At 40.0% G+C, this 72,089-nt stretch overlaps 1 protein-coding gene across 2 annotated transcripts; it reads left to right on the top strand.

Annotated features, from left to right (window-relative positions):
* Window positions 1-25,258: 25,258 nt before the first annotated feature.
* Window positions 25,259-49,088, top strand: PI15 (peptidase inhibitor 15). 2 transcript variants are annotated; one of them, XM_076332184.1, is made up of 6 exons: window positions 25,259-25,384; window positions 26,323-26,665; window positions 45,087-45,205; window positions 45,488-45,620; window positions 45,768-45,883; window positions 48,939-49,088. In XM_076332184.1, the coding sequence occupies exons 1-6, from the start codon at window positions 25,353-25,355 to the stop codon at window positions 49,072-49,074; spliced, it is 879 nt and encodes a 292-aa protein (XP_076188299.1). In that variant the 5' UTR covers window positions 25,259-25,352; the 3' UTR covers window positions 49,075-49,088. The 2 variants fall into 2 exon arrangements, with proteins under 2 accessions (XP_076188299.1, XP_076188300.1); XM_076332185.1 differs by lacking the exon at window positions 25,259-25,384 and adding an exon at window positions 25,663-25,764.
* Window positions 49,089-72,089: the final 23,001 nt, after the last annotated feature.

The following is a 72,089-nucleotide window of genomic DNA, read 5'->3' as shown; positions in this document are numbered from 1 at the left end:
CCTAGGTTAGTTCTCTAGCTGCTGCCAAATCCCTCAGTGGGTCACATCATACAGTGACGGCTACCCTGGACTCTAAGGAAATAGTTTAATAATGTTTCTGGAGTGGCTAGTGCAGTGCATGACGAAAATGCCTGTGCCCCTGCCAGTATGGAGCCAAACCAAACATACATAAGCCTGGGATACCCTAGAGCTGATCTTATTACCAAACTTCCAAATCAAACTCAAAATATTACAACTTCCTTTTTCCTTACTTTTTAAAAAAATTGAATGAACTTTTTAGAAGAGAGAGGGGAAAATTATAAGTGGAGAGAAAATGTTGCATGATCCCTTAGCTAGACGTCTGGAAATCAGTCAGCCCTTGAGACAATCTTGGACTAGAGATCTGATTCTTTTATCTTCTTTATCCACAAGTCTAGTTCATATAAATACAGATCAAAACCCAAACTCTACCTTTGAAGACCCAGAAATATATTCCAAATATTTTCAGTTGCCTTTCTTGTTTGGCAGGAGATGACAATCTTGGATGAAATTATCTTTCCAGCCTGCGCTAGTCTGCAGTTTGCAACAGAACTGATTTTTTTTTTTGTTTTTCTTTTTAAAGCAGGGATTTTTCAGGAACGTTGGTGATTTAAATGGCAAAACATTTGGGCACATTTCGTTTCCTGCTTTCCCCTCCTTAGCCTATAATTCCATAAGATTGCCACCAGATGGCCAAAACATCCAAGTGCTCTCTTGGACACAGTTCTCCAAAGTGCTCTCAAGATGAGAGAGAAGGTAGAATTTGCCATTTGAGCTCTGTGTCATAGGCTTTCTCATAACCTAGGGTACTGTAAGGTTTTTCTTACTTATAGCACTCAGGACTTAAATAATGATCCCATTTATGAACAGTGAGGGCAAAAATGTTACTGAAGAACTGTATGTCTTTCACATGGACATAATCTTTCCACAGCATTATTCAGAGGACAGAAAATGCTACCAAATTCTTATACTCACTCACAATTCTTTCTCTGGCCTAACTTGGTAACCCAAGTGTTATATGTCATCTCAGGTCAATTAATTTTATGTTATTTAACGTTAGGTGCCAAAGAGATATTAAATAACAGCAATACTTTAATGTAACATGATATATCAAAATACTTATGCCTACATTCTCATACAAAAAGTGTAAGGTCCTTTAGGTATAGTTATGACATACAAAAGAAACAATTTTTGAAGCTAAATTTTATTTGTATATGCAAATACCTCATCTTTTAGTACTGGCTAAAAGAAGCCCTCCAGTGAGAGTGCAGTAAGAACTGTTCCTGAAAAAGGTTCTTTTGGATTAATCTATAATAACAAAAATGTAGAAGAGCGAAGTAGCAGACTAGGAAGAAATTTGCCAATACAAAGAGGTCTTAGCAGGATTCAGCTCTACTAATATTCTCAGATTGTCTTCACTGGGCATTGTGACCAGAAGGAGTGTGAGTATATGCCATGGTTCACGCTGGGGTCCGAGCTCCTGAGTCACACCCACTGGGGACTTGGGCATAGGGTGCTGCAAGTTGCTTCCAGGCCACTTGCCCAGTGGTCTTGCGGAAACAGAGAAGCAAAGGATAGGGTTAGGGAGGCCTGGTGGGCTTCTGAGTCTCACCCTCACCTGGGATCAGCAGAAGGAGAGAACATGACTGCTGGTGAAAGGCCCATTAGATGCAGCTTGACAAATCTATGTTTCTTTACTGAATATACTGGGAGACTCAGGAGACTGAGGAGATTGGGAATTTTACAAAGGTTCCCTCTCAAATCACTGGTGATAAACTAGATTCCTCTTCTGAAAAGCTACTGTCTCTCCATTGACTAGCAAGTGAAGCCAGGGCAAAGAGCCTCACCAGACTATGTTACCTTATGTGAATCTCCTTCTAAGCTCCTAGTATAGATATATAAAGTAAATGCTGAAATTGGGTGATATAACTATACCCCACGTTGATATGTTGATATGTTATACGATATTCTGTCTCATTCATCCTGCCCTCATGGTAAAATTATATTTAGAGCGCTATGTTTTTAAGGTCAAAGATATGTGTCTTGTTCTCCTGACAGAATTTAGTGAGGTGCGTAAAAGACAGTGATGATAATGTTAGTTCTCAGGAGGGTTTCACTCCCATGTTTTTGGACCAGTCCCAAGGAAAACATTGCATCCGATGCAGATGACAAATAGCAATAAAGTAATAAAGTTTAAATTAAAATACTATCTTTCTTTGAGTTTAAAAATGGTGCCTTAGTCATAGGTCTGATTCCTGTGTTTGCATCTTGAATAATTTCTACTTGGTTTATTGACAAAAATAACATTTTGTTACATTTTATTTTCTCCAGAGCCAGAAAAATATGAAAGATAGAGCTGCACATTCGGTTCTATCTTTTCCTTCCCAAATTTGAGATTGTGAGGATCCTATTTTGTGTCATAATACGCAGCAGTTTGGACACTTTTTAAACAAAATCTAAGATTTACTCCTTGCTTTCCTACAACAAAACTGAAGCTGTAAAAAGTTCCTCTGATCACTTAATTTCACATAAAAAATTTCATTATCAGTGATGATGCTGGAAGAAAACCAGCATAAATTGAAAAGTCCACCTAGAATCTAGGGAGTATCTAAAGCGCCAGTTAGAGACAGTATTTCTGCTTCGGAAAGTAGTATGCTTGCTTCAGAAATCATTGATATTTAATGAGCATGGAGTCTCATACTGTCTTTTACAGCAAAGTTATACCCTAAAAATTGGGGGTGGTATCATTTTTATGGCTGTATAAACTCAATGTTTCTGCTACATAGAGGTAATTCATTACAAATATGAATTACTTTTCTGTTCCTGTATGCTTTTTTCTTAAGTTTAAAGGACTTAAATTTTTAGGTCCCATGTAAATAGATTTTCCTCTGAAGAGAAATACTAAGAAATGAACATTAGCAGCATAAGTCCTGGGGATTTGTGAACCTTCTCTTAGTTGTTGTTCAAAAAGTTTCTCAAAGTCTGCATTTTCCTTACAATTTCAGAAAGAATAATGTCAGGACATCTTAACTGAAAATCACCGTAAATAGCAAATTTTTGAGGAAAGCATACCTAAAATGAAAACATGAATTGCAGAAAGAGTCCTTAGAAATAGGTCTCGGGTTCAGTCAGAAGATTCATGAACTGTTTGATAAATACAATCTCAGTCTGAGGATGCATTTCCTACAGATTAATGATCGTGCAATGGTGGCTTTTCACAGCTCTGGTTATTATTGTCTGCTACCTGTACACTCTAAGTTGTAGACTAAAGACAAAATTCACCTGAGATGCGAACTTTGACAGTGGCAGTGGCATTCCATAGTTTCTTTTGTACAGAGCTAACATTACTTTAGTAGGATGTGGCAATTTTGTGATGAGCTCATTACAGTAAATGAACAACTAAAAGATGGACCAGTTAAAAATATCCAGATGTCGATGGGAAATGTTTCTTCCATAATAATTTCCTGGGTTTTAGTAGGTAATTTTAAATAAGGAACTTTAGCAGTCATTTAAAATATCATTCAGCAGAAAATTAAATGTCATGGAACAGATCCTCCTGGAAGCTATGCTAAGGCACACGGAGGACAGGGAGGTGATTCGAGACAGCCAGCATGGCTTCACCAGGGGCAAGTCCTGCCTGACCAACCTAGTGGCCTTCTATGACGGAGTGACTACACGAGTGGACACGGGAAGGGCTACAGTTGTCCTCTATCTGGACCTCTGTAAGGCCTTTGACACGATCCCCCACAACATCCTTCTCTCTAAACTGGAGAGGTATGGATTTGATGGATGGACTGTCCAGTGGGTGAGGAATTGGTTGGATGGTCGCATCCAGAGGGTAGTGGTCAACGGCTCAGTGTCCAGATGGAGATTGGTGACGAGTGGCGTCCCACAGGGGTCCGTACTGGGACCGGTACTGTTTAATATCTTCATCAATGACATAGACAGTGGGATTGAGTGCACCCTCAGCAAGTTTGCAGATGACACCAAGCTGAGCGGTATGGTTGACACGGCAGAGAGATGGGATGCCATCCAGAGGGACCTGGACAAGCTGGAGAAGTGGGCCCATGTGAACCTCATGAGGTTTAACAAGGCCAAGTGCAAGGTCCTGCACCTGGGTCAGGGCAGCCCCCGGTATCACTACAGGCTAGGGGATGAAGGAATGGAGAGCAGCCCTGCCGAGAAGGGCTTGGGGATACTGGTGGATGAAAAGCTGGACATGAGCCAACAATGTGCGCTCACAGCCCAGAAGGCCGATTGTATCCTGGGCTGCATCAAAAGAAGCGTGGCCAGCAGGTTGAGGGAGGTGGTTCTGCCCCTCTGCTCTGCTCTGGTGAGACCCCACCTGGAGTACTGCGTCCAGCTCTGGAGCCCTCAGCACAAGAAAGACATGGACCTGTTGGAGCGGGTCCAGAAGAGGGCCGCAAAAATGATCAAGGGGATGGAACACCTCTCCTATGAAGACAGGCTGAGAGAGTTGGGGTTGTTCAGCCTAGAGAAGAGAAGGCTTTGGGGAGACCTTATTGCAGCCTATCAGTACTTCAAGGGGGCTTACAAAAAAGATGGGGGCAAACTTTTTAGCACGGCCTGTTGCAACAGGACAAGGGAGAATGGCTTTAAACTAAATTGATTGAGTGCACCCTCAGTAAGTTTGCAGACGACACCAAGTTGGGTGGGAGTGTTGATCTGCTCAAGGGCAGAGGAACCTGGACAGGCTGAATCTATGGGCCGAGGCCAACTGTATGAGATTCAACAAGGACAAGTGCCGGGTCCTGCACTTTGGCCACAACAACCCCATGCAGCGCTACAGGCTTGGGGAAGAGTGGCTGGAAAGCTGCCCGGAGCAGAAAAGGACCTGGAGGTGCTGGTCGACAGCCGGCTGAACATGAGGCGGCAGTGTGCCCAGGCGGCCAAGAAGGCCAATGGCATCCTGGCCTGTATCAGAAATAGTGTGGCCAGCAGGAGGAGGGAAGTGATTGTGCCCCTGTACTCGGCACTGGTGAGGCCGCACCTCGACTACTGTGTTCAGTTTTGGGCCCCTCACTACAAGGAGGACGTCGAGGTGCTGGAGCGTGTCCAGAGAAGGGCAACGAGGCTGGTGAGGTGTCTGGAGAACAAGTCTTGTGAGGAGCGGCTGAGGGACCTGGGGTTGTTTATCCTGGAGAAAAGGAGGCTGAGGGGAAACCTCATCGCTCTCTACAACTCCCTGAAAGGAGGTTGTAGCGAGGTGCGTGTTGGTCTCTTCTCCCAAGTAACCAGCGATAGGACGAGAGGAAATGGCCTCAAGTTGCGCCAGGGGAAGTTTAGATTGGATGTGAGGAAAAATTTCTTTACTGAAAGAGTGGTTAAATGTTGGACCAGGCTGCCCAGGGAAGTGGTTGAGTCCCCATCCCTGGAGGTATTTAAAAGATGTGTAGATGCAGCACTTAGGGACATGGTTTAGTGGGCATGGTGGTGTTGGGTCGATGGTTGGACTCGATGATCTTAGAGGTCTTTTCCAACCTTAGTGATTCTATGATTCTATTATTCTATAAAGGGGGGTAGATTTAGACTAGATAGAAGGAAGAAATTTTTTACGCTGAGGGTGGTGAAACACTGGCACAGGTTGCCCAGAGAGGTGGTGGATGCCCCATCCCTGGAAACATTCAAGGTCAGGTTGGACGGGGCTCTGAGCAACCTGATCTAGTTGAAGATGTCCCTGCCCACAGCAGGGGGATTGGACTAGATGACCTTTAAATGTCCCTTCCAACACAAACTATTTTATGATTCTCTGATTCATTTGTGTCACAGGGATACCCAGCTTTGGAAATCTTCACTTCAGACTACTTTTGCCACTCAGTTTCTCCTTGTGGATGGAGTTCGAACATATCAAACCTCCTTCCAGTTGTCACTTGGCAATGTTAGTGTAGTGCCATCATTTTCAAATGATTTTCTCTACATAATGCTGATGTAATTTACATCTGAATATGGCCCCGAGTGCTGGTATTAGTCTGGGATAATTGTTTTTTTCAGATTTTAGTAAATACATGTGCTAAGCTCATTACAAAGTGTGTTTGAACTGTCTTGTCAAGTATTTTTCAGCTTTTGAAGCAGCAAAGTTGCAATTAAGTGCCAAAACAAGAGCAAAAAGACCTGTTTCTTACTGATGCTAGCCCAGGTGTGAGAGCAACAGCACTGAATTTCAATAAGGTAAACCAATGAGCTTGGTGAAAGATTCAGGTTTCATCTGGTTCAAAGACAGATGAAAACATGAAAGAATAGAAGAAATAATTTTCAGCACAAAATTTGGTGTGACATAAATGATATTTATCTCTTTTTCAGCTTGTTAATACCCTTTTATTGTTTTAAATTACCTATTTAGAAACACTTCAGGATGAAATGACAAGGGGTATTTCCAGTTAATCTTAGTAAAAGGTTGGTGCTTCTCCTTAAGCCAGTTCATGCATCATGCTGCTTTCATTTGTCCAGCTGCTAACATAAATGATGATCTGTTGAAGTGTATCTCTCTTGGCAATATATAAAGCTGGCAAGGATTTCTGGACAGTTGCGTGCATTTACTTCAGGAACAAGTACACCATTCTGTGTACCAGCACTCACTGCATTGCATTAAACAGTCTTGCAAATATGGAGTGACTTTCTGAGAGATTTAACTAACAAATCTTTTGTTGCAGGGATCTAAGACTTGCAGTGATTGTGGCTTCTGTTTTGTCAAGGCTGATAAGTTTCTTTAAAGATTTTGAGAAGGAGGAATTAAGCTAATTTGAGAATGAACAAGGGAATGAATGGCCTCCATGTTCTTTGCCCTGTGCCATATCTAGACTTACCGGAAATATCTGGAATGAAACTATGGTCACATTTAACAACAGACATCCTTTGACTTCAATGTATCCCAGATGACATCATTAACATACGGTCTTCTCTGTTCTTAGAGTAAAATTCTGCTACCACTGGTTACACTGAGATAGTAACCAATTTAGGGAAAAGGTCTTGTGAGTATGGCTGTGGGACAGCAGTAGTATTTTTTGTGAAAGAATTTTTTGTGAAAGAACTGCTAATTTTTTGCGAAATACTGCTAATTTACCCTGGCTGATGATTTGCTCCACAGGGTGGAGGTGGATGCAAGATCAGATCCTGACTGAAAGAGATTGAGGTCTGTACCAGGAAGACACTATTTGTATGTGGTTTCACTCTCTCTTTTTAATCTTTGAGTTGATTGAAGACTATTCTGTGAAAATTGGACCTTTTTTCATGTCTTGGAAGCTAAGATGTTACAGCATATATTAGAGTAGTCTGTGGTTGCTTGTACAGATTATTTTCTTAATGGAGAACACCAAAACTGCAAAGAAAGAAAACACAAAAACTTATTTTTGCATTCCTGCTACATAAGTTTTTGCATTGTTGCCACCCCATCCTGTTCTGCACCTATGCTGCAGCATTTTTATTTTCATAGCCTTACAGAATCATGCTGAAAATCTAGAAATGCTTTTTTTGAATATGAACATAATTTAAAATGATGCTTTGGAATGGAAAAGGTCGTAAGAAAAACACCCATAAAATCTCATTTTCTCTGTCACTATATTTATGGCACCACAATTCACTGATGGCACAGTACAGTGATTATAAACACAGCAGTCAGAGCTTAATCATTCCCATCAGTAGTGATTTCACTCATCCTCAGATGTCCTTAAATGTACCATCTTTAAGCTGACACAGCACAATCTACCAGTGTTGTGCCTATTTGTTGAGAAATAAGGTCCTTGACTCTAAAATGGGCTGCTCAGCAACTTGTAACCCTAGAATTTAAAATAACTAAAGGAACCTGCATGGTCACCATATAACTCCTGGTATAATGCTTTTTCACTGCTAGAGAAAGTGCACAGGCATGAAAAAAGGTTCAAAGTAAGATTAGAACATGAAATGGTTATTTAGCTAGTTGCATTTGTTCTGGTAAGTGAGTAATGAATCACTGACCCAGCATCATTTTGGAGGATCAGATTTTCCTATAAAATTTGAAACTGAGTACTTGACTAAGTATAGTCATTGAAGATCACACTGAGCTCTGCAGAAGAGTGGAGGTATTTTCTTGGATGTTTTAGCTGTATTATAAATTGGATACTTGTATTCAGCCCTCTTATATTTCCCCTGGTGATTGACAGGAAATGCTCTAGTTTTTAATCTATTGGGTTTTTTGTTGTTTTTGGCTTTTTTTTCTGCTGTGTTCTGCTGAAAGTATTTTGTGCTGATGAGGGCACAGCTGGCTTTGGCACAAAGAGATGAAAAATCAGTTCAAGATAATGGTGTAAAGGTTTGTATTTGAGTTTAGCAGTCTAATGAAAATAAGATGCTCGTCTTCCTGTTTGTATCTGGAGTTTGCACCTGCAAGTAACTGTTGACCAATAGCTGACTTTCTGGTAGATCTAGTTGCTATGATTTATACTGGTATCTGACTTAGGAGTTTTAGTCTCACTAATTTTCAGTGTGACTCAGGTGATGTAGACACCTTTGATGGTCAGTTAACTGAAATTGCAAGCAAAATCACAGGTGGAATAATTTGTCTGAGGGGTTAAAATATTTAGAACACACCCATTGAGATGACTCTTTAAGACTGAACACGACGCATTATCCCTGTTCCTCTGAAAACTTTCTTTCATTCCTCTTGGCCAGAACTGTTTTGTACTATTAGGGTAAGGCAACATAGTTCAGTTTGTTACATGTCATGTATTACTGAAAGTCCCTCTCAGTTGATGTAGAGTATGAGATTTGCTTAAACAAAGCCTCTGTCTTCTCTCTAGTGTATTGACACTGACTGTGATCCACCACTTTTGTACGTTTTGAAGAACTGGTACAGTCAAGTTGTAAAACATTTTTAAGGTGAAATTTTCTGATCTGGGGCTCTCCTTTCCAAAGACTTCTGTTGAAATACAGACTGCGGTTCTTAACTTATGCTGGGATAGATCATATCATCCTAACTTCAGTGTTCCTTCCCAGTCTTAAACATCTCTTGAGAGTGAAAGTAGAAAAGAAGCCAATAACATTTGTTTATATAGGTACAAATTAAGTTACAATTTCAGCTAGCTTTGGAGCTGTGTTAGAACATTTTGACATCATGGATGGTGCCTATGGCTTTAGCTTTCTCCATGAGTAAAAGATGAGCAAGTGGTGTCTCTCAGCAGGTCACAGCATCACTGATTCTTTAACTTCTGCATCAGCAATTCTCAGTTATTTTTTCTAGCATTCAGGAAATACTTGCTCTGATTTTTCTTTCAGAAGAGAAAAGATGTTCTGTAAGACATAACAAGTATATAAGAGTAGCTCATTAAAGGGTTATGACTGTTGTAATCAAGGAAATTCAAGGTGTAGCCCCAGGTACAAATGGAAGCTGTTGTTATATATGTATTAAACTACTTCAGTTATTTAATACACCAACATCACTTTCAGCCTTGCTTAGGTAGCCTAGATGTGCCCTTCCATGTTTCTTTACATCACTGTGTTCTTTAACATATGCAGTGTTGGCTATTAAAAGTCCAGGGTTTCGCAGTCAGTAGAAGTGCCTGACTTCAGGGGCCAAAAACGCCAACAGGAAAAGGACTGAAATAAGAGTGGCAGCTTTTCAGTGCTGATATTCCTGCATATAGCTTGTAAAACACTTTATAATCTTCCTAGGTTAGGGTCATTATGCAGTATAAAATAGTTATTATCAAATTAATAAAAAGAACACACACAGTAACCATGCAAATGTAGACGCCAAACGAAACCCCAGTGTAATCAGTGGAACTTAATTGATTTCATATGAGCTGTTTCTACCTCCACTTTCATTGAACTTAGTCATTTATGCGAGTGCTTAAAATAATTCTGTGAAATCACTCTGATTAGCACTGTATCAAAATGTCTGATAAAACAATGGCTTTCTTTTACTAAATTGAATGATTTTAACATCAGAATTGATTATATTTTATGAACTTGAACTTTGATTAAGAAAGGAATGTAATTTTCTTACCAAAAGTTCAGCATTGTTGTATACAGCTGGAAAAAAACATTCAGAAGGGCATCAAAGAATAATATTGTGCTCTGTCTCTTGTTAATACAGAATGTGGAATTCCAATTTGCATTTGCATCACTTGGCAAACCCGCTGTAAAAACAAACTCAACACCACCATTCCCCTTTTTTAAAATATTTTGTCTAGTTGTATTACCAGAGATCTTTGTCAGAGATCTTTGCTTGAGGTCAAAGAGGCCATTGTATTGCCTGTATTCATAAAAGTGTAAATAATCTAACAGGACATAGAAGATTGACATGAGTTGAAGGTGTCTCCTTTAGTCTTTGCCATTTTTTTCCAAATTGAATGCAGATGTTTAGGGGAAAACTACCGATGACAGGAGTGATCTCAAAATGAAGTAGTAAAAGAGTTACCCTTCCAGTGACAATATTTTTAATTCAAGTGATATAAATAATTGAAATGCATCTCTCTTCAAATGTTTTAGCCCTAAGCAATACATGCTACAAAATTAGTTGAAACAAATCAACAATAAAAATACACCTTTGCCCAAGTCCAAGATTTTAATTTAGGATCAAGCTTGATAAAACCACTGCCATCATTTCTGTTCAGCCATAGGAAATGCCTTTTACCCATCCTGTCTCATAAGGTACCGTGCCTCATAAGGTGCCTCATAAGGTGCCTCATAAGGTACAGTTTTCCCAGAATCCTTCCAGTCAGTGGTTCGCTGACAACTAAAAAGTGCCATTTATCCTTCTTCCCTAATGAATGTTCACATCAAGATGCTGCAAACTTTCTAAGAGCCAGTGAGTCCCACATGTCTTGCCTAAAATGGAGCTAGTTCATTGCAGTTTTCTAAGCAGATTACAGGACTGAGCTTCATTTCTTCTATCAATTTTAATAAGAAACATAGAAACAGATGTGAAAGTTCTTTAATATGAAAGGACACAGTTCAAATGCAGCACTACATGTTGTTTGCTTTCTACATGGTGTACTTTCCACCTCTTTGTTGAAAGTAAGGGCTTTTACATATTGTTATAGAAAACATTTTGTGAACCACATTTGGTCCATGGGCTGTTTCAGTTTATATAGAAAATACGAAACAAATGAAAAAAGTTGATTTACCCAGGATCCGAAGTGATTGGGGTATCTGCACCAAAAATGTCAACACTCAGGAACAAATTCATGTAAGCAAAAATTCCGGAGGTAACCAATATCAAACATATGTCTGACGGTAATGGCTTTCTCTTTCTCTCCATGTCGTTAGGGTTGGACTTGCTTGAAATGCTTATAACAGCATTTCTTAACAGAAGACAACATATAACCATAACCAGGAAAAGGAGAATATGAAACTCATGTTTCTTCTAATGTAAATCTGATACCTTGCTGAATATTGTTATATTTTTCACTTCACAATGACTGTTGAACCATAGGGAAGCAGATGAAATGAAAGGGGAAAAGTACATAGAGCATAAGCTGCAGACAGCTATCCTTCACACATCTACAAATGTAGATTCCTCATCCGAAAGGCCTGTGATTGTTTATCTTATCCTTATGCGAGAATGACTGAAGGAGGGACAATATCACCTTAGAAGTGGACAAAAAATTGAAATCTTTTTGATTGCTAATCCTTCCTTGGAAAGAGGAAGAGTGAAGAAAAATTACCCAATTTACATGAATCTGCTCTTTATCACAGGGTATAGAGCATTCTGTAAAAGATAAGTGTTCACATTTCTCACCATGTTTGTTGCATGCACACCAGGCTAAACTATAGTCACAGGAGTCAAACAAAACCTGCAGAGTTGCTTTTTCCCCTATAAAAAAAGTCCTTTAGATGGCAACTTCACAGAATATAATTGTAGATGGATAAGTAGTCTATATTTTCCCACTGACAACTAGTAAATGGGACTGGTGTTTTAAATTTAGAGTGGTTCAAATGAATGGTTTTTAATGTCTTTTGACTACTTTGCCTATGGACTAAACTATACCACATTGTGAACAAATAATTTTACTCAGTCTAAAGCATAATACTGAAAGCATAGCATAACAGGCTCTTCAAAAGTTTTGGGAACCAAAACATGAAATCATGTTAGAAATCAGAGTAACTTGACCTAAGTACAAAGAGAGTTAACAAGTTCTTCCTAAAATGGGAAGAAGCCTTCTGTAGATAGAGGGTTCTTTCCCCTGGGTTCTAGTGTCATATATCATAGGGTTGAGATGACGTTCAAAGTCAGACAAAGTCAATATCTTTGACCTTCTCTTAGCAAAACAAACACTAATGGTGAGTGTCAGTAACAGCTCAATAGCAATGAATGTTTTTCTTAAAGGATAGGGTAGAGTCAGGGACTCTGCTCTCCCTTCCTTTCTGAGGGTGAGCTTGTTCCACTGCTGGAAGACTGCATTTTAAGTCAGCTCAGAAACTGAAGGATATCAATGTATTAATGTGGTGAGAGGAGCTCCATGGACATGGAAGATGAAGAAGGAAGGATTTGGATCTCATCAGTCTTGTAGTTACTGAACACAAAAGCCAAGTTCTTGCCTTATGACTATACATCCTGAAGGACGAGAATCTTCCAAGAAGCTATAATTTCACACTGATTCTCAGTCTACCTTTTCTTTATCATGTGCTTGAACAAATATTTCTTCACTGTGAAGTTTTTTCTGAGTTTGTACAAAAGTTTAACATTGACATTTTTGTAGAATTTCTTCTACGGCATCTGTCCTTTTGGCTTTTCACTTGCTACCTTTAATAAGTTTTACTTGCCTTTAACAACACTTTTTGCTCTCTATCTTCTTGACATCTATTATAAACCTTTCAGGTAGATCTTCTGAAACAATTCTAAGCCTTGCCTTTCTAAGATTTTGATTTATCTTTACATTCAGTAAGTAGGAATCATCTTCCTCACAAATGACTAGATTTTAACTGTGTTCCAGGATTTTAGATTTTTTTCAACCTTTTTGTTTTAAATTTCATATATAGCAGTGATCTGTGCCTGTGCATCTCACTTATAATGTATAAAGGCTTCATCAAAGGGTTGTTCCAATCTCAGGAGGTAACTATCTCTGCAATAATCCTTGACAGTTGCAGAAGAAATGACACTGGTTGCTGCTGCATTCAATGCTGTCCAATATTGCAAATGCTGTCTTCATGTTTAGAGCATTTCTAATCTTATTTGTTTACAGATGCAGTCTAGACTTTTCCAGAATAAAACCTCTGTCCAAAAGCAGGACACAGTTTAGGGCTATGCTTGCTTCCATACTATATGTTTCCTGCTTCACTTGCTTTTGTCTTACAGTCTCTTTGAAGCTGTCACTTTTGACTTGATGCTGGATATTCCTATTGGGTTATGCTTTACAAGTCCAGTCTACATTAGCATTGTCTTGCTTTTCTTCCAAGAAATTGATCTGGCTTTGTTCTGCAATCATAGAATAACTCAGGTTGGAAGGACTCGCAAAGCAGGGTCAGCTCTGAGCTCAGACCATGTTGCTTAGGCATTTGCCCAGTTGGGTCTTAAAAACCTCCCAAGAACGGAGATTATCCAAACTCCTTGGGCAACCTGTGACCATCCACATGAGGGAAAAGCTTCTTAATATATTCTGACTGAATCTCTTGTTTCAATTTATATCCATTTTCTCTTGTTCTTCTGCTGTGCACCACTGTGAAGATACTGGCTCCATCTGCTCAGTTACCTCCTCATAGCTTCTGCCAGACTGCTATCAGGTCTTCCCCAAAGCCATCTCTCCTCCAGGCTGAACAAGGCCTACTCTTAGCCTCTTCTCAGGGCAAATGCTGCAGCCCCTGATCATCTTGGTGGCCATCTGCTGAAGTCACTCCTTCTTATTGGTGTCTTTCTTGTATTGGGTGAGGTGTGTCTGGGGAAACTGGATGCACTACAGTATTCTACATGCTGTCTAAAAACTGCCAAGTAAAAGTGAATAATTGCTTCTGTTAATATATCCCAGGAAGCTGTCAGCCTTTGATGTGAGGACGTACTCTGGCTCATATTCATTTTGTCTACCAAAGCCCCAGGTCCTTCTCCACAGAGCTGCTCCCTGCCAATATCCCAGTAGGTCCAGCTGAAGGATTTGACATTTGTCCTTGCTGAGTTCCTGTTGGCCCATTCCTCCAGCCTGTCTATCATTTTTCCAACCTTTTTCACCTTCCCCACTTCCAATCAAACAGAGTAGGGCTTCCCCTCCTTCTGCGCAGTTGGGGTTCAGCCTCTCATCTCTGCTGGGTCTCTGTCATCTTCCCAGATGCTGTGTAGTCTGTTCGTTGTCCCACATCTCCTTACTGCAGTGACCTGACTCCTCAACCAGCACATGGCTCCTGCAAGTGAGGACACAGTCTCCCACCATCAGCCTGTAGGCTAGAATGTGGATGGCCACATCCTCCCTCCAGAGCTCTGCCTGGGTCAAGACCTCTGCTGTGCCAGAGGTAGCTGCTCCAGATAGGGCTGGGGATGATGCCCTATGGTTACCAGTGCCACATTGTCTTCAGTTACCAGCCTCCCTCCACTCACCCAGCTGCACAAATTGCTGTTATAGGAGCTGCAGTCAGGGCCTGACAGTTATATGGGTCTCTTTACAGCACTAGTTCAATGGCTGCTTGACACTCCCAAATCAGGAGGCAGCTGAAGATAAAAGGTGTATGCACCTTTTGCCCATAAATAGCTGACAGTATTTAGAAACTGCTAGATTTGGTAAAAGAAAAAGTGTGGAGTAGCTACCCATTCCCAGCAACATCAGTCACTCCAACATTCCTAGAAGACTTCCTAGAAGTCCCCAAAGATATTAGAAGAAGGTCTCAGAAGATCTAGAAGAAGAGCCTGGAAACTACTCTGCAAACTATTGTGTCTGTTAGCTTCAGTTTGGCATATTTTAGTAGTTATCATTTATGTTAAAGTCCTTTTTGGCACCCAACATGGGGCTCGAAGGGTTCAAGATAATGACAGGTTTGATTGGAATGTGCTAGATCAAATTTATAGCTGTTATTGTTGTTTAATTGACAGGCTTCTGTGCTTGCCATGGGGCTTGCTTGCCTTGCTGTATATTAGAGTCTAGTCCTCGTTAGTGGCTGCTTTTTGCTTTTGCTGCTTGCTGTACTGCTGATCATCTTACTCTGCTGTGCCTGGGAACAGTTTGATAACAGCAGTGGCGATGTGCCTGGGCTGGCAGATGGCCAGGGCATCGCTGCTGTTTCTGTGCTGCTGCACTGGACAGGCTGGAACTCCAGTGTGAACTCGACTCGAAGGGACTGTGACCTGTGGATGAGTCCACGTGGGAGCAGGACACCCTGAAGTGTCTGTGGCCGTGGATAAGCCCATGCCAGAGCAGGTACCTCTCGAAGTGTCTGTGGCCATGGTTATGTCTGTGCTGCAGGAGGTACACCTTGAAGCATCAGTGGCTGTGCTGGAGTGGTCATGCTGGAGCACCTCAAAGCGTGTGGCCATGGATAAGCCCACGACAAAGCAGGTACACCCCTGGAGGGACTGCAGCCATGGGTAAGACCACGTTGGAGCAGGTACACTCCTGAAGGGACTGTGGCTGTGGGTAAGGCCATGCTGGAGGAGGTATATCTGTGAAGGCATTGTGTCCCATGGAGAAGGCCACGCTGGAACAGGTGCAGCGACTGTGACTGCAGATAAGTCTATGCCGCAGCAGGTATACCCCTGGAGAGGCTGTGGCTCATAGATAAGGCTCCAGTTGGAGCAGGCACACCCCTAAGGGACTGCAGTCTGTGGATAAGTCCAAGCTGGAGCAGAGGCAAGGGGAGGAGTTCATTGCAATGTTAAACCCTATGGTCTGGTCCAAAGGGGCCAGGGGTGGAGATTGTAATGGAAATACCTTTAAATTGTTGTAACCCGGGATTTCAGTTGCATGTTACGGGAATTACTATAGCAGGAACCTCTTGTTGCTAAGCCAGGCTAGGAGCAAGGGGAGGAGTTCTTTGCAATGTTAAACCCTATAACCTGGCCCACAGGGACCAGGGGTGGAGATTGTAATGGAAATACCTTTAAATTGTTGTAACCCAGGATTTCAGTTGCATGTTATGGGATTTACTGTAGTAGGAACCACCTGAACCAATGGAGGACAAGCCTCACAAGAAGCAGTGCAAGTGCAGCAGTGACCTGACCTGAGCTGGCTTTGGTGCCCAGTAACTCCACGCAACACACCACCTCTCCTGTCCTGAGTGACCACCATAACAGATGGAGCCCAAAGTCATGGACTAAATGAACTCAGTGGACATTTTGTGGACATTTGTGGACATTTTACAGACATTTCACACGGGTGGTCCATAGACTAAGGGAATGGTATCTGTGTATTGCATCAAAGGATGGGAATGGTGGTGGTGGGTCATGAGAATGTATTGGATTGAAGTGTGGTACCTGAGCATGACATAAATGGTATGGAATAAGGGGTGGAGGATGTGCTGGTTTTGGCTGGGATAGAGTTAATTTTCTTCATAGTAGCTAGTATGGGGCTATGTTTTGGATTTGTGCTGGAAACAGTGTTGATAATACAGAGATGTTTTCGTTACTGCTGAGCAGTGCTGACAGAGAGTCAAGGCCTTTTCTGCTTCTCACACCACCGCACCAGCGAGTAGGCTCTGGCTGCACAAGAAGTTGGGAGGGGACACAGCCAGGACAGCTGACCCCAACTGACCAAAGGGATATTCCATACCATATGACGTCATGCTCAGCACGTAAAGGTGGGAAAGAAGAAGGAAGGGGGGGACGTTCAGAGTTATGGCATTTTGTCTTCCCAAGTAACCCTTCAGCGTGATGGAGCCCTGCTTTCCTGGAGATGGCTGAACATCTGCCTGCCGATGGGAAGGAGTGAATGAATTCCTTCTTTTGCTTTCCTTGTGTGCGCGGCTTTTGCTTTACTTATTAAACTGTCTTTATCTCAACCCATGAGCTTTCTCACTTTTACTCTTCTGATTCTCTCCCCCATCCCACTGGGGGGGAGTGAGTGAGCGGCTGTGTGGTGCTTAGTTGCCGGCTGGGGTTAAACCACAATACCTAGCAATCTTATTCTCCATTTTGGGTCTCTGATTCTTATTACAATTTAGTCTTGAATTAGGGATTCCATAAAACCTCAAAATTACGTTTAACTCAACAGTCTCAAATCTGTTGTAAATGTTTGAAAAGTTTCATCCTCTCTTTGAGTTTTCATAGGAAACTGATATCTTTCAAAAGCCTCATTCTCTCTAGGAGTTCTGTTTTCCTAAAATATCTGTAGTACAGTCTGGTAACTGCCTTATGCCATTTCACTTTTCTGGAATAATAAATGCTCCTCATACCTCTGGCCCAACAGTACACACACACACACACAGAAAAATAACTTCTGCTTACCTTTTTTTTATTTTTAAGTTGATTTATTCATCCTTATGCAGAGATTAAATCCATGCTCAACTTTTCTGCTGAATTTGTGAGGAATTTTTACTGCATTGAAATGTTTAGCTTATTAGCTATTAAGCATTTAATAATTCACCACTTCATCTTTCATGCTTTGAGAAACTGTTTCTTCCTCTATTTCCTTAGATGGTGGTCTGTGGGAAACTTGTATCAGAATGTCTGACAATATAATGCTGAGAAAGTTAGCAACATAAAAATGAAAAATGTTGTGAAGGTGAGAAAGAGAGAGATCTAAGCAGACTTCTATCACAAGAAAAAAAAGGTTAAAAATTGCAATACTCACACAATACTATATTCTACCCCAGGCCTCAAAAGGTTATCTGTTTAGTGCAAAGAGATGAGAGAGAAAAAAGACAGAATGGCATTCAGAGACGCAGATTTAGACTCTTGCCTGAAGTTGTAAGCAGTAAACCACGTTGCCCAGAGTCACAAAGAAGGTCAGCAACTGATCCAGAAATTGATGTTACATTTTGTGCTTCCAATACAGTGAACCGGTCACTAAAACATATTGCCTTCAAAGTAAATATTTAGAAACTTTTTCAGGTTTAAATTTAATTTCCTTAAGCAAAGTTCATTTGGGTATATTCAGGTCAAACATCATTTAGAAGGTTCTTTTGCTCACAGAAGTTGCATATGAAGGAAGATGAATCCTCTAAAGGTCAGGAAAAATACTGCAGAATATACACACCCATACGTCAAAACTGGTGCCAAGTTGCTACGTATCTTTCCATTAAAAAAAGAAATAGTAAAAGTGTTGAAAATGATACAATGCTAGAATCGGAACCTGATTTGCAGTTGACAGATGTTGAACACCCACCCAAATATTATTCTTTTTCTCTTCAGTACTCTTTAAAGTGCTAAAAAGGATGCTTCAATCCAGCAGAAATGAAACGTGAACTTCTGCACTTGGAATGAGAAATGTTGCCTTTTTTAGTATTGCTATACACTGGATTTTTCAACTGCATTTTCAATTATAAAGATGCTTAAAGCACCATATAAAGGGACTACATTATCAAGGAGCTATGTGAGAGCACAAAAGAAATGCTTAGGTTTGGTCGTGATGAGCCCACAAGACAAGCGCTGCAGACACTACACTGATGGTTAGGGAGATTTTGTTTTATGATTTGTCTATCCAAAGAAGTTAAGCACTGATGCATTCATCTGTTTTCATTACGCTGGTTATGATAAGATTCCTAAAAGAACACCATAGTGATGCCCAGAGTAGTGAAATGTGACACAATAACCAAAAGAAAGTCTGGAAAATGTATGCTTAATATGACAAGTACACTTAGCCTAGTAAATTCTTAACCATCCTGCTTCTCTGTGGCCAGTAGTTTCTGCTGATGTACTAGTGAGAAGAATACTGATTTTATCAGTGCCTCAAAGTGTGCTAATTACCTCATTTCTAAGAAATGTTATATTATGCCTGGCACAGCTCTTTAGCATCCACTCTACTCAGCAGTAATATCTTGGCAAAGCAGAGTTCTTGCTACATGTATTGCTAGCATTTCCTCCCATTATAAATAATTGTTCCTCATTTTCTACTAATTCTTTTCTAGGCTGTTGATATATTTCCAGTAACAATAGACAAACCTGAGCAAATTGTTTCATGAGCCTTCCATATGCCAATTTTGTTACTGTTGCCACCCAATCGTGTGCCATTGGCTCCACAGTATATTAAGAATATTAATACTTGTGCTTGATGGAAGTTATATTTTAAACTTGTTTGAAAATTCAGGAAAAATGTTTAATACTGAGAATATGGTTGTCCATATTCTTGTTGTCCATATTGTTTAAAGCTTTGATTTCTGGGTGGAATTTGGATCAAGTACATGTTGATATATTGGATAGGATTCGGTTCAAGATGAAGACAGCAAAAGTAATGTTTATATGTAAGCTGAGTGCTTAAGCCCCCAGGGTAGTCAACAAAGATATGGTCAATACAGTCAATGATGCTGAAAGAGTTATTCAAGCAACCTGCCAGGGTAGGTGTCTGATGCAACTTGAGATGTCCTCATATGGTCACCTGCTGTACTTCAAAAAGGCACAGATCTTCTTAAGTCCCATGTCATATCTGTGAAGCAGACATCTCAAATGTCTGGGATCTTAAATGAAACTAGAAGTCTATGTCTGGCCAAGGGAAACTCTACCCTGGTAACCTGAAATAGTTTCTAGGTTCCACTGTTCCTCAGCTACCATTATTTTTTCAGGAGCTTAGATAGCTCTTTGGACACTTACAGTTACTTGTTATAATCTTAAACTGAAAACTAGCACTATAAGCCTGATTGGCTTGTGATTTCAGACTTCATCTATGACACTGCTGTAGCTGATGATATTTCTGTCACCATACTGCCAGAAGAAGGTAGATATTGCCAAAGCATTCTTGAATGAAGAATTTGTTTCCTATTCTCACTTCACTCTGTGCTAAAAAGGCCATCCTTTTTGTTTGTTTGTTTGTCCTTGAGATACACTAGGAATCTTATCTTCTTTCCCAGGATGATCCAGAGGTAGAAGTAGATCTGTAGTCTAGGACCTGGCAGAGCTCAGGTCAAGGTACTGCTCTCCACATGATTCTTGAGTAACTATAGGTATGCTACTTAGCTTCTCAATGCTTCATTGTCTCTGTATGATGGCTATCAGTATGATGAAGTATCAAAAATACAAGGGGTAAATTTGAGTGTGTGAGACTTTTTCATCTTTACTATGCCTGGAAATACAGAACAGGAAAAAATACGCACTTTGGGTTTTAATTTTATGAATGAATTGTCTGGCATCAAAGTTACAATATCAAAAGTATCTGAAATCCCAGGCAGGTATTTCTAAGGTAGTTAGAGGTAAAATAAATTATACTAAATGTTTCAAGCTTAACTTTCTAATGTCAGCAACCAGCAAAAAATTAATTTGGTGTAAATACACTATTCTTAAATGATGACAATTCAGCATCTGTACAGTCATAATCCATTTACTAAAATAAATGTCAGTCAAAATGATAAAGTTCATGCTACTTTGTTGAGTAATAGATGATTAGAAGATCATAGAATCATAGAATCATTGAGGTTGGAAAAGACCTCTAAGATCATCGAGTCCAACCATCGACCCAACACCACCATGCCCACTAAACCATGTCCCTAAGTGCCTCATCTACACGTCTTCTAAATACCTCCAGGGATGGGGACTCAACCACTTCCCTGGGCAGCCTCTTCCAATGTTTAACCACTCTTTCAGTAAAGACATTTTTCCTCATGTCCAATCTAAACCTCCCCTGGCGCAACTTGAGGCCATTTCCTCTCATCCTATCGCTGGTTACTTGGGAAAAGAGACTGACACCCACCTTGCTACAACCTCCTTTCAGGTAGTTGTACAGAGCGATGAGGTCTCCCCTGAGCCTCCTTTTCTCCAGGCTAAACAACCCCAGGTCCCTCAGCCGCTCCTCACAAGACTTGTTCTCCAGACACCTCACCAGCCTCGTTGCCCTTCTCTGGACACGCTCCAGCACCTCAACGTCCTTCTTGTAGTGAGGGGCCCAAAACTGAACACAGTAGTCAAGGTGCGGCCTCACCAGGGCCGAGTACAGGGGCACGATCACTTCCCTACTCCTACTGGCCACACTATTGCTGATACAGGCCAGGATGCCATTGGCCTTCTTGGCCGCCTGGGCACACTGCCAGCTCATGTTCAGCCGGCTGTCGACCAGCACCCCCAGGTCCTTTTCCAACAGGCAGCTTTCCAGCCACTCTTCCCCAAGCCTGTAGCGCTGCATGGGGTTGTTGTGGCCGAAGTGCAGGACCCGGCACTTGTCCTTGTTGAATCTCATACAGTTGGCCTCGGCCCATCGATCCAGCCTGTCCAGGTCCCTCTGCAGAGCCTTCCTACCCTCGAGCAGATCAACACTCCCGCCCAACTTGGTGCCGTCTGCAAACTTACTGAGGGTGCACTCGATCCCCTCGTCCAGATCATCGATAAAGATATTAAACAAGACCGGCCCCAAAACTGAGCCCTGGGGAACACCGCTCGTGACCGGCCGCCAGCTGGATTGAACTCCATTCACCACAACTCTCTGGGCCCGGCCGTCCAGCCAGTTTTTGACCCAGCGCAGAGTGCACCTGTCTAAGCCGTGAGCCGCCAGCTTCTCTAGGAGAACACTGCGGGAGACAGTGTCAAAGGCCTTACTGAAGTCCAGGTAGACCACATCCACAGCCTTTCCCTCATCCACTAGGAGGGTCACCTGGTCATAGAAGGAGATCAGGTTGGTCAAGCAGGACCTGCCTCTCATGAACCCGTGCTGGCTGGGCCTGATCCCCTGGTTGTCCCGCACATGCCTTGTGAGCGCCCTCAAGATGAATCCCTCCATAATCTTCCCCGGCACCGAGGTCAGGCTGACAGGCCTGTAGTTCCCCGGATCCTCCTTCCGGCCCTTCTTGTAGATGGGCGTCACATTGGCAAGCCTCCAGTCATCCAGGACCTCCCCCGTTAACCAGGACTGCTGATAAATGATGGAGAGCGGCTTGGCGAGCTCCTCCGCCAGCTCCCTCAGCACTCTCGGGTGGATCCCATCCGGCCCCATAGACTTGTGAGCATCCAGGGGGCGTAGCAGGTCGTTGACTGCTTCCTCGTGGATTACGGGGGGTTCATCCTGCTCGCCGTCCCTGTTTTCCAGCTCAGGGGGCCGAGTACCCTGAGGATAACTGGTCTGCCTGTTAAAGACTGAGGCAAAGAAGGCATTAAGTACCTCAGCCTTTTCCTCATCCTCGGTGACAATGTTCCCCCCCGCATCCAATAAAGGATGGAGATTCTCCTTGGCTCTCTTCTTGTCATTAATATATTTGTAAAAGCTTTTTTTGTTGTCTTTAACGACAGCGGCCAGATTGCGTTCTAGCTGGGCTTTTGCCTTTCTCATTTCTTCTCTGCACGACCTAATGAGATCCCTGTACTCTTCTTGAGTCGCCTGCCCCTTCTTCCACAAGCGGTAAACTCTCCTTTTTTCCCCGAGTCCCAGCAAGAGCTCCCCGTTCAGCCAGGCCGGTCGTCTTCCCCGCCCGTTCTTCTTACGGCGTACAGGGACAGCCTGCTCCTGCGCCTTTAAGACTTCCTTCTTGAAGATCGTCCAGCCTTCCTGGACCCCTTTGCCCTTCAGAATTTATATTCTTAATCCAAGGAATATACTGCAGAAGAACCATGACCATTGTGAGTCATCACTTTTATTGTGTAATGAAGAGAAAGATGGTGTATTTCATAAACTTATATCCTGTTCTCTTTGGCCCATGACTCTGTACAGCCTATTTCCCAGATAAAATCTAGATCTTATGCTAATATATTGTATTGCCATTTCTGCCTTTTTCCTGTGTGTGAACACTGTTTCTGTGAAAAAGTAGATATTTTCTAGTCAAAGCCTAAAATCTAGTCCATTTCCTAGAACTGAGAGAGTCTTTCAGAAGATAAACTGAGTTATTTTTCTTTCTTGATTTCTTCTACATTCTTTCTCATTCTTGATTGTATAACTTTCTTCATTGGTAACATTTGCCGACATTAAGTACAAGAATTATTGCCCTTTTTTTTTTCCAGGCTGCTCGGTAACCATGTTGTGGACGCCTCGGCTGGCACATTCTGTTTTTAATTAGGTTTACAGATATTTTGACTCATTCCACGGTCTCACTAGTGTCTGTCTCTGGCCTGTAATCGTCTTTTGTCACTGCTCTGATTGTTCTCTCTTTGTCTTTTCTGAGTGGGCCAAAGCGTCGGGAAATAGTTCTTTTTGTGTATGTTGCAGATGGTTCCATCCACTTCTCATTTTTCTCCTTATGAGCTTGCAGACATCTTTGATGCTTCTTTTCTTCGTTCTTCCTCATTTTATCCATTCTTCTCCTTGGCGTGGACCTTCATGAGGACTTTAGTGTGGCTTCATTGGTCTTGCTTGCTAATTTTCACTGCATGTCAGGTCATCGACTCATTTCTTTCAGATGAAAACTGAATGCATACATGCATGTAACTGTCTAAGGTATCTTAGTTCTCAAGCTTGAGAGTTACTATTGCTCTTTCACTATTTGCCACTGTTTCTTATTTGAGAACTTACCAGTACAGCAGGCTTGGGTCAAGGCACTCTCATGCCCCAAGGCCTTTCATGTTCACAATATACTTTTTGCTATTGTGCTTGTTAGTATTGCTCATAACCTTTTTTCCTACATTTAGATGAGTAGTTACACTGACTACCTGATATACATGGAAACAAATAAATAGGCAATAACCACAAGCAATGGAGACAAAAGAAATCTCATAAGCTGGCCTATTCTTAGGGAAGTACAGCTTAATTTTACAGCTGTGAACGTTATGGCTATTTTACAACATTTGCTTGTATATCCTAGCTGTTCTGTGTAGAGCCCTATGTCATAACAGCCTCCAAGTACTGCCACAGGGTGAGTATGAGGAAATAATTATAGCAATCTAAAATGTGACTAACTAGTAAAATCTACCCTCTGAACTTCCTGAGATGTTAAACTGGTGTCTTCCCTTTGATAACTTATTGCAGCTCAGATGAAATCAAAGGACCTGTGGCAATTCAAAGGAGCTGAATGTATGTTGTATTCAAACAATGGGAGGACAGTTCTTGACTTTAACATAAACAAATATGCGCTTCATTTTGAAAGAAAGAAAATTGAATGAAACGAATAATCCAACACCTAGTCCTGCAAAGACAAATGAAGTGTTAAAGCTTCTTGTATAATCATGTAAAGGAATACCTGCAGCTGCATTGTAAGCAGCCGTTTTGGACAGGCTGGGTATACATATAGTAATATAACTAGTGATGATACTTTATACTTACTTAACACCTTTCATCACAAAGTACATTACCAAACACTAGTTATTTGAGCCTTACAACATGTCTGTAGAAGACTATTATACCATTGTAGAGATTGCACAGAGAGATTAAATGGCTTGGGTTAGGCCACACAGCAAGTGAGTAGCAGAGCCAAAAGGAGAGCGTGAGTGTTGGCTTCCAGCCCTGTGCTCTAACTACTGGACTTTGCTTCCTTAATACTTAATTCCCATATTGCTTCTCTAATAGAGCTACTGAAACTTTTAAGCACTCGGTAAGTTTTGGTGTAATATCAAACCGGTTGTGTTTCTCTCTCCTAGCTCCTTTATGATGTCGCAAAATATTGTAATTACATTTTTAAGGGTCTCATTTACGGGTTGCCCCAGGTCTCCTAGCCCTGCTGGGGGATCAGCCTGACATTGTGTTGCTCCCATCCCCTGTCCCCAGTACACAATTGCTGCTGGCTGCTGCTGCTTTTCTCTGCAAGCTTTCGTCACGGCCCCAGTCTTACGCCCTTAGTTCTGCCGTGTGAGTGGCTGGACCATTCTGTGCTTAAATAATTCCAGCTATATGCTAGTTAATGTGAAACAGATGTCCCCCAGGCACTGGCGGGAGCTTTTGGTCCCGCTGCTCCCGTAGTTTCTCACGGGCAGACGTTCAGGTAACCGATACTGGCTAGCCACAGCCTGCCTTGAGTTTTGTCCCGCGTGCCTGCGCCTCTGAGGGTGAGCAGGCGAGGGAGGAGGACGAAGGGCGAGCGAAGCGGGCTGCAGACCGGCGAGGAGGGAAGAGCAGCACCCCGGGCACCCGCTGTGCTCGGCGATGAACAGGGCGGAGGCTTGCTCGCCCGCGCTGCCTCTCGCCTGCCCTCCCGCTGCCAGGGGGCCATCCCCCCCCCCCGCCTCGCCGGGGCAGGCTGCCCCGCGGGACGGCACGGCGTGGGACGGGACGGGACGGGACGGGACGGGACGGACGGCGTTGCATAGGTTCCGTTTCCTGTGACTGGGGCAACGGCGGTTTGCAAACTCTCTGCGCTTCATGCTGCTCCTTGGGTGCTGGGGGAGCTGCGTGAAATAACGTTTGCCAAGCCAGCATGATGCTCGTGAAATGAGGAGGAAGACAAACACGGAGGAAAAAAGGTAGGAAGTACCGAAAAAAGAGAGCCTTGCACGTTGCCTCTTTGTACTATAGAAACTGGGGGTGTGACTGAATATCCAAACCACCTACACTCCGGGGATGCCACCCAATGGCTGTCGGTGTGCTTTGCAGAACTCCTCCCCTCTCGTTTTGGCTCAGCAGAGACCTTCAGAGAAACTGCCTGTTCTGGCTCCTACAGACTGTAACATATAAAAGCTGTTAGCAGCTCCTGTGGCCAGAAGCTTCAAAACCAGCAGAGTTTTGTTCTTTGGGGGTTTGTAATAAGAGACACTCCTTCACAAAGGTTCTTGTCATCACATAGGAGAGTGCTATATATACTGGGGGAACAATAGGCTGTATTCTTTTTTGGTATTATCCAGAGGTAAGCCATTCAGCTCAGTAAGTTTGCTTTGCATGCAGTTTTGTCAATACTCATCACATTTTGCTGAAGTTAAGATTTGAATGCTATTTCTAAGATGTCCTGCTTTCATGCTTTATATGTTGTCTTTTGCCTACTAGTTTATCTGTGCCACACTGTGTCAAAACAATCCATGCATATAGGATAGGCATAGCCTAGGATGTATTTTTCATTTTCAGTGGAAAACATTCTGTGAGGTTTCTTGCAGTCTTCCCATTTAAGATTTATAGTGCGGTGTATGGACTGATCTGGTGTGATAGCATTGTCACTGTTTCAGGAATACTGCTAGCTCTGATCATGTAATTCATGGTATAATGATACTTCATTTGGTGTGTTTGTAGTAAGAACGTATTATCTCTTAATGAGAATATGGGTATTGAAAATTGCTCAGTAACGTGTTCTGACTGGATTGTTTTTATGATTGAGCTGACAGAATAATTTTTCTGATCACAGCCTGCCAATTCACTTTGTCTTGCTACTCTGATGTACAGAATCACATCTTTGACATCTTCTCTCCTACAGATCTGTTTTCTACTGCCCTGACTTAAAGCAGAGTACCTCTGTGGCCTATCTTTCTCCTTTGGCCCCAAAAATGACAGTAATCGCTGCAATCAGTTGTGCTTTCTTATTTTCCATTCTCTGTGAAACAAGTGCATTAGTGTTACCCAACTCCACTGACCTACTCCTGTCAAACAATAATTTCACTGACATTGAGACGGCTTTGGCAGCTCATCTGGACTCTGCAAAAATTCCCAAAGCCAGGCGGAAGCGCTACATTTCGCAGAATGACATGATTGCCATTCTTGATTATCATAATCAAGTCAGAGGCAAAGTCTTCCCACCTGCTTCCAACATGGAATATATGGTAAGTAAACTTTGTTTTTTTCAGAGTAAAACAAACTGGAAGTCAGTGATTTCATTTTCTTAAACAAATTATGAGGGTTTAGTTAAGTAGACAAATTATTTTTAACTATTTTTGCTTACTAAAATGTTCTTTCCTTACATTTTTTAAGTTGCATTAACTTAAGCAAGCAAAAGCTAAATACTGAACTCTCAACCTCCTGCTTGCCCTGTTGAATTTTCTTTTCCGAGTAGTCCCAGTGAAGCTTCTGGGTCGCAAGTAAATGAAGTTGTGAGTTAACTGCTTGTTGGCCTGAAGAATAGTACGTGATAACAACATCTGATTTCATGTGTTTAAAGTCCTAATCGTTAGTAGCCCCATTGCTTTTGTGGAGTATGCTGAAAGTCATTGCCCTGATGTATGCAAAAGATAGCCAATGACCATTTCTAATTTCTTTCACACGTAGTACTTTTGGAGACAATATGGTAAAACTGTGTTTGCAAAGTAATTCATCTGATGCACTGTTTGTCTCATGCTCATGTGTTTTACTTGCTGCATATTGTTTGTGTGCACCTAATACTTTTATTTTTCCATCAAATACAATGCTGCTTTTAAATGTCTCTCCAGTATGTAGGATAACTCAAAATGTTATGATTCTGGCAGGCACCTTTTCCCCTTATTGGCTAATACTCATTATGTGAATTATCTGTTCCTGCAGGTATGATAGAAGTTATTCATTCACTATGTGATTTCATACTTGGCACTACTAGCTAAAGCACCGTGTTTGCTATTTTGTGTTCCAACTGTGAATGCATGCATACTGTGGACCTCTAACGTTAAACATAGGTTGGCCGAGCAAAAATTTTTTTACCATCTAAGTAAGGTATTCACACTGTTTTGTAAGCACAGACAAGTTGTGTCAGCACCATAATAACATCTGCTTAAAGTCACAGAGTTTCTCATATGACAACAGACGGTTAACAGGTTTGAGAAACAGGACACCATCAGCTTGACATAAAAAGGGGATAATAGTAATAACAACTCCTCCTTTTTAGCAGCTAATGACTAACAATTTGGACATCTTTCTATCACAGATGTTACCTAAATCTGGATTTGATCATATAATCCACATAGCACATCCCAGCAGCACCTCAAAATGCTGAGTGCACTCAAAATGTTGCAGGATGAAGGCCTGTTGCCATACCATAGGCTGAGTTTGAAGTTTGGTTAAGTGGAAAGGTCAGAGACAGAAAAAACAGAGAGGTCAGAAGTCAAGCTCAGTCATCATTTTCATTGCTGTGCTCTCCACTGACGTTTCCTTTGATTCTGCATAAATAAACTTTGTTGTAATGTCTGAGGGAATGGCAGCCTACCATGCCCTTCCTTGGCTTGTGTGTTTTAGAAATGTACTCCTGCAGTTTGCTTAAGTGAAGCCAGCACCCTGCCATATTCCCAAGAGTTTTGTAAGCGCAGTGTTCTTAGCCTGTTCAGTAAAAAAAAAAAGTCTTTTGAATTTTCTTTTTTGAAGAATCAAGCAATCTTCCTTGATTAAATCTATTTTAATGCACTCATATGCATAAACTGCCAGGATTTTACCTATATTGGTTGGGTGTTCTGCTGCAGCTTTGCTCTGCAATGGTACTGTGCAAGGTTTGATACAAAAAATCAAGATCATGCTCTTTACAGCTTACATGCTATTCTTTTCCTTGCCCTTCTTACTATTGCTTTTACGAGTACCAACCAGCCATAGGATGAACCTGTGTCCCCGTCAGCATCAGCCCCATCACTAGTCCCAAGGGCAAGGTCTAAGGCTTTCTTTTACGTTTGGTTTCCCAGTCTGAAACTACTTTGTGACTTCATGCTGCAGAATTCAGAGCAGCACCTCAGGCTACGTAGGTAATGATCCAGAGTGCAACTGGAACTTGGATCCCCAAGTGGCGGCCAACCCTTTTGCCCCCAGTTCTCTTTCAGAATTTAGTCAGTCTGCGTGTGTCCCATGTAACTTTACAGAGCAAAACAAGCCCAGTGAGCAGCATCACACATAGCTTGCTCTGCTCTCTGGCTTGTAGCCACGGCATCGTTTATTTATCAACTTCAACAAATTTATTATCATCAACTTTTTATCTCTGTGGCTACAGAAAGGCTTTGGTAGGAAGATCTTGAAGATGACATGGTGGTGTAAGCCATACCAAGACTGGGGAGCCCTGTATCAGTAATGCCCATTTTAACTTGCTTAGTCCATTCTTTGGTCTCTGTATAATTTCAGTGTATGGCACAGCGTCTGTTGTGTCTTATGGGGACATAAGATTGCTGCTGTTACATACAAAAGATGTGTCACTCAATACTCATTTTCATAAATAAGATAGCAAACACATTGTCATTACCAGCAGACAACATACGCTGTGCTGAAAGAATGTTACATACTGTGCGTTCCTGTCCTGAACACTATGGAAAAGTACAGTGGTAGTGATGAAAGTGGCCTTTCCCATTTCCCCTAACAATGACTAAAAAGGATGTCACATGTCAGAGAGCTGTAATTACTTACAGATGCAGTAGACTGTGGAAACCTCTTGTAAATGTGTTGAGGTAGAGAAGGACTAAGCAGTTTGGAAGCACAAGAAAAAGATGTTTTCTCATCTTTTCTCTGTCCACAGTCATATTAAATTGTGTTTTGTTCTATTTTCCTAATTCTGTTAGGAACACTGTTCTTCTCATGAATGGCTATATCACATTCTTACTTCTGTACAGTTCTATTTGATTTTTCTCTTCCACTGATAAGAGCTTAGTATTTAGCAGTACGGCTTGTTTCTCGTGATTCCGGTTCTCCACACCCAACCTTTTTTTTGTGCTTTTCCCCTTGATACTGCTCCTTCCCCGATGCAGTCTGCTTCTTACATGTTCAATGTATTTATAGACACTTTGAACTCCTTGGGCATTATTGTCTGCCCCTACTGTCTTGAAAGTTTGTGTGCTGTAGGACTTTAGATGAGAGGTCTTGAAGAATGGCTTTGAATGCACACACGTTAGGCAGGGGAGGTCCAGATGAACACTGCAGTAACAGAGCTGGGGGAGTGTTTTAATTCTCTTTGGGAGAGGTGGGTCTGAGTGCTGCTGTAGCCTGCTGTTGTATGCAGTCCCCAATGTAAGTGGACAGGTGGTGGACAGCTGGGGAGTCAAAAGCAAGATAGGAGGCATTGTTCTATTATCAATACCTAGCAAAAGAAACAGGCGTGTCTTATGCCAATGAGACTTTGGGAAATCTTTCTTTTGGGATATTAGCACCCTATGAGTAAGACTTTAAAGTAGTCCTCCTTTTGGTTCTAGTTCTGGTATTGCTGATGCCTTCACTTCAAAGTTTTTCTGCAAGTACAAATCTAGTGTCGGTGCATATGTGAAGGAAAGTGAAAGAGAAAAGAAACAAGAGCTTTCAGGCCTATAATGTAGAAGTAATGACCTCTCTTTTAATGTGGGTCTTCTTATGATATCCTTCATTCTTTTTCATCCTACGACTGTCATTCTCCAGTCTTTGCTTGTGCTCTAAAAGCTGATGCCATACCCGCAGAAAGAAAGATGACACCATCCTTTTGACCTGGCAAAGGGTGAAAATCATCCACTTGGCTTTGCATACTTTTTCTGGAGAAAGCAGAAAGGTTCCATAAAATTCATAATTCGGAAGAAGTGAGGTGTAGAATTGCCTGCAGCTCTCTAGTGTGAAAGGTATGTAAATCTGCAAATACAGGGGAATTCAGTGAACAAGCAAATCCCTTTCTCTGAATGCTAATTCTGTACTACAGTAGCCTGTGTTGACTTTCTGGAACATCTCAGCTACTTGGTAAGCCAGTAAAGATTTGCAATAAGTTGTCAGCTGAAATCTGAGTCTCATAAAACACGTCATTTAGTATGCATTGGTACTATCTTTAGGCTCCCAAAACATTCATTAATGAAATATCTGTTCCTATGAGAATCAAATGTTATTTTTACCTTCTCTACAATCATCCCTACCTGAGGCCAGTCTTTTAAAAGTCCATATGGTCTTTGTTGTAACCCACATCACCGCGTGCATGCAAAACCTGGTGCTTATATACAGGCATGCTCTTTACAGTTTCACATGCACCAAGCAGAAGCAGTAAATCTGATATAGCTGAGCCTTAATGGGCATTGAACACTGTCCTCCATGGCATTCCCATAGGCAAAGTGGGAAAATCTGTTCTAGTTAAGAGTACTCTAAGGTGATCTGAATAACCTGTTAAAGAGCCATACCGAAAGACAAGGTGTGAGAGTAGTTCACTGCTGGCTTGCAGAGTGTGGTTCTGCAAGGATGAGTCCTGAGCCCAGTACTGATCAACATAGTCTTCAGCAGACTGGCAGTAGCATGTCTGAAGTATGATAGATGGAGCAGGATTGCACACTCAAAAACATGAAGCTGAATATTTGTGGAATGCTGTCTGAAGACTTTTTTTTAAGAGCAGAAAAATGCTTTAGATAAACTTGAGCCTGCTTATGTATAGAAGATCTTCTGATATATTTTCAATTCCTTTTTGTTCAGTGATCTCATGAATGTACTTTTATATTTGGGAAAATCTGCCCCTCCACGAACATGTCACTTTGTAGGACTCAAAATAGTAAAAGATTCCCAGACTAGCCTGAAATGAGTTAGTTTGGATACCCAGGAGTTATTTCATGGCAACATAGCATAAAGATAGTTTCTCATGAGCTGGTGGCAGAGGATCTGGAAGGGAATGGAGAATCTGAGCCTGATAATCTTCTAGTAAATCCACGTGAAAGACTGTGATAAAATGGACAAAGGAAATGAACTATTGTTCTAAAATAAAAGTAATTGTGTTCCAAAATAAATTTCTGTAGTCATGTGAGGGAGTTCATGTGAGTCATGGGGGAAATCTGTGCACTCTGTATGGCCCAGGAGTGACTCTCTTTGCTGAGGTGATGAATTTGGAGACTTTGATTCCTGTCCATGAAGATCTGAAGACAACTTACAAAGTCAGGTCAGAGAAGCAAGAAAATAGCCCACTTAGTTGTCACAAATGCAAATAACTGCATTATTATTTCACTCCTAAATTTGAAAGTCACGATAAAATTTTCTTGCTGTCCAGGTGATCTTAAAAATGCTCTGTGAATATGCAATAGGTGATGGGTAAGGCAAAATGAAAAAAAACCACGACTACTTCAAGTTTTCCAAAGTCCTATTTAATACCTAAAGCCTTTCATATGGACATGGAAAAAGTGAGTTAATTTGGTTTTCTCTCCAATTCAAAAGTATTTCTGATAAATAAGCTTCTCAACTTGTTTACCTATTTTTTGCCGTTGTCAGTGTGGTTTCTTACAAACCATTCTAAATCTTAGAGGACATTTTGTTCTTGAGTTGTTTGCCCTGGCTCATCTACATGGTCCCACTGAAATCATCCATGTCTGTGAGTAAGGATTGCAGGGCTAGTTCCTTCAAGATTTATGTCTAATGAGTTGGATAGGATCTCTTAATTCATATAGTTTATCCCTGCCCTGTTGCAGGACTTCCTTCTGCATTAAATACATATGGTTTTCATCTTGTCTACTCCTGAACACATATAGTGATGCTGTCTCAGTCACATCTCTTGGCAAATGTTTTACCTTAGGAATAGAAATTATTTCCAAATGTCTAACCTAAATATTTCCCTCTAAAACTCAGATAATTAATCTTTATATGCACTTTTTAACTGCCCAGTAGAATTTCTCTCCTTTTTAATTTCAAACATTACCTTTTACGTATTTACTGACAGTTTTCTTGGCATTAATTAAGATGAATGCATGCATATAATGTTTCCTTAATTTCCATGTGCATGTCTTACAATACTTCTGCATATTGGAGCAAATTACAGTTGCACTCCATTTACAGCTCCTTTGTTAAATCAGTGAACAGCACCCTTAAATGTCAAAGCAGATTAGGCCCATCGTTTTAACTATGTGTTTTTAAAGACACAAGTGCCATAACGCAATGGAGAATTTACTCTAGAAGTTACTGGCAGCCTACTTTTTCCATTGAATAGCCCTATTCTCTTAAATCCTATATACATGGTGAAGGTTGAAATAAGTAACCAGATGATGAGTCAGGGTACAAAGATCTTAGTCTGCTTTTCATCATGCCAGAGCACAAAGTAAATCTAAGTATAGTCCACTCCAGTCTTCTGGGAGGAGAGATATCAAGGAGCTTGGAGCTTCCCCACTGTGGTCCGCCTATCCCAGTTTGCCATGGCTTTTAGCTTGCTCTACTCTGGGAATTCACAAGTGAGGTGAGAACAAATGAGAATGGTTGTAGTGGTGAAATGTGTTCACTGGTTCCAGTTTCTCTCTCCTACCACTTGTGTTTCTGTTTAGGCAACTGAGTACGTCCCTTCTGCCTGGTGCCATAACCCAGCACCAGGAGTGGCTGAAGATCATGGGCTAATGAATTCTGGAATACCATTCCTCTCAGAAAATTAGAAGAAAACAGAAAGAACTGATGTGGTTTACATGGTTACATTTAGGGGTGTCTGTCTATATGACAACTGTCGTGGTTTAACCTCAGTCGGCAACTGAGCACCACACAGCCGCTTGCTCACTCCCCCCTGCCCCAATGGGATGGGGGAGAGAATCGGAAGAATAAAAGTGAGAAAACTCGTGGGTTGAGATAAAAACAGTTTAATAATTGAAATAAAATACTACTACTAATAGTAATAATAATAATAATAATAATATACAAAGCAAGTGATGCACACTACAATTGCTCACCACCTGCCGACCAATGCCCAGCCAGTCCCCGAGCAGCGGCCCCCCCGGCCAGCTTTCCCCAGTTTATGTACTGAGCATGACGTTACATGGTATGGAATATCCCTTTGGCCAGTTTGGGTCAGCTGTCCTGGCTGTGCCCCCTCCCAGCTTCTTGTGCACCTCCAGCCTTGTCAGTCAGTAGAGCACGGGAAGCTGAAAAGTCCTTGACTAGTGTAAGCACTGCTTAGCAACAACTAAAACATCGGTGTGTTATCAACATTGTTCTCATCCTAAATCCAAAACACAGCACTGTGCCAGCTACTAGGAAGAAAATTAACTCTATCCCAGCCAAAACCAGGACAACAACTTTGAAAGGAAGCAGTCATTATACAGCACACTCAGCCTTTTTCTGCAGCGGAGGCAAAACATGGCAACTGACAGTAAGCTGAAAGAGAGCAAGAGTAGATGGAGCTTACTTTCTGCTAATTTTGGCACAATAGAGTTACCTAGCTCTCTTTTGCCTCACAGGTGAGTTTATCCGCTTATCTATTTCCTACTGCACCATTGTCATAATGCAGCACTGTACTACTCATTGAATGCTGCCCATTTTTCTAGCGGAGTTTCATCTACAAAAAGGCTAGGAACCCCTGTTCAGTCTCAGTAACTAAACTGGTGTTCATCTAGGGTCAAATCAAAGTGGATGCTAGCTATAAGAAGTACAAAAGTCATCAGTTACGTTCAGAGTGAATGACAGAAGACTTGTTTAAGAGTTGAACAGAAGGGACATTTCCTGGAAAGTGCTTCTTGAAAAATCTGAAGAACTTCCCCAAAAATGCTATTGTTGATAAATACCGTGATAAAGAATGACTGTGTTAAACTTGCTTTGGTATTAGAGCTCCTTTCCAATGTTTTATGCATAAGAATTTTAAAACATCCATCTTGATGGTGTTTTAGAAGAGAATATTTACATTATTTAAATTTAGTATTAGCAGAAAGCCTTCTAGGAGTTTAAGCAAACAAAAAACAACCTAGTAAAGTCTCCGATAGAAAAGCAGCCTGCCCAGAGCCCTCAGAATTAGACATTCCTTTATTATTAAATGTAGCACCTCTTGAACTTCTTGGCTAAAAACAGAGACAGGGCATTTTTCACAAGAATCTTGATCCAAAGTACACAGTGCTTCGTTTCATACATGAATGGAGATGATAGTAACCTTAAACCTCTCAACATTTTTATCCTCTTTCCGTACCTGAAAAGAAAATCTGAAAAGGAGAATAGTCTATCGACGTCTGTGGAAACGTGTACCCTAAAGACGGCAAAAGATGGAAACCCCAGGATAACCACTTGTTTGCTTTTTGTACACAGAATACTGTCTTCAGCACAGGCACCTCCATGTATGAATGCATCTGCAGGTGCCCTGGGGTGGGGTTTGAGGTCTATTTTAACTCAACTGAGAATGAACTGGTTTTGCATCTCTATCTGTACAGTGATATCTGTTAATCTGTTTCAAGAGAAAGAATCTTAAAATGAGCTTTCTTCTTCTGAGAATAAAGAACTATTGTTCTTATTCTTTATCCTGCAGAAAGAAGAAGCTGCTATGTGCTTTCTTTTGTGTCATGCTGCCATATCTTTCAGTTAGAGCTACTTAGAAAATAATAAGTATTTTCTATGAAAACTTTTAAAGAAATTAAGAACATTTTTTGTTTTAATGAAAAACTTCAGTGGTTAGTAACAAAAAGAGTAAAAAGTATGGATTTTTTTCAAATAGAAGAGAAACAAAACACCACGAAAGAAATACATTTTTCATTCACATTTTGTGGTTTTGAGAAAAGGCTATTTGCTCTGATCATATTTAAAATGATAGAGGTCAGACACTTTCCTCTTCAGACTTATGACCAATTGTCAGAGTGACATGGAGCTAGACAAAGTTTGGTCCTTTTTGTTACCACTTCTGAGATAAGCTCCTGCCAACTAAAATATGCCTTGCAGTAGGTTAGGAAAGCACTGAATATTTTAAGATATGTAGCTCTGATATTTAACTTTTCCAAAAGCTAAACAAATAATAGCATATCAGGGAAGCTTACTGTTATTAAATCTGACAGCCTACCAATTTTCTTTGTTTCTTATTGTTTAAAAGCCTGGTGCCAAACATGAAAAGAAATGCGGACAACCTTTAGAAGAAACAAATTGACTATTAGCGGTGGTCAAGCTTCAAATGATAGCACTTTGAATTTGGACCAAATAGACACCCAGAAATATAAACTTCTGTATAAAATATAGACTTGAATTTTCATAAGAAAAGAATTTCTGGCAATGAGGTTTCTTGGACATCTGTCTGGTGATGCCCTGATCACAGACAGACCTTCTAATACTGAGCCCTTCAGAAGTGTGAATCAGACGTTTGGAGGTTTGGTTATATGCGAGTAAATTGACTATAAAACATTAAACAATTTTACTTTCAGTTGCAGTGGAGTATTGGACATGCAGTTTGATGTATTAACCCTCTATTTACTTGCAAAAGAATGAAGTACAGAACTGCAATTCCCATCCAGATTTTTTTCTCTAGAGGGTAGACTTGGGCAATTTTCTGTGTAAACTTTCTAATTAGTACCTAATGCATTTGGGAAAGGACTTGCACATGTGGTAGGCACCAATTACAGTATGCACAGTAAAATTTCTAACAGGTGGCAGTCGAGAGCAAAAGGTATTCATATTCTTAGAGAGAGAGAGACAGCCTAGAGTCCAGATGATCTCAGAGCCCAAATAAATATATAGTTTGCCAAATCTGTCTATAAATTCCAATGAGCTCATATGTTTTCATCACACAGTATGTATTGAAAATATGAACGCAAAGAGATGAGGCTCTTTCAGTCACTCTGCTGAAAAAGCATGCAGGCAGAAGGGCCGGTGGGTTGTTTTATTAAGCTTTGTGCCAGATTTGGGGTAGTGGACGTGGTGGGGGGTCCTACAGAAAGTCTCTGAACCTAAAATGCTACAGGTTCAACTATACAAAAGAGAAGGGGAGAAGTTAGGCAAGGGACTCCTGTGTGCCCTGCACGCTGCTGTGGGATTTCTGAGAAATGGCCACCGCACGTGCAAACAGTACGGCCGGTACAAGGCTGCACGGCTGAATGACCCATGAGGACAAGACCTGCATGTTGGAGGGTAGCAGCCTACATCTGCTAATCTGCTCTGGGACTTGCACTAGCAGCTGTGGAGTGCAGCTGCACAGACGGGCTGGAGATGTCGGATTTCATCCCTCAGCTTCCCAACGTTTTTCTCACAGGAAGAAATCGCTTGAATTGAGGTTTTCTTCTTTCCCACTTGCTGCCATTCTGGAAGTAAGAGCTTCTGATCTTCAGCTGGGCAAACAAGCAGAAGCACAGGGCTAATGGAGAATAAAATCAGAAGTCTGAGGTAGAAAGGTTAATTTTTTGACTGATCGCTGCTAAAAGAAGGTCCTACTGGCCACCTTTCTGAGGTGTGTAGGAGCCACTGTGGATTTGTTTGTGCCAAATAACAATCTGAAGACGCTAATGTGAGCCCACAGTAAACATATATTAATGACAAATAAGACGCCAAAACTGGCAAACAAATTGCCACTTTCTATTACTGCAAAGTGTGACAGTGTCGCCCTGCAACTGTATTCAAATTGCATATCCCAACATTTCATTTGCAATCTTATCACGTAACTGCAGTCGTGTAAAGAAGCTGTTGAAGAGGAGAGTGATTAAAACAGAATACTTCACCTTTTCACTCTGGATTTGTGCTCAAACCTGTACCTGGTGCTTGTCACTCCCGCTGTACAGTCGGTGGCAACCAGCTGAGGGGCTAGTCGCACCGCAGCTGTCATGGCATTATGGGCAGCAGCCCTTGCCCGATGGACACACAGGGAATTCGTAGGAGGGTAGTGAGTGACCGGGATGTGTATGTTTTGCATAAAGTACTTGTTTTACCACTGAGAAACATGCAGAATGTTATCCTAGCTGATATGTCATATTAAAAAAAAAAGAAACAAAACCAAACAGTAAAGTACTGAGGGCTGCTGCTGGTATTTAACATTCAGAGCAATGCTCTGGTGAGGTTCTCTTGTGCAAGTGAGGGGAGCCTCCTTGCTACCGGCAATAAAAGTGACCCAGGAAAGATTAAGGATTATGATGTCAAAAGAAAAATGCAAGCACGGTTCTGTATTGCTTGAATGCTTTAAAATTATCATTAGCAGACCCCCTAGGCTACCAGGTTAAAAACATATCTTTATGGATTCTCCAGTTAGCCCATATCTTCTATCTAGCGATCTGTCTGCTGGCAATCTCAGGGAAGGAGCACTCCTACTTCTCACATTTTTTTTCGTATTTTCTTTCTGACATTGAGGGCTGTAAAGTTAAATGCTTCTAAAAACATCCAGTTTACACACAGATATCCACAGAGAATAAGAAAAGCATTAATACAGTGTATCACTGTGTATTTTGCTCCCTTTGTATTTAGATCACAAATTCTTCCTACCTGTTGCCATTAATAACCATTTCAGAATACTTGCAGAGAGGACGAGAGTTCGTTGCCATTTGCTTCGGTAATGATCTCTCTCTCTCATACAACAAGGCATGCATAAAGATATAACAATAAGTCAGATATTTTCTTTTCTCACTGGAAATCTGCATTCTGAACTTCAGGGAAGGTATCTGATTAATCTGAAAACAGATTAATTTTTGTCTCTGAAAATCAGGAAATCAGGGAAAAAAATAAAAATGTTTCAGCCTTCTCACGGAAAGTCATTCTTGGCTAAGTGGTCATCCCCATCTGAATAATACTTCTCCTTTCTCCACACACTGCGTAATGAAGAACCAGACTACCCAAGGGTAGGCTGATATTTTTTTCTCACTCTCCATATTTGCCAGGAATAATGGATCTTATCTTCCTCTTCTTCCAAGTTGTGAACTTTAAGAACAACTTACAAAGGGGTGCAATTCCAGGTGACTGTATCAGTCATTCTTTCTCAGGTATGGCATCTCTAGTGGGGGCAACTAAAACGTTAGTTTTCAAAGATATTACTGGTTTAAGTATCTGTTTTACTTGGGAGGTATTCTACTGCTTGAATCAGTCCTTTTTGTCTACCTGTAAGAAAGCTGAAATAAACATTTTATCTGCATGTACTTTATTTTTGCTTTTGAAGTAGTGAGTCATGAGAAAAAAACAATGTAACATCACTCTTAAGGAAAGTAAACACAGTAGAGTGCTGACAGATCTTACTGATGGCTTTGGAAGAAGCCAATAATTGCTTTCTGTGGGGAGAAAAAAAAAATCACAGCATGTTTTGCAGAATTTACCAATCAGATCATAAATCTGGGGATAGGTATCGGCAACATGGAAAGTGAAAATTATGAATTGTCTTTCTTTTTTTCTTTGACAGTGTGTTGAAGAGATGTAATAGAAATGGATGCCCATTTTGATATTTATAAAGCAGTCAGATTTTTTTTCCATTTTAAAATTATGAAATGTTGAAATTCTGCTTTTTTTCAAATAGTGAGGAGATATCATCTTGCAGAAATGGGAAACAAGTCATTAGCATATTCTGGTATACATAAAAGCAATTTAGGAATATAACATTTTTACACTTGCAGAGGTAGGGATTGTCTGTTTTTAAAAAAAGCATCCATCAAGGGTCTATGTGAGGTTCCAAGACATTCGTCCTTTCCTGTCTTGACTTAGCTAGTGATACTTTGGATGATCTATAACATCCCAGAACTCATTTCCATCACTCAAAATATGAGAGAAAGCCTTGACAGAGTATGGAAACCTTATCTCTCTCCTCTCTTTTTGCTAAATGTTTAAAAAGTTCTCTCTAAAGCAATGAGAATCCTTAAGGCATGTGATCAAGGAGCTAAAGTAATAGACATACATGGCCACTTCTATGACTGAGCTTTTCCTCCTATTTCAGCAAATTATGAAATTAATATTCATTAAATGTACTTATGTATTATGTTTCTAGCTCTTCCAGCTATGGAAAAATCTCAGAAAATTACCTGACGTAGCATTTTCTCCAGGTGTTGGCATCCTTTGGATGGCCAAGCTGAGCTCTGAGAGACACGGACTGCTTCCTAGAGCCCTGTGGACTGCAAACTGGCATCTCACAAAGTCAGCTTGAAACCCAGTGTTTTAATAGTGGGTCCAGGCAGAAACGTTGTGGTGCCTGTGTTTGGACCATCCTATTGAGACAGGTTAATTTAAGGCAAAAACACAGTCATGTCGTGAGCTTCACTGATATCCAGAGGTCCTGAATCGGACCTTACACAAGAAAAAGATTCAGTTTCCTAACCTTTATGTAGTTACACAGTACAAGTATTATGAAGCCAGACTAAAAGGACTCCAACCTGTTATGCAGTGAAACGGAGAGGTGCTCTGTGAAAACAGAAGGTCCTTAAGGAGGGTCTGACATTAACTATTTCACCTAGACATACTGAAGGCCTATAGTGAATATATGCCCCCTGCTTTAATAAAGGTACAGATCCCAAATGACACGGTTCCTTGATACTATCAAAATCCTGAGGCCTGATGTTTCATTAGCAGCAATGGTGGGCTCCAGACCCTGAGAACACTGCTTTGAATCCCTGCTCTGTTTTAGTCAGTGTAATTTAACCATGACTTCATATATCCATCATTCACAGATGTTCTCAGCAAAGTCTGCATGTTCAGGCTGTGCTAATAGATGTTGCAGTAGTGCCTTTAGAACTAGGAATATGAAACTTTCTACTTTTCAGGTAAAATTACCACAGGGTAAATGTATCCAGAGTAGCAGTATGTTTGCAGTAATACAGCAGTCCTTTAGAAAGTTTGCGGTAAGAACAAGTGATACGGCTTAGGCGCTCCATTTAATTTGTTTTGGTAAACTTGTTCAATGTTTTCTACTTACAGATAAAGTAGTGGGGTTGCTGTCTGAAGTACCTTGTTGCTTTCAGCTTTACCTCCTGTTCTGCAACAGGGTTTGCCCCCTAAGACGTGTGTTGAGCAGGGTGTCAAGAGAAAGCTACTCCATTTAAACGATTGATATTAGGAGTACAATTTTTACTGTAATGAGAATGAGCAGAAGAGCTGTGTTTCTAAGTTCAAATTATAGTTAAAAATGGTTAAGTACATCATTCCTCAAATTAAAGCATAGCTATCAATGTAGGAAGGGAACAGTCAATAATTTTTCAACAAATGTTGCGGACAGATCTTTGTAATACTGTAGTTGCTTCTCTTCTTTTTCTTCATCATAATGTTTAGTCAACTTCACCATCATTTTAATACCTAAGAGGATAGTTGTAACCAGGACCTCCTGTTCCAACAAAGAACAAAAGGGCAACTCCATCCCTTCTACATATAAATTAAGAACAACTGAGAGACAGCTATAGGAACAGCTATAGAAACGGAGGGTACGAGGGAACTGTGACCCACAGCATTAAAAGGCTTCCCTTGGGGAAGGAAGCTTACTTTTGGGGCTTCAAGAAATTTCATTCAACATTAAAGAGATTTCATTTTATACTCCATTGCTTATTATACTTCATGGGAATAAAAGAGTTTATTTTACTGGTTTTTTTACAGAGTGAAACAAACAAAAAATCTCATCTTGGGTGAAATTCTGGCCTCACTGTCTAAATTCCTGCTGACTTTATTAATGCTAAGGTTTTAGTCCTAACTCTCAACCAGCATGTGCTGTGTGAGTGCAGAGAACACCCCAGAGCTGCCTCATAAAGCCTCATAAAGTGGTCTCTGGTGTTGAAACTCTCCATGTAGAAGCACTGGACTGTTCCCTGTATTCAGTCCGCTTGACAATTTTCAAGTGAAGTGTAGTTTTGAAGTGTAGTTTTGCAGAGAGCAGTGCAGAGAGCACAGTCGGACAGCTTTCTAGGAAAATAATCTTTGGCTGAGGAAAGAAAAATAAATTGGCCAAAGGTTGTTCACTTCAAGTTGCCAGTGGAAGTGTGGCGAGATGCTTTAACTCTATCGCAGCTCAGTTAGACCCAGTTGAGGAGTGGGGAGAGTTTCCATGTTGGACCAAATCAGTGACCTGGAGAGTTTGGGGGAGGATCTTTATACTGGGTGGAAGGAAGGTGACTGCTTCCCCAACCACTAACGACCTAGCAAATGAAGATTTGCTATCCCCAGGGAGAGAATGAGCATAGTTTGGCACTGGGAGTTTGCATGATTAGCATTTGAGAGTCAAGATCTGAGTCACCTCCTCAGATCTTGACCCACTGAGTATGCAAATCTTTCTCCTTTTTCCCTTTTGCAATTTTGTGTTCATGCCAGGCAGCTTTCTCTAACATGTTTAATAGAAACACTGGATTTGCCATCATTTCAGTTTATAATTTTGTTTATCACACTGTTTTTTTAAACTCTTTGTTAATTACCTTGAGCTTTTTAATTTCTCCTTATATAGAAACTGTCCCTCTGGCTTTCAAGTTACTTCAGTTTCTCTTTTTAGAATATTTTTCTATTTCTTTATATGCTATTTATCTATGTACAACAATGAAGCCTCATGGGTTCAAAAATCTAAATGTCTTTGCCCTGTTCTCTTACATGCCCAAAACAGGGGACTGAACTGAGATACAAATTAATACAAGTGTGGACTCAGGATCAAACTTCTTTTGAAAGGGGTGAACTAACGGTACAGTCTCTTACAGTTTAGAAGATTTTAGGTCATTATGAGATAATAATTTTTCTGCTTCAGCCTGTATTATTTGCATTTTCTCATGGAGATGATCTAAAGCTAGTCCTAGAGGGACTGAGACCACCTTTTCTTCTAGGAAAATAAAATAAAATAAAATAAAATAAAATAAAATAAAATAAAATAAGGAAGGTGAAGCACTTCATCTTCTTCCATGAAATACAAATGATTTACATAGCAGGAGGGGACTTTGTACAAAGGCTTTTCACCAGCCTGCTAATGAAGGAATGGAGGAAATTAATAGATGCTGCATATGCTCCCCTCCCCCTTATTTCTTATTCAGTGGTTATTTTATTTCTCTTTCTCTCTCTTTTTTTACATTTGCCAAAAATTTCGAATGTTCAGAGAATGGTCAAGAATGAATAGATAATGGAAAGCAGAGCACGCTATATATCGCAGTAATGCTTACCTCCCAAACCCACAACTTTTTAACTGAGTTTGAAGCAACCCCCTGAAACTTTACCAATCAAATGCTGCAGATGGTTCCTGAGAACCAGAAAATGAAGCTGAGGAGAAATGAAAGTGGACTGGCAATGCTCTCACTGTCCAAGGAGGGGGCTGTGCCTAGTTTAGAGAGGGCATTAATAGTGAAAACCTAATCCAGTCTTCACATTTCTTTCAAACACCTAACATACTATTTTGCAAGGCAATTTAGTATGCAAAAATATGCTGGGTGGAAATCAGGAGCTCGGTGCTATTTGTGCAAATACAGTACACATTCAGATTATTGTGGGACTGCAGCCAGGTCACTTGGGAGCAAGCACGCAAACCTCATGTTCAGCCTCCTGGCAGGGAGCGCTCGTGCCAGAAGCATGATTAATCCCAGCAAAGGAGGGTGTTTATGGGGTGTCACAGTCCTGGCGGAGCTTCCCCTTATGGATGCACACCAGGCAGCTGTGTTTGGACCCATGCGCTGGATCCATGTACTCCTCTGTTCCCCTGGGCCTGGGCAGGCTCCAAACACCGACTGTGGCCCCAGCCTCTCAGGCACACTTCCCAGGCACACTTTTGTGCTTGTACCTACTGTTGCCCCCTCTTTAAGCCCTCTTTTTGGGACCACTGATGTACCACAGAGATTATAAAGGGTTATTTGTACGCTGGCCACATGCAGCTAATTGACTTAACGTCAGAGATACAAAGCAGAACAAATGTCTGTATACAGTTTTCTTCCTCTTGGGCACTGGAGCATTTCCTGGGTTTTGGATGGTGCCGTAGCAGCCCCGGGTCCCCTCTCTCGTACCATAGTGCTCCAGCTTAGCCTTCTCTTCCCAAGTTATAGACTTATCTCTATCTCCTCCGAGAAACTCCATTTTTCAGAGCTGAAGTCAAAGTATTCCCTGGCTTGAAGACCATTCCTTCTTAACATGCTTCTTCCTAACACTTCTCTGTTGTGTCCTTTTACTGGCAATTTGCTTTGACTTTGTTCTGGGACCTTTTACTAACAGGTGTAAAGTAAATGTGCTCTGCTTTAAGCACCATCCATCTTACTTTCCCTAAGGTGGTTCCACTTGAGTGGAAGATCATTTGCCTTAAGGGTTCATATTGATCTCTGTTGCACTTCTTCAGCTTTAATCTAGGAGGTACCTCACCCACTCCATATCAGCAAAAACTTGGTTCAATGATACAGCAATTTCATACAATTTACAAAATTTTGTCCTTTTCACTTAGAGAAATTTCACAAACTACTGGACAGAGTCAGGGCATGAATTACTCTCCTAGTCCATCATCTGTGGTCAGTCTTTTCACTCTGCAGGTTTGCAAAATTAAAACTATGAATTCAGTGTTAGAAATCATTATTAGCTCATAGAACAGAAAATATTTGTGATGTGGGCCACCTTATCCTTTGATAAGTTTATTTCTGACTTTGCCTCTTATTTCATACCTCAGACAGCATACTCTTTATTTTGTAGCCACTCAAGATTTATGAGTTTGGATTTGCGTTTAAAAAGCTGCGATGGGCCGGGTAGGCAATTTTACTACATTCTGTTCCTGCCTTTTTACCTACAATTCACTAAAACTGTCCTGCACCAAAACACTCGGGGTATTCAAAATGCACATCTAATTCCAGGATCTAGAGCCTACTTGGGTATCACTCAAACAGTAAGATATACTAGGATTTATGTGTACTTGTAATACAACAGTGAGATATTCTTTCTCTGGAGCTCAAGTGGTGCAGTAGGTTCTATTGCTGATATCTCCGTTATTGCTGAGGCAAGCCTATTTGCTGTGGAGAAAACAGTGGAGTTACAAATCAAGCATGTAAGTGAGCAGGAAAAACATATAAAGGAGACAGTGTTTAAGTTCACTTGTCGTGTTCCTACCATTAGAGGAGAACTTAAGAAGTCAAATTGTCTCTTCTTACAGAGCTGTTATCTTTTTATTCCAAGCAGGGAGCAATGTCAGCTCCCATGCAGAATAAAATGATAAAACTCATACCACACCTGGAAACTATCCATAGTTTTTGCCTTTGTGGAATCCCTTTTCTTGACCTTGTGGCCTCAAATATGAAAAGCTGCCACACACACTCTCTGGCTATAGATACTCCTGAGATCCTATTTCAAATGTGTTGGGGTTTTGTGGGGTATGTAATACCTGTGCTGAATTATTCTTCCCTGTGTGCCCCTACTTTGCTTTAACTTCCATCTGAGTCCCGTCCAATGTTTCACTCCTCTCCACACATGGATCTCATCAACACAGAAAGGAAGATGGTAGGAGAATGCCTGTTCAGGGAAGGGCTTTTCCAGAAAAAAGGGAGAAATCTGAATACTTGGCTTCCTCTGATGATGTGGGCAGGAATTCTGTCCAGCGTTAGGGCAAATCCTGCTAGATCCTGTACATGCTGCCCCACAGTTTTCTGAATTCAAGAGCTCTCTGCCTAGGTTACAGATCTGATGTGTTATGATAGTATATTTGTGACTTAAGATACTTGCTTCTTGTGTTCTTGCACTGTGATCGCTATTTGTTTTTTCTGTTCTACTGCTAAGGATATTTTATTTTGTCAGGTTTGGGATGAAACTCTTGCCAAATCTGCAGAGGCTTGGGCTGCTACATGCATTTGGGACCATGGGCCTTCCTACTTACTGAGATTCTTGGGCCAGAACCTGTCTGTAAGAACTGGAAGGTAGGCAGATACCCTGCGAAACAGTTATTTTGTCAGCCTTCGAACAGCCTTTGAGATCCAGATCTTAGACTGATGCAAGTGTCATCCAGTATTCTAGCAATAATTGATATCCATCTATATTCGTTTGGCTTAAGAGTATTATTGCTTAATACTGTGCCCCTAGTGATGTGTGGAGAAACGTGTATTTAGGTGACTTGCATCAGAGGGATGAGCAGCAGAAAGTTCCAAAATATCTAACTCTAAAATGACATGTTTTTCTTTCTGTCTTTTAAACAAACCCAGGTATCGATCTATTCTCCAGCTGGTAAAGCCATGGTATGATGAGGTGAAGGATTATGCTTTCCCTTATCCTCAGGATTGCAACCCCAGGTGTCCCATGCGATGTTATGGACCCATGTGCACCCATTACACACAGGTTATATGAATTACATTCTTCTATTCAAAATCTAGCGTCCAAAGCTGGACTTTTCTGTGATGTATTTATAACTCTCTCTCAAATAAATGTATATATATATATATTTCTGTTCAATTTGGACTTCACCAATAATAAATATTTATTCAGATGGTTTGGGCCACTTCCAATCGTATAGGCTGCGCAATCCACACATGCCACAATATGAACGTCTGGGGATCTGTTTGGCGACGAGCTGTTTACTTGGTATGCAACTATGCCCCAAAGTGAGTTGCTTTCTTTTAATATTGTTTATTTTTATACTTCATGCATGTTTTGGTCCTCTCATAGGACTGCTTACTCCTTTTTCTGCAGCTTGACCTCTATTAGTGCTTTTTCTGCGGGCTGCTCCTTCATTCTAACTTTACATCTGAAAATACAGAAAATGCATGACTTTGGTATGCAAGGAAGTAAAGGAAATAACTCTATGTGTATGGAACAAACCCAAAAACTTGTTTTCTGTTATTGTTATTATTACAATTCTTTTTGTCTTCCTCCTTTGTGTTGACTCCACTTTACTTTCAATTCGTTATTTCTTCACTCTGTTATATATACTCATGGTGAGCTAGACTTCCTCAGGTAAGCAATCCCACTGTAGATCAGGCCCTTGATTTACTGTGAACACATGTTGTTGCCCACAAGATACCTTTGCTTATGACCATGCTGCATGAGGGCATCCATAGCATAGGTTTCCTACGAAGTCCATCTACCTAAGCTCAGTGTCTACAAATCTTGTCTTGCCTTCCATATTAGGGTCCTTCAAAGTATGGGTCATAGACACCCAGAGGTGGCCCTGTATCAGGTAGCTGTGCAGAGATCTGTGTTAGGTTGAAATGAAGAAATGAATTTTCTCCCACCATTTCCTAGACATCATCCCAAGCTTACAGCTGGGTGCAGAATGAATCAATAAAGTGTGGCTCTGGGAGAGCTTCAGTTTGAGGTCTGGTTTGGACCAGTGCTTCAAAAGCAGCATGGACAGTGTAAATGGGTAGTTTCTCTGACTGTATAATATTAGGCAAAGCCATAGTTCTGTATAGGAATCTAAGTACAATTAATTGAGCATGTTTTCCATAAACTCTCAGTGGCACAGGTCCATTTGTGGTAAAGAATATGCAAGAATATGTCATTATTCTAGTTGTTACATGAGTAAAAGAATTTTTAAAGATTTTGCAACTTAAAAAAAGATAGGTTTTAGTAAGAAAACTGACTTGGAAAAAAAACACCTTTGGAAATCAAGGAGATTTCTCTGTCCTTTTGTCTTTAATATCTACTAGAAAAGGGTGGTAAGAAATGAATGTGAGGGAGCAAAAATCAGGCAGCAAAAATTGTATCTGACTTTTAGCTCCACAACATGGACAAGGTGAAATCAAAGTTTATAAGAGAAACCCAACTATTCTTTTTTATGTATCTCCATTTGAAAAAAAATATTAAAAATTACAAAATTCCTAGAATACATCTTTCATGTTCATATATAGGAAAAGAATGGTTTTATCCATTAGGCATTATTGAAAACGGATGCATTGTTTGTCTATCAGTTAGCAATGAATTAATGAAATTTTGTATTTTCTCAGTCTGCAAATCCCACTGTTCCTCAAACAGCAAACCAAAGCCTGGTGTTACAAGCTTCTCTGGATGGTATTTTGAGTAGACCTTTGATTCATAGGTGGTGGAATCGGGATTTTCACATCTACTTCTTGCACAGTCACAAAAAGGATATTGAGTGGTCTTGCCTGGCTTAAGTTTATATTCCTAAGAATTAATTAAGTTAAGGACATTGGGCTTAGAGTCCTTGGGCACACATTCAGAAGTCTCTTTGCCAGTCAATGAAGGCTGTGTCCTTCTGAGTAACCAGCACATCAGAAACTCCTCCTCTGAAGAAGGGGGTGAATATTACAGCCCCGACTCGAGTTATTAAGATTGGACTTTGGCAAAGATTTAGGATTTAGAACTCCAATAATTTTCACTGGTGCCATGCTGTAAGGCTGAAAAATATCTATGCTTCTGAAATCTGGAAAAAAAAAAGTTAAGGAGGATAATTACAAAGTTTAGAAAGGCCCTGCACCTGGTTATCTGACAGACGCACACAAATCAGCCATGCGTTGCATAGAAAATGAAGCAGAAATCAGCTTTCAGCAAACTCTATCTGGATTTCCATATCTGTTATCAAACTAAATCTATTTCCTGAGCACTCGGTCTGCTGTACCCATTTGGAAGAGAAGTAGGAATGAGCAAATTATTTGAGAGATTCCTACTTTCTTCCAAGGCACAACCCAGACCAGGGCTTTTGATCCAATGTTATTGGCTGGGAGGTGGGGGATGAGAAAATGTTTCATAAATAATTGCATTACTCACTGCTATACCACGTCACATGCAAACTAGAGGGAAGTTCTCTGCTCAGTGAGACATAACATTTAAATAAAAATCTAATTTTAACTTACTTTCTGCCTACATCACGAGTGTTACATGAATCTCTAAAAGCCAGGGGTTTATATAAGCACCTAAAAGTCTGGATTGTTTTTCAGATGTTCCTAGATCTTTCAGAGTTACCTCTTTTCACATGATCACTCTCCAGACTTGTACCCCTTTCCCGCCCCCCCCCCCCCCCCCGCCCCGGGCTCTATTACACAGCTCTATTCACCAGACGGGAGCCCTCCTCCTCCTCCCATTAACACCTATGAGACCCCTACACATGCCCAAATACAGTTCTTTTTAATACATTACTGGTGCGAATAGTTTTCATCTTCCCTTTTCTCTAACCATGAATTCAGCCTCAGAGCTTGACAATGTGGACCTAGGGTAGTGCAACCTAAGAATAAGGTTTCGCTCTGTTTGTTTTTCCACCTTCTAAAAACAAGCTTTTAAGATAACTGCCAGACAAAAAAAGTGCTCAAGGAAAACTTTGCACCAATGCTTATGTTGCTAATTTCTCATAAATATAGCCCTCCGGTAAAAAATGCTCTGTCCCAGGCTTGGAGAGTCAAAAATCACTTGGCTGTAGCAAAAGCAGGAAGACTGGAACTTCACCACAGAGACTAAAGGATGTCGAATGGACCACTGGCCTGGGGTGACATGGTCATTCTCCTGCTGGTTTTTGGGAATCAGTAGATCAATGTTTGTCAGTAACCTACAGAAATATACTAATGTATGTTTTCAGTAACACGGCATTTATAGGTTATCACTGAAGACATTAACTTTAATCACTCAAAACAAGTATGGTTAATGAATTTTTTTTTAATTCCTCTCTGAAATTACTAAGCATTCTTTTTCCTTTTTTATTTTCAGGGGCAATTGGATTGGAGAAGCACCATATAAAGTAGGAGTCCCGTGTTCAGCTTGTCCTCCAAGCTATGGAGGTTCTTGTACCGACAATCTTTGTTTCCCAGGAGTAACATCAAACTACCTATACTGGTTTAAATAAGTTAAGGTTTACATTATTTTTAAAAAAAAAACATGGATGAGTTACAAGAAGCTTGTATATTGAATTTTGCACATATTATATATAGAGAGATATTGTAATAATACTCTGATGTTTTCTTTTTGTATGCTTTTGTATAATTAGCTTTCAAAGCTTTCACTTTGGGATTTAAGACTCACATTAACCCTTTTAGATTAACATTTTGTTAAAGGAGAGCAAACTAATTTTCACCTTAGCAAGTGTAGCTTCCTGAAGATTAGGTTCTATTAAAAGCACATTAAAAGATAGAATATGACTTCCTTTTAAAAATAATAGCTCCAGAAAGAGAAGCGTCATTGTTTAATACTGTGCTTTAAAAATGGAGTGTGACGTGCAAAGCAACAAATTGTCCTCACGCTCCCAATGGTTCCTCCCATTTACACCTGTGCTTTCACCTGCAATGTCAATGGGACTCTGAGCAGAGGAAAACATATGTGCAAGAGAAACTGCAGGATATTACCTACCTCATGCACAACACCAAATCGTTTATGGCGTTCCAGGAGTTCAGCACATGGCTGCTGCTATCATCAACGAAGCCTGTGCGCAGACAGGAAAGTTAGAGAGAATGAGGAACCACACTGGCCAAGATGCAGTGGCTGTTAGCTCACATGCCTAAAGTCTTAACTAGATAGAAAGCTACATCACCTTAAATATACTGGTATAATAACACAGCCTAACTCTACCTTCCTGTGTTTCTGAACAGTCATAATGGTATAATGGTGCTTTGCAGCAGTATATTTATTCTTGTACGGGAAGATAAAGAAATATATTGCTACAAAGCAACATATATCAATACATGACATCCATACTGTCTTTTACACTGTAACTTTGCCAGTGTATGTGCTATCCCCCTGACTGAAACTTAGCCAGGTGAAACTTTCAAGGAGAGATCAGACATAAGGTAGATAAGAGGATTTCCAAATAAAAGACATCAGGCAACTTTAAAACTTCATACATATTTCCAACAAAAATTTCAAATTTCTAAAGCAATTGGCAGTGTCCTTTAAAATATATTGTGATAGTTCCTGAAAATATCTGTATGAATTAATAAAAAACAAATCTGTTTATTCATACCTTTCCTGCCCAAAAACTGAACGCCTTATGGGTGCTTACTAGAACATTTATAAAGAGGACCTACACTTTAAGCTAGATTATTATACAAGTAGTTTTCTTGAAAAACAGATTATAAAAAGGAGGAAATCGAATGTCTGCCACAACTACTATGTCATTGAAATAGCCTGGAGTTTTGGCTTTATATAGTCTGCTTGCACTGCTACATTTAGACCTCTGAAATTTATGAACTTTGAAAAGCAATACTGAGTAGAGCAAGCAGAACAACAGAGGATAATTTCACTAGTGCTACATATGTATGTGTCTTTAAGTCACTAATTCAGTCCTTTCGAGGGTGATGGAGACAGTCTGTCACCAGAATATGAAGTGTCACAGGGGTGATATAAAAAGAAAGATCAGAGTTTGAATTCTTCATGTTAGTTATTCTTTTTCTCCAGCAAGATGGCTGTGTGGGGGGAATGGGCTCTACAGTGTATGACACCTAACAGCCCCTCTCCATCTGTCCATAATCTGATCCCCCAGAGAATGTCAGCAACTGATCTGTGGCTCTTCAGACATTGCTGGTTAGTGATACTTCTGTATCTGACAGGACAATAACTAGACAAGTATTTTGTCTTAAAATGTGTCCATGTTTTAAAAGAACAACACTTGTAATATTCTACTAACTTTTATTCTAACAGCTACAATATAAATGGTTTTCCTTTCGGTTTCAAAGGGGCTTGGACTTGGACAGTGCTCAGTCAGTCAAACACTTTGGCTGAGTAAAATCCAGTCCTGTTTTGGGAGTGAAGCACAACCTTTTTGCATCATCTATGTACACATTGAAAGAATTCAGTGAGACAAAACTACTAGGTGGGTCATTAGCCCTCAGCCAGCCCAGTTTTTGACAAAGATGCATGGGACAAATATATTTTTGTTCTGCATAAGAAATCTTCTCTAGAGGTAAAGACAGCACAGTTAAAACAGTGCATCTAGCCATTTTCAGTATTTTATTTTATTTTTTTTTAATACAAGATAGGAAGCAGAGCATAAGCAAAAGTTCAGGTTAAGCCGTGGAGCCTACAACAGTAGGTTTAACAATAAATGACTATGCACTTTGGAACTTGCAACTTGTATGTTGTATGGTACACTTTCCAAACAGGACTAGACATTGTAAATTAATTTATAATTCTGTAATTCAGCTGAAATTATTATAACGGGTATATATGTTATTGTATCTGTTACTTTTTAAGTTGCTACAAATACCTTGATTTTGTGGAATATTTTGTTTTCTGTGGGTATAGAAAACTTTGCTTTTAACAAACACGTATGCAGGTTTTTTCACAACATCCCATAATGGTGCTAGGGATTAACTATTGTAATCACACTGTATTTGACAGCAGCAAAAAATGATCTGGGTATAAGCTATTTCATACAAGCAGCTCCTGATAAAACCAGCCACAAGCACTCAAGCATTAGCTGAATATTTTTCATTGAACAGAGAGGATTACAGCTCATCAGATATTTGGTTACCACACGAAATTTGCTCTTCCACTTTATTTAATAAGTAGTTTACTGCAGGCCTTTCTGTATTACCTATTTGAATTGCCTCAATTTCTATCATCTTTTTTCTCTTGGGTTGGGTAATGACAATGCCAGTAAAGCTCTACTTTGATTGCCAGTGTCAGTGCTGCCTGATCGATTACCTGACGCCAAGTTCTGCTAGAACGAAAGTACTGAAATGTGTGGAAGACTTCAGATGTCTTTGGCAGTGTATCTGCTCTGATACATGCTGACGAAAATTGCTGATGAGTTCAAGGTTATGCTGAAGCAAACTACCCCCAGCTGCTATTCTGCTAGCCTTGAAGATTTGTACTAATTCCTTCTGAGCAGAGTTGTGTGCCTTTAAAGACAGAGAAATTAGCTCAGACTTTTGTTCTGTTCTAAATATAAAATTATGAAAATATATACACACTAAAATAAGGCTAAAAATATTTTTGGTCAAAATACTGTGAGAGGCGTAAGAGTAAAAATGAAGTAATTGATATCATTAATTATTGAGTGCAGCTGTTTATAATATCTGCTTGTGATTTTTTGCCTCATTTAAATATCTAAGATGATGGGTAGCAATTGATACCTTTTGGTGCTAACGTGTATGTTCTGGTGCTGAAGTTATACATTATTGTTGTGGAAGATGAGTTTTACTTCCAGTATTACCATATACACTCCAGTGTTTGTGAGATCTTTTTCAGCTAAGCATATAATTTACAACCACTAGGCCAGATTTGCTTTCAAAGTTCCTTTTTATGGTTGTTTCAGGCTCCAATGAGAGTTTTATGTGCATCAGAGAGGAAAATGTATTCCTGTTCAAAACCAAAACAAACAGCACCCTCCCCTCATCACAACAGTGAAGTGCCTGTGGAACAAATTACGGGGAGAGTAAGACCTCTGACAGTCATGACTTCAGATTGATGCTGAGCAGGTTTTAGTGATCCCAAATCCTCCCTCTGGGGCAATAAATGACTTCAGAAAATCTAGACTTGACCTTGCACAGTTATCCTTGGGAAGCTGTGTGTTCCTCTTCTCTGAGATCAGTTTGTTCCCCTCTGAATTCCAGATGAGTTGGGTCAGGCCTCAGTGAAAACCATGGGAGGTTTAACATAACTTTTGCAGGAGTGAGAAAGTTGGATTCCATGAGAGCTTTACGGACAGCAAAATTAGACTTCATGTGCTATCCCCTACCAACACTGGGAAATACCATGGGACTCTGAAAGAGGAAACGTCCCACAGCAAATGTGTTCTACACTGCAGCTGGGACCTAACAGAAAGAAATATATCTGTATCTATATCCATATCTATGTCTATAGATAGATGGTTAGATATCTGTTTATATATGATCTTCAAGAATCAGGTTGCAAGCATGGATGCCCTCTTGTGGTTGAGAATGCCAATGTATTGGTTTGATTTCGTAGGAATCCAAAAAGTTTTAGGATTTTTTAAAAACAAGCATATGCAAATTTAGTTTGTTTCCTTTAAAATTTTTGGCCTTGATTTTAAAGACACATGACTTTGTCCATTTTCTTTGAGAAATGAGGTCCATTGCATAACTCCACCATTTCTTAGTTTTATATGATTTGTAAGTACAGAACTCAATCACAATTGTATTGGCTGTCAGTTACCTATCATACAAAGTTTTATGAGTATGAGGTAAAACAGAGCTAGTCAGATGTCTGAAGAATTTTTAGAGGTGTTAAATCAGATGTAGTTATTAAAAAGCAGGGGGTGGGAAACCTCATTACTCAGATACTAAATTCTAACGATCCCTAATCAAATAAGAGTTTTATAGGCCCAAATTGTTCTTGAAATCTGCCCATTATTGCTAAGTTTTCAAGACAAAACTGTTGCTTTCCTCATCTAGAATGAAATGATCTCACAGAATCCAAGCACACAGCATTTTAATGGTGCTTTTTAAAACTGTGCAAAATAGAAAATTTGTATGCTCTGGTTGTCACATCATAATTGGTCTGATGGTCTTAAAGTGCACAAATCTTCCCATTTGGAGTCATAAGGAGAACATTAAACTTCTGTCAGTAGTAACCTGAAATAACCACAGCCTTCTCAAACTGCTTTCATTCAATAGAAAATAAATTGAAAATCGAGAAAAAAGATAGCAACAGCCCATCTGGTTAATTAAAAAAAAGAAAAAAAAAATCATTACTAATGATAATTTCAAGACTTTCTTGCTGCTTAATCTTCATTTACAGAGTTTCCCTCAGGATATAGTTATTTTCTGTTAGAAAAGAAGCTTTCGCTCATATTACAAGGCAGTGCATTTTTAAATTCACACAAGTTAATGGAACAGACATAAACTTTTGATAGCTACCCCCACTCTGCTTAGCTCCCCTGAGTGTTAAGTGTGAGAAAATCAGACCGAAATAGCTGCAATTCAGTATTATCTCCTTGCCTTCTGCTAAAAAACAAAATTCAGAGTGGAAAAAGATTTTATGATTCCTCCAGCTTTTGGCACCTTATCATTTGGCAATCAGGTTGTAAATTCTTTAAAAGTCCCTTATACTGACAATCCATATAAATTATCCTTGGGTTTTTTTTGGCCAGCAGGAGAAGAGAAGGAGTATCCCTCAGGTTATATGTTTAGCTGACAACAGCAATCATTGTTCAAATCACTGGGCTGTTCATCAAGCTGCAAACTCGCTACAGCTTCAGTACATCATCATGTAAGTCAGGAAGTATCTTAGATGATACAATATTTAAGGTAATAAACTTGTTCCTTAAGAGTGAATGGTAATATTGGAATCTGATAGCTCTGAGGAGTTAAACATCTTTGTTTCATGTAGGGTGCTCTTACATAATAGAAACGGTGCTTAAAGGCAGGGTTCATTTAGAAGCAAACTATCTACAGTTGCTTTTTTCCATATGCGATAAGGAAAGTTTTTTTCTGAAGATTGAAGATGTTGAGGATTGGAAAATGATGGCATTTCTACGCTTTCTATCTGAACCCAAGCCAAAAAAATGTTCAGTGTTTCTACAGTGAGATGTCCTTTCCCCCCTCTCGTTATATATTTTCATCATTTCTTGTTTAGATTTTTTTGATAATTGTGTGGGTGGGGTTGTAGCTGGTTTTTCAGAGAAGAAAGCTTGTGTAATACATGTCTTGCAGTGAACTTATCAATATAACATTTCTTTCATACTGTCATATGATGCTATATACGTTATACCTGAGATATAAATTTGTATCCGTGTTTCAACTTCTAATGCTATAAACTATAAAGAAATGTACATCATTTTGATCTATTTTGTAACATCTATGCATTTAAATAAATAAGTAAAATTATCAGTATTTACACTTGATGTTCTTTTGAGGCATCTTTTGTTGTTTCTTTTGTTGATTTGTTCCCTGAAGAAGACAAGTTTTCAGGGAGATCGTAAAGGACGTATCTAAACCGAAATTAAATTGAGTTTGAATATATTTATATAAGTGTGTATGCTTTACACCTGAGCTCCATTATATACTTGAAATCTGTCTTTATGTATCCACCTATATGGATAGGAGCCTATCTTTTGGTATTGAGAGCCTGAACTCTTCACCAGAATTAGTGGTCAGGGGATGTTCTTTTATGTGCCTCTGTCCAAGAAGAAAAATCTGAACTGTGACCAAAGGAGATACCCACAGAAAATCAGAGAGGTACCACTGACAATTTGGCCAAGTTCTCTTCCATGGAAGGAATGATGCTGCAGTCAAAAAAAGAGTAATTCTTCAGAACATGAGTAATTCTTCTTCCTCCCAAGGTGGTACCAAAGCTGTAAAAGCTACATTTGAAAACAAAAAGCCAGAAATATATATTTAAAAGAAAAAAGGAAGCTGTATCATGAGGACGAGGGAGAACAGAGGGAGGAAGAGAAGGCAATTTTAAAATACTAAGAACTGGCATCACAAAAGCTATTCAAGCCCTGTGAAAATCCTTGGTTCTCTTTGGTTCATCCTTCACAAGCTGGACACAACAAAAACCACTTTTCTTATAATTCAGCATGACACAAAGTTATTTTATATACCATTAATTTAGAGATTCAGCTGGGAGGACACAATCTCACAGAAAATAGGAAAGAATAGAAAGAAGAGCAGGTTCTTCCAGAATGCCACAATGCATTTTCTCTAGTACGCTCTTTTTTGTTTAATGACATTGTACACTTTTCATCACACCTGTTTGTGATGTAGAAGTTCACTGAAATTTGGGATTAATATTAGGTGTAATTATGAATAAATACAGTCCAAGCTGTTGGCGTTCTGGGCAATTGTAATAGGATTATGTCAAATGTCAGTAGCGGACCAACAATATTCAGTGTTGTTGCCCATCTCTCCCTGATCTGAGCCCAGTACTGTTTGGACTACAACAAAAACAACAGTGGTTTTGCCTAATTCCTTACTTCTGGATGGACTTGATTTGGTTTCTTTTTCTCTCTTCCTATCTTACTTCTTTCTCAGCATGCCAACAGGGTATATGTCCACAGGGTGATAACCCCATATATCCACAGGTAGTCAATGTGGTATCCCAGCCATTTACAACCTAGGAGAGGGGCAGACAGCTTCCTTCTCATGAAACCGCACAGTGCCTGAGAACCCAGTTATACCAAGTTTTTGGATTTGTCTTAGTCTCTAATTCTCCAAGTCCCCGGTGACTTTGACATCAGAGACGTTAATTTGATATTCTTTGACCTTTTTTTTTTTCTTTTTTTTTTCTGTTTGTTTTCTTTCATGCTAGTAACACAATAACCTGAAAATTACTCGGTCAACCACGCAAATTTTTCCTGTGTCTTTAACATAGTCCCTTATGTTTGGCGGGGGGACCATTATAGTAGTTGCATTCCTTACACATATGACAGGCCTTTATAGCAACATCATGAAAATATGTAATGGAAAATAACATAAAGATTTCTCCTTAATAGATACTAGAGATTGAGAATATATTTTCTCAACTTGGCAGTGCTTATAGCTTTTTTTACTTTCTGTGGGATTTCATGCTGAGCTCTAGCTCCATCATTTTGAATCCCCTTTTCATCTGAGGCAAGACAAGTTTATTTGATTTTGTCTGTGAAATCTAGCATTTGACTTGCTCCACTGCATTTTTTGTCAAAAAAGTTTCAAAGTGTGTCTGTAAGCCCAAAACTCTCTGAGGTCTTCCTCAATTTGCAGTCCATACATTTGCAGCTACAGCGTTAGAGTGCTGTTTTGCAGTCTTTTGCAGACATTGGCAACAGTGAGGTGACGGTAGTTTCAACCAACAAGGACCTTGCATAATGATGGAAGATTTTTCCACCCAGATCACATCCAAAGTCTCCTCTGTAACTGAATATATTGAAATTCACTTTTATTAGCAGCCGTGGCAGATGAGTCTACACTTGACCATACTGTTGTACTAGAATGTAGAACAGAGCACAGGGAGGGATGTGCTAATATCCATGTAGAAGGTGAAGTGTATTTGCATTATTTAAGTACCATTTTGTCTTCTCTAAACTTTTAATATCCCTGTGTCCGTTTAGGCACTGTAGGCCCCTTGGCTTGCTGCTTTAAGTCGAATTTAATTTTGGCATCACTTTTTCTGCATCATTCTTCAAAGAGTCTTTGTATCTCCTTGTTTGCTGGATCAGATGTGTTGATAAATGCTTCATACTCACTGTGATCTACCTGCAGATCCTGCCATATAAACTTCTCCCCATGTTTGCTGTTTTCATTACACAGAATTGGTGTTTTTACTTTTTTAGCTTTTCTCAAAATCTCCAGCTCTTCCCATAGCTGCATTCTAGTCATTCTCTTTTTCACTCCTCCCCGGTAGAAAGTAATTTCTGTTTAGTATGCTGTTTACAACCAACATTTTCTATTTCCCAGTGAAAAACATACGTGCCAAACACAACTGAGATGGCAGTCTGCAAAAAAACAGTGTCTCCCTATGGGTGTGTTGAATGTGCACAGACATGTGGTCTTTTTTCCTATGGGCAATGCCAGAATCCTGCTGATATATCAGACATGGAAAAATATTTGGCATTAGCCATCTCCTGAAGGATTTTTCCCCTCTCAGGTAGTGGAAAATATTCCTCTTTTACATATCTGCTTGATTATTTTGGGTATGTACATAAGCAAAAATAAGCACACAGTTTTTTAGTGAGTGTATCTGTTTTATCCATTCTTCTAACCCCAGTGTAGTCACCCAGAGCTGTATACCAAAATGTAATGCCTGGGAACAGTGTAGTTCAGTGAGCCGGGGGCGAGGGATGCTCCAAGAGTGGCTCAAAGACAGAAGATGTCTTTGGCAGTCCAGAATATTTTTATTTTCTTGCTGAACAAGGCCACATGGGCCCTGCAGCTGGACCTCATGATGATGTTGAGGCGTTTACATCTCCAGTCTGTTTCACTTCATTCCACAGCTCTATCATGAAATCTTCACACCAAAGTAGCCTCGATGGTTGTATGACAAAGCTCCAGCAAAAGGTCTGAATATAATACCTTTCAAAGTGTATCACAACTCAGGAGCCATCCGTTTCATTGCTGGAACCCTATCTAGTACCTTTGGAAACTCAGTTTATGGTGAAGGCACTTTTCATGGGTACCCAGATTGTGGCACAGCCTGGCTGGATGATGCACAGTAGCAGAAGATCCTCTACTCCTTGAAAACAGTGTCCAATTCCTCACCTGTTTTGCTTCTCTTCTTTCTAAAGCATGAACTTTCTTCGTAAGACTAGTGGAGTGACAGGCTTTTAATAAAACAATAGATGCTCTTTACCCAGATTCTATTAAAGTTTCTATAATTTCCATTATTTATTCACCCAGGCATGTAATTTGTCTACTCTTCTGTGGGAATAAGCTCAACCTGAATTGTATCCACTTATCTTCTATTACTCGTATCTTCTCTGACAAAGTTGTGAGGAATGTTTCAGGAAAAAAAAAAAAGCTATCTTTTTTGACTAACTTTCCTTTTATTTGTATCCATTTGTTATCTTTCCATGTCAAAAAAATGTTTTAACTACAGTCTGCAATCTTTGATATATACATAGATTTTCACCTTTGCTGGCTCACTTTTCAGATTTTTATTCCTCCATACACGGTATTTTAATTTATTTTTACCTTTATGCCACTCTTTTCTTCAGGCGTTTCCCAGAGGTTTATGGTAGCCAATACAGCTTTTGACGCAGGTAATTCCCAGCCAGGTTACCTACTTGCCCTCAGACATCATCTCTCTTTTGTGTCACCTTAATGGCCTGTCACTCATGCGCTGTGGATGCTGATGTCATTGGATCCTCTTTGTATTTGACAACTTTGCCCTGCTCCTTGCAGGAGATCACTTTTTCTTTTTCTTTTTTTTTTTTTCCTTTTTCTTCTCCTGAGTTGGTATCGTAGTGTCTGTGGATGCAAATAACAGCTTCACAGAGCCCCACATAGCAGTATTTTCCAGGAAACTCTTAAATACTGCCATTTAGGTGCGTGTACTGCTATATAGAAATATAGCTATGGAGTCAAACAGCAACCCTTTGAAGTCAATGAAAGTTTTGTTCATTCCATTAGAGCTGGAATTTCTCCTCCGCTAAGCTGAGGACTTCTGCTTTTCCAGACTTTTTTTAAATAGTATCACTTTACCTCAGCTAAAGAGAGAAGGAACTTTAAAGATACCTGCAAGCTCTATCCACTTCTCCAAAAGGTGTGTAAGCATATAACAGAGAGAGAGGGGTTACAAAAAGGAGAAAAGACATCAGAAGGAGGAAAACGCCAGCTGAATGAAACTAAACAAATGGAAAATACAATTTTAACTTTCAGTCTTTAGAAATTTCTACTTTAGCACATGCTGCTTATTAAAGTTTTTGTGCAATGAAGACATCATAATGTGGAACTCACTTTAAATTTAGAGACTTTTATTTCTGACAGCTGCATTTACCAAAGATACAGAGCCAATAAAAGTCTTTAAACTGAAAAGGACAAAATAAGTAAAATATCTGATTTGGGTAAAAAAAACTGCATTAAGGGTCCTTATTTTCTAAAGATAAACAATGCTGTTTGTGTACTGAAAACATTTTGCTCCTGACTGGTGGTATCAGAAATGAGTTTCTACTCTAAATTCCTACAATCGTATTTTATTTGTTCAACATATTTTCTCCAAGCACATTTTAACTTTTATCACTTTTAAAATATTTTCTTCCACTTCAACTAATATTATGGTATATCTTTGTCAGTGGTATCCTTGTCAATGTTAAAACAGTCCTTTGGATTCTTCGCCAATCAGAAAATACTGGTTCCTAAAACTGCAACATATTTTACTATTTATTGTCATATAAATTATGTGTTTTCAAAACAATATGAATTAAATTAGCTTTAACTGGTAGTTCAAAATGTTATTTATATGATAGGTATTTTCAAAATTGCTCACCATTATATTAATGAAAATCTTGTTTCTCCTCACAAAGTGTGAGAGGTATTAAAATCATCGTCCATACACCATGCGGTAGAGCACCTGGGTAAAAAAGGCAAGATCCCAAAAAGTCACTTGTTTATTTAAAGAGATACTTGGACAGAATATAAATTCCTAAATCCAAGAAAGTGATAAATAATCCTTTCTTCCTACCAACAATGTTTGCATATGCTAGTGTAGAAGCAGAGCCTGTTCACCCCTTTTCAATGGTGAAAACAAAACTGAATTTTGACATCCCAAGCACAAGGGACTGGAGCCTTTTTCCCAGGAAGAAACAGAGGGCTCAGAAGAGCTACAGAGCATGGAGTTCTCTCCTGCTGGCCAGGAAGAAGAAAAGAGCCTAAAATGGTAGCAGCAAGTGCTGCTTCTATAAATGTTTAGGTTTTTTCCCATAGTGTCTGTTTGTTAGATAACCCATACACGAAGCAGGAGCATTACAGTTAGTTTCTTCCTCACCCTGAGGCGATTCAACCCCTCTCTCACACTTTCAGTAGACTCCCAAATAAAACAGTTTATATGTGCAGAAGAGCTTTGTTAAAAGGCAGGTAGGCAAGCAATAAGAAGCCACTGCTGCACAGCCAAGTCATGCAAGAGGCCCAAGGGAAAGCGAAAGTGGTGGTTTGGACACCTAACTGGAAGAGTTACAAGTCCCAGCCCCTGCTCTCAGGACTGTGGCTGCTGTAGACAGTGATTTTGGCACACAAAATGTATAACTTTATGCATTTATTTTTGAACATAGAATGTAAAATGCAACATTCCCGGGAACACAGGCTAGAACCCACCACCTGCTATGGAACAGTATGTGTCTCACCTGAGAGGAGGGATATCACTTTCTCCCTAACCCTTACATAGGCTGGGCGAGCCCCCAGAAGAGCTAGGTAGAAGCTAGCTCTGAAGTGTGTGTTCACCTTATTCATTCATACAGAAAAACTCAAAAAAGGAAGTAGAAATAAACCCAAATGCTTGTTAAACATTATGATGAGTATGCTCTCTTGGGTGTTTTGTAAATTTAAAATGAAGGAATGCCTCATCAGATAAGCATGGGTCTTACCCTACATATAAGGTGGGGGTGGGAAGGAAGTGAGATCTCTAGTGCTAGGGTCACTGAAGGCCAGATTTTGTTACTTTTATTCCAGCTGTGTAGTTGAAAGGGTTACTGACTGTATTTAATGGAATTAATGGCAAAGTAAGATAATACAATGGTAAAGTCATGGTGGCAAAACAAAGACTGCTATCTGTGCGTGTAAAAGTATATGCAGATCTGCATATATTCCCAAGTTTTCACATTCCTCATCCATGAGAAGTTTGGCAAATCTTAACTTTACTACAAAGAGTATATATCAATCCATAGAATTTACTTCATAACGTTTTTCCCCTGTGCCTTAGCCAAGCCTCACCATGTGTGTGCACTAGAAGCCCTTGACAAAAGCCAGCTGAGGGCTGAAATGTTGGGAATTTGCCCTCTTCACCCTTATGAATAAATCTTTCTTTAAAAGCAAGGAAAAAATCCTCTTGGGTTGGAGTATCTCAGCATGCTGACTGTGCACAAACCAAGGCTGGAATAATCATGCATTACTGTGATTTGTTTCTGTATTGCCTCCTTGTCATGTTTTAAAAAAAGAATACAAGTATTATAATTTCTTATTGCTGTGCACCAGGTGCTTGCCAGATAGTTAAGGAGGGCCAGCTGTTACCTTTCAGGAGATGCCAGTGGAAGGACTGATAGACTTTTTTTTACCAATGCGTTCAGAAACCTGTAACATTCCTGCAAGTAGTAGAGCATTTGCTTGCCTTGAGAAGGAGTGCTAGGAAAGCACCGAATGCAGTTTTAGCTGTCTTTTAAGAGGAGAGGAGAAAGGCAGCAAAATATGCACTATGAGCTAATTCTTCATGGACCGTCAGTGAGTGCTCTGCAAGCTACACTTTCAGAATCGTTTCTGTAAATGATGCCAAATGAAAGCATGGTCTGATAAAACCAAAGAAAATGGTTCTGTCTGTCTCTACGTACCCATAAACTGTGCAATGAAAGGGCTGATGCTTGTTCCACTGCTACTCTTGGCACCTAGGTTTATGAAAGCTGCAGGTCCATGAAGAGAGTTTAGAGCGAAAAGAACCTGCCATCAGAAAATCTAAGCGCAAGTGCTATCAGTGTTGTTGTTAAAGCAACTATTGCAACAGGATGATTTTAGTTTTCCTGCAGTTAAAACACTAATTCTCATTATTTGCCACTTGATTTATAACACCAGCTAAGCTTTCTCCTGTTCATGCAGATGTTTTAATAACCAGAGATGTTCTTTCTTGTTCTATCCCATCCCTTAAATTAAAAGGCTTTCAATTAGGCATAACTCCATTGATCTGATCTGGCACTAACCCAGACAGCAAAGTTTGCCAGTGACTCCAGTGGAAGCTGGTTCAGCTCTGCCCAGATGCGTGTGTCGTGGGAGCAGCACTGCAGGTTTCTCCCTTTCCTGTCATGCCACGCCACCATGGCTAGGGTCTGTGAGAGCTGATCAGAAGGAGGAACACGGATGGAGAAGGCCACAACTTCATTAACAAAACACTTATCTGAAGAGGTCCAGAGCAAGACTACAGTGCTTCAACTGTGTAATCACAAAGTAGCTTTTCCACAGTCTCTAACACCCTGACTCTCCTCCCCTCCTCTTCTGTAGAAAAGGTGGTGGAATACAGACCACACAAGGCAACACCTCAGGACTTCTGCTTCTTTAGGTTTAAGGTCCACTAGCAAGATCCCAGAACTCTTTTGCTCCTGGTACTTGGATCTTTTATTTTTCTGTTCAAGCCACCACTTGGAATGACCTAAAATGTTCCTACAGAAATGACCAGCATTCAGGTCCAAGTCCTCCACCAATCTGGCTTTTCCTGACATTGTGAAAAATTTGCCAGTTTATCTCCAACAACAAAACCAACTGCTGGCCACCAAAATTAATCACTAGGTGGAATCAAAGTTTTTTAAAACTATATTGTACAAAACGTCAGAGTCTACACTCTGAGGAAACAATTTTATTAAGGGGGTAATGAAGAAAGAAACAGTTGCTCTCTGTCTGAACTGTGGGAGACAGAGACGTGCTAGAAGAGATGGGATCCAAACTCAGTTCTCCGTCTTGTGCTCTCTCCGTTCCTTCTAGACATAGCCATGGGATGGTAAATTTGGTCCACTTAATAGTCAAGTCTGTAGCAGTCATTTCACTTTGAATTAGGAGGCAAGCTGACTGTGAGTATAGTCAATGACATAATGGCAGTATTAGCAGCTGAATTAGCAAAGATGCACATTCATAAAGAAAGCATCAGAAAAAACTTGCTTAAATACAGCTGGATAAATAGCTTACATAGATAAAGAGGAAAAAGATTACAGATCCTAACATCTGGCCAGTCTCATTCTTGTCATGGTCCACTGAAAATTAAATAGACAAATATATACCAAATAACCTTCAGATCCCTTTTTTTCCGAATAGTTTCCTGCTCCTTCAGCAAGATAGAAATGTCTTTTTGAGATGTACATTTTTTGAGAAACTAGTTCAGTTATTAGAAGGAATCTTATTGTTCGTATTTTTTGAATCAGTTCTGAGACTCCACATGCGCAGGCTCAGATATGTTTAAAAAACCCCACCTGTCACTTCCTTCAGCAAGTAGCTTCCCCTTATATTTCAGAAGTTTAAGATTTGCATACATCTGAACTGTGCACCTAGACTCTGTATAATCTAAAAAGGGGAAAGTAAGATCCTACTGATTTTTTCTGTGATTTCTCTCACTCGCTCCCTGAACCAGAAGGTGATTTTAAAGACAAAGGAAAAGTTATAAATCTGACTGGATATAGGGATTAGAACTTGCGGAAGAAACAAAAAATACAGTTTGGGAACTGTTTGCACATAGATAAACTTGCTGATAGATTTTGCATAAAAAATGAATCTGGTAGATCAATAAGAGTAAGGAGGAGTAAGAAGTAAGGATACAGCTGCAGGATTTGATCAACAAAGCAGGATGAGAATGAAGCAGACATAAGGCCTGGAAGCCAAGAGAAGGCAGAAATCAGAGAAAGTGAGAGAAAGAGGAATTGCATAAAAGGTAGGAGGCAGAATAAACATAAAGATGATAGAAACATGCCCATTAGATTTAACTGAAGTGACAGTTAAAAGAAACCTCTAGCTTGGATTATCTGCTGGCAAAGATAAACAATTTTTGGTAAAATCATTTTTAATCCCTGTAACTTGTAATTCTATGGCCCACTTTTACATACCAAAATAAACTTTCTCCCATATTCTGTATCACTCTATCATTAGGACTGTTATTTCAACTTTTCATTTTGAAAAACATTCAGCCTTCTAATAGCCAGTCAGGGACAGAAGATTTATTTTATCCCTTTTTAAAAAGAAAATGGTCTTAGAAGCCAAAATTTACAGAAGAAAAGTGCAGCAGAGTAGTTCCAATACACACCACTTTTTCCAAATGCAGTGAAGGTACAAGATAAGTCAGTCACATGAAACACAAGACAGTACTGAACAAAAGAAAAAAGTGATATATTGTTAAGACCGGTCCTGCCTTGGCTGGGAGACAGTTTAATGATCTCATGGGTCTTTTCCAGTTCTAACTTCTACTGTATGATAGCTCTTCTGTCAGTGAGCAAGTAAAGAAAAATACTAAGGGTAAAAATGAAGCCAATGTTAGACTGAAATGTGTCCCCCAGAGGGGCAAAGGGTAAGGCATGGCTCCTCCTTCCTCCAATATGCATGTTGGACAACTTGCATTGCTGCTTAATTTCATCTTTAAGACATGTCACCTCTTTCCTGGGCAGTTGGCTTGCTTCCTTCCCCTAAAACCAGCTCCTGTTAAAAGGAATGTAGGAGAATTTTAGTATTCTTATTTCAGGTTTTCACCATCTTACACCAGTTTTATACCACTGAGCCTTACTCCTTTCCTTTCAGCACAGAGGCCCCTGGTTTCCACACCTGTAGGAGAAGAAAACTAAAAGGTTTAGGTATTTAGTCTGCCTCTCTGCTTACCGATCTTCTTGCTGTCCTGCTGCAGAATTCAGAGCCAGCACCTATTTCTGGTGGCTGAGGATATTCAGCGTCTTGGTCAAGCCTCATATACCCATGTTCCCTTCTACAGGAAGCAGTTGCCATTCATTCCTGCAACTAGAACATTACCTCAGGTATGCACGTATCCTGCCACTGGTCCTGATTGCTTCTGTCCTGCCCCACTTACAGGCATGGAGAATGCCTCTTATCCCTTACTCATTATTGAAAAATTAAGTACCTTAAAACAACTAAACCCACTATTTTTTACTAGTTTGGGCTGTCTTGCTCATCCCAATACTTCTCATCATTATCTTGTTACATTTTATATTTCTCACCTGTTTATCAGTACTGGAGTGGGCTTTGTCACTGGCCTTGGTGGGACAAAGAGACCCCTTATGGCCAACCTTCAGAAAATGAGAATGACAAATAGCAACAAGTTCCAGCTTGTATTCAACATTGTATATGAATTATAGCAATTTGCTGTTAATGAAGTTTTATTGAAGAGATAATTCATTCACTCTCTGAAGCATTAATTCAATCAATCAATCAATCAATCAATCCTTAATTTGGAAAAAAATATGGGTCAAACTTGAACTTTCAGATGTTTAGCTTACCAAGGAAGACTTTTGGGGAAGGAGGAAGAGTCATAATCCTCCAGTTTCACCATACAGTGTTCCTGTGCTTTGTTTTAAGCAAAGGGAAGAAGCTGACAGCTTTGCCATCAGTATTATAGTGACATCCAGACAGTGACATCCCGACAGGGTCTGCCACATATAACCTTCTCTCCACTGTTTGCATTCATGTCTAGAGAAGGGAAAGGGATATGATGCATTTTGTATGGACAGAAGGAGTCATATTTAGAAAGGGGAGAGTTAGTCCCTGTAGACCACTGTAATCTGAATTTAGTCAGTTAATAAAAAAAACAGATTCAAATATTTTGGGGAACTATAGGGATGAGAAAGAGAGCCATGATGTTGGATAAGGGGTACGGACACATTTGAAACAAGTGTCATTAAAGTCTGTGTGGCTCATGACAATATCTTATTTTTTTATACATATGCTGCTTTTAAACAAAAGAGCTATTTATTAAATAGCTTCAATTTGAAAGGTTATTCAGTCTGATTTTATGTGTTCTGGCTGTGGTCTCATGCTCTATTACTAACATGAGTCCATCTGTGGGAGCTTTAATGCTGCACCTTTAATAGAGAGAGCATATCACATTCATATGAGTTGAAAATGTGAAGAAAAAAATCTCAAAGTGTCTAAACTAAGGTTTCACCACATAATGAGCCTTCTTGTTCTCTGTCTACTTAATGAGGTGTGAGTATCTTGAAGATCATGTGAAAATCAACATGACTAAACAAAGGTAATTTCACCACCCACTCTTTTTTCCTTAAAACAAGGTGTTCTAGACAACTATGTGTAAATCCATGGGATACAGTACTACAGCTGTCATCACATCAAGTCAGACAATATAAGAATCATCTTTTCAGAAGCTGTATTAGCCAAGATATATTATATGTTTTTTATTACTGCTTAATTGTGCGATATTTGTGTTGGACTAGCAGTACAAAGTGTTGAGATTATGCAATGCGTCTCACTTTACGCTACTCCTGGAGTGTTAGTGATTGAGTTTCCTCCAATTATGTCATTCTAGTTGTGCAATCTTCAAATTTCACCAATTTACGTTTCCTCTCATTATTTATTAACATATCTCATAATCAGATATTACAACATCCTATAAAACAGCAGACTGTACGAAACCTAATACTTATTCTGTAAGTAGAATGTCATTCTTCACAAAATAAACTTAGAATTTGTGTTAATATGGCGGAAGAGTGAAGAGCTATGATAGTAGCGTTAACAGTCCAGCTTGAGCTTCCCTGCCAACGCCTTATAACAACAATTTGTCTGGTGGCCCTCTGTGAAAGCCCAGGTGATCCTTCTGATAGATGCAGTGAGCACAATAGGTTTCATAAGGTATAGAGGAAAAACAGTTAGAGCTTAATTTTGCAAAATTTTCATCCATAAGTTTGATACTCCTGAAAAAAGAATTTCTGTTGGAGCATCCTAGTCTACTTTTTTCTTCATTTTGGAAAATAAAGGTATTTTGGGAATGTCAGCATAAGGTTTTTCTTATGGTGTTATTTTGTAAAATAAATATATTGTCATAATATATGAAGTCAAAATCAGAACAAAGTATTTTGACTGATTCAAAGATAATTACTCTTTTAAAAACATCTTTTCTTTTAAAAAATGTTTTCATTCCATTGCAAGTTGTAAAATATCAGATTTTCTTTTCAGTTTAGCCTCTATTAGCCTAAAAGTGTCCTCGAAATAGTCTAAAAATCACATTCGTAATCTTTACGTGCAGCATGTATGAATTGCCATTCTGTTTGAAATTACAGATGACACTGAATTTCTTTTAATGTAAATTGCCTTTTTCAAGATCCTTGGTAGAACAGAATTTTATTAAAAAGTGGAGTTTTTTCAGTTTCTATTTCTGTAGCACTATTTTTACTAGGATGAAAGGTGACAGGAACAACTGTTAGCTTATCAATATCTGTGACATGCTGTAGACAGTATAATTTTTATCCACGCTGGTCAACTGATCCGTGTCTACCCTGCAGAAGAGAGAACAGATGCAACCTGTTAGCACGTGGGAACTGTCACTTCCCCTGTCTACCCTACATTTGTAACACTGCTAGTTGGCATGTTGGCTATCGCCTGCCAAGGGCCACGTGCTATGGAAGACACAAAACTGCGGTCTTCTCAAAGAGGACAGTATGGCCTTCTTGAAGGAGCAGGACCTTGGCTCCAGCTCCCTTCTGCAGCATGGAAGCAAATTGAGGTCAGCAGTGAGCAAGTATGAGGAGTGTAATGGAGTGTAACGGTTGCTGCTGCCTACTGCTAGACCTACCTACGTGCCGGCGTGGGAAGGGACTTTCTGGTTGTTTCTCTCCTCTCTTCTTACATAGTTTAGGAATTGCTGCTGGAATACTTCAGGTCCTTGGACTGTGAACCCCATGCTCCCACTTGCTGAGGACCCACTAAAACAGTTGAGCAAAAAGGCTTAGCTATATTGAGGATGGGCACTGCAGCATTTTTAACTTCCTGCCTAGAGGAATGTATGGCCTTAGCTTCAGTCAGTTGAGGGAGTGCATGGCGAGTATGAAACAGCTAGTACTGGGTGAGAAACTGTCTAAAGTATCCATTGGGAAATGCTGATGTAAGAGGGAAGAGGGCCATCTTAGAACATTCAGGAATAGAAGTGCTGACTTAGGGTGCAAATTCCCTTTAGAAAGCAGGGTAACCAAAACCTTAGCAATCACATTCCAGCTGGCACTTTATTTATGGGACCTTTGGGACAAAATGAAAGCAAGGATATTTCTGTCTGTGACATTAGTGCTTTGTGCTAAACCTTATCCTGGAAGTTGGCTCCCATAGTTAATTGCTCATTAGGTGGGTGGCTTGATTAAGCCCTTCACAAGAGACAGAAGTAGGAAATCACAGTAAGAGCATCATAGGGACACTTAAGCATCTGCTCAGCTCTATCAAGAGGTGACTGCATCTGAGCATATCTGGATTTATAGGGAAAACATGCTGTACCATAGCGGTTACAGTAGGCATCTGAAGCTCCATGTTTTTGGTGTAGCCCTTAAAGGGCTCCATTTTTTGTGGATCAGCTGCAGGCACAGGAAAAGCTTGGACCTGAAGCACTCTGAAGGAATAGTTTGAAAACCATGAATAAGCTCAAAGCAAGTCCCCTGCTGAGAAATGCAAGGAGATGTTTATTTTCAAAGGAATATAACAGCTGGTTTCAAAACAATCTTGTATTTCCAACAGAGTTTTTTGTAGGAAAAAAAGCATGAAAATATTGGAATGAAGTGCAATCACAAGAATGTAGGGTGAAGTTAACAACAGCAAGGTTGTCATTATGAAAAATTCTGATTCATTCTCCCTTGCCAAAACATACATAAATATATATAGTGCTGTTAATGAGACATATACCTCTAACACCAGACAGTATAATTATGTCTGAGTGTTATTATAAAAGCTAAATAGGTGTTAATTGAACATTTCCTTTTTTTTTTTTGCTGGCCCCTCCCCTTGTCTCCAAGATCATTAGCTCCTTGGCAATTGCCTTGTCCCCTCACCACAAGACTGGATGGAACTCCAGGCAGTCAAGAGATGGAAAAGGCCCAGCAGTTCCACCGTGTGACTCCATTTGTAGTGCTGAATAGAAGACAGCCTCTTTTAATAATACTCCAGCACCTCTGTTTGAGATCGTGCCATTAATCTGTAGCTGTTACATTCCCTGGAGCTGGCAGAAGGACATCATAAACACACTGTTCATTAAAGGGAAAAAAAAACCTCCATCAACTGAAAAAACTCTATCCTTCATGTAGGGACAGGAAACCATCAGTGGAATCAAGCCTCCCATGGCGCTGAGCTAACTGCATCTCATTACAGAGGCATTAGTGAAGAGCTGTATAATCACATTTTTATGGCTTAACAGGTAGAAAAGCAGAATTTAGTGCAATTAATTGCCTCTTGGGAATAGACAGTGACCACTCCTGAGTGACAAACACTTTTGATCTCAGATTTATATTACTAATTTCTTCCAGAAGATACTGAATGTGTTTGATAGCAAATTCCTGGAACTTCTCAGGTATCATTCAAAACTTCCGAAGGAATGTTTTTGTTGTTATTTCCTCTGCTAACCCAGAAGCAAAGTGTGACCCAAACTATTTCACTAGGAAAACTTATGTTTCTTCATAAAAATAATTCTGCCTTTGCTCCTGTGTCCAATACTTTGGGGGACTATTTTGTTACAGTATAAACACGTTAAGTATATTACCCTATATATACAACATATTAGTACATATTGTTCAGTTAATGATTTAGAGACTTTTATTCAAAAACAAAATCCAAAATAAATGAATATATTGACTATTTTTATAAAGGTACAAATCAGCAAAAATAGCCTTTTTTTAACTTCACAAGCCAGAAAAAAAATTATTATTACTGGAATAAATAACTTGACTGCTAAATATAAACTGGAGGCAAAATTGTAAACTCTCAAGACTTTTCTGGTTGATAGTCAATCCGAGTGGATAATACGCACAGATCAGTCCTTTCCAAAACGCCAGGTCAGGATATGGTTTTAGTAATAGATATCTATGTCACTTCTCAGTGTCCTTGTTTTGTGTATGACAGCTGGCTTCAAAGTCTATTCCCCTTCCTTGCCTGAAGGGAGCTTAAAACCGCAGCTCTAGGATGCTGCGGTAACGCAATGACTTAGTGCAAGGCTCTACCGTAGCCTTGGTGAAGCTGCTCCACTTTACAGAAATAATTTATTTGAGTAAGTAAAGGGTCCCAGTCTGCCCTTTCCAGGGAGTCCCTTAACTCATTGGACAATCATTCTCACTTTTTCATGCCTTTTCTCCTTCAACATAAAATTAAATATTCAATGTGAACTACAAGAGAAAGTGACACAGAGACCATCCTGGAATGCACCACAGCCTGGCAGTTTATGTTGTCTTCTGGGAGTGGGAGAAAACTTCTGGTGATGGAAGGATCAAAAATGTTAAAAGCACAGAGTTGTAATGACTGGCCTATCGAGTAAAACAGGAATTACTCTTTCAGCTAGCTTGGGAATGTGTGGGAAGGGGGGATGTGGGGAGGTGTTGATAAGCACGATCATCTACCAAATCAAACTGTATTTTGAAAGAAGTGGAGGAATGCACATTTTATGAGCCCTGAGGGAGTTGAGCTATGAGAAAGGAACTCTGAAGTTTACTGCTGTCAGATTACCAGCAGATATGTACATACCTAGTAAAAAGGTTTTGGTACCATAGCAACATCAGTAATGGAAATATAGGCTCCGAAAGAGCTGTTTTGATAGTCCTAGATAGCGGTTTTGTGACTGCCAATGTTGACTTGAAACAAAGTTTTTCTGGAATTTAGATGCTTAAGTAGCCCTTGAATGTCTAATAGTCAGATAACAATTTAACAGGCAGTCAAAAGACTGGGACGGGAGGAGAAAACAAACATTAGAGCTGTTTTTATTTTTTTCCCAGTAGTTCCACCTGTGCTAACCCTATTTCATCCTGATACAGAATGACAGGATCAATAGAGTTCTGATATTTTATACCCATTGAAGATCCGGCTTTTGCTTGTTAATTTTATAAGGTTTTCACTGAAATTACTTGAAAGCTTTCTGAAAAATGTCTCTGAGGAGCACAGACCTCTCTTAACAAAACTCAGCACAGAGCTAATGGAACAAGGTGAACAGACTAATTTCAAATCCTTTGGGTTTAGAGATTTTAATGTAAATGTCCAGGGAGAATGTGAGTACATTTTTTGGTGGTTTTTATTTTATTTTATTTCCAGTGCTTTTTTAATGCAGTTATTTCCAGCTAGTCACATTTCTGCAAAATGATGGCATTATCTGCTTTTTAAAAAAAATATGTTGTCTGTAAATACAAGGAATTACGGCAGAGAGAATCCTAAATCCTATATGGGTTTTATCAGATGAAGCATTTAAGTACTTGAAGGCCAGTTTGCAAAGCTCTGTCTAGCTGTTGTGAGTCTTTCAGTCTTTCAGAGTTTCCACCAAAGATGACTTGTTTTTCACCTTCCTCCTCACTTCATTTTTAACCTTGATGTTGAAGATTTGTAAATATTGTCCCTGGGTAAGTTTATTATAATAGCCGCACAAGTAAATTGAGAAGTGTGACAAAGGCTCCTGATGAAGGCTAGCCAGATGAAGCATTTTGTTTTCTCCAGTTTTAATATGCTCTTATGGAAACCTGGCAAGGAAGGAGTTCATTGTTGGAGCTGATAATGCTGAATGACATCTCTTGGTTTATGAAAATTATGCCCTTTCTCCCTCTTTAGGTTTTGTTCTTTTTTTTTT

Source organism: Aptenodytes patagonicus, chromosome 2, assembly GCF_965638725.1.
Source record: "Aptenodytes patagonicus chromosome 2, bAptPat1.pri.cur, whole genome shotgun sequence".
In the NCBI taxonomy this organism is placed as follows: Eukaryota; Metazoa; Chordata; class Aves; order Sphenisciformes; family Spheniscidae; genus Aptenodytes; species Aptenodytes patagonicus.
The sequence above is the reverse complement of the archived record's forward strand: the minus strand, read 5'-3'. Positions and strand labels throughout refer to the sequence as shown.

Excerpts from the sequence above, each read along its gene's own strand:
- PI15 (XM_076332184.1), top strand. The coding sequence starts at position 25,353 with ATGAGGAGGAAGACAAACACGGAGGAAAAAAG. Across the intron at positions 45,206-45,487 it reads CTGTCTGTAAGAACTGGAAG|GTATCGATCTATTCTCCAGC; the intron begins GTAGGCAGATAC and ends AAACAAACCCAG. Across the intron at positions 45,884-48,938 it reads GTATGCAACTATGCCCCAAA|GGGCAATTGGATTGGAGAAG; the intron begins GTGAGTTGCTTT and ends TTTTATTTTCAG.